The 51794-nt window shown below is 42.8% G+C and overlaps 2 protein-coding genes across 3 annotated transcripts; one reads left to right on the top strand and one right to left on the bottom strand.

Moving 5' to 3' along the window:
* Positions 1–626: 626 nt before the first annotated feature.
* On the top strand, positions 627–4428 carry Nopchap1 (NOP protein chaperone 1). The gene is made up of 4 exons (XM_048356795.1): positions 627–773; positions 2056–2142; positions 2359–2495; positions 2872–4428. The coding sequence occupies exons 1-4, from the start codon at positions 656–658 to the stop codon at positions 3088–3090; spliced, it is 561 nt and encodes a 186-aa protein (XP_048212752.1). The 5' UTR covers positions 627–655; the 3' UTR covers positions 3091–4428.
* Positions 4429–7670: 3242 nt separating this feature from the next.
* Positions 7671–51228, bottom strand: Aldh1l2 (aldehyde dehydrogenase 1 family member L2). Of its 2 annotated transcripts, XM_048356774.1 has the most exons (23): positions 51051–51228; positions 46693–46837; positions 43493–43727; positions 41441–41606; positions 38720–38821; positions 38458–38547; positions 35853–35987; positions 34526–34651; positions 33937–34028; positions 32136–32283; positions 28589–28708; positions 27700–27827; positions 26396–26546; positions 24723–24793; positions 24536–24641; positions 22762–22849; positions 21783–21876; positions 19257–19356; positions 18866–18964; positions 16323–16488; positions 13275–13380; positions 10817–11016; positions 7671–9365 (listed from the first exon to the last, which is right to left on the bottom strand). In XM_048356774.1, the coding sequence occupies exons 1-23, from the start codon at positions 51096–51098 to the stop codon at positions 9310–9312; spliced, it is 2772 nt and encodes a 923-aa protein (XP_048212731.1). In that variant the 5' UTR covers positions 51099–51228; the 3' UTR covers positions 7671–9309. The 2 variants fall into 2 exon arrangements, with proteins under 2 accessions (XP_048212731.1, XP_048212740.1); XM_048356783.1 differs by lacking the exons at positions 7671–9365; positions 10817–11016; positions 13275–13380 and having other exon boundaries at positions 16303–16444.
* Positions 51229–51794: the final 566 nt, after the last annotated feature.

The following is a 51794-nucleotide window of genomic DNA, read 5'->3' as shown; positions in this document are numbered from 1 at the left end:
TAACAGGCAGAGTTTCTAGTCTTGAACATGATTTAGTATTTTTTGTCCCAAGCATCAAACCAGGATTTCCTGCATGCTAACCTTATGCTGTACCACCCAGCAACACCCCCCCCAGCCCAGAATTCCAATTCTGCAAAGTGAAAATGGTCTAGAGACATGTTGCATACCAATGCTATTAAACAGTCAACATTATTGCAATGAGTGCCCTAGTGACTGACAGCATGTGGCCTTATTAATTCTGCAAGCTGAGGCCAGCCTGAGCTACCTGGGCAACATAATGAAACCTGAATCACCAAAGAATTGGAGGACGTTTGATTTATCACTTTTTTCTTTTAGCTAAATCAAGACTGCAAACTTTTTCCAATGAAGATCCCTAAGGAGTCTCAACCTCCCTCCAGACACCACCACTAACAGTAAATATAGGTGTTTTAGCAAAGTTTTTGTGGCCCTCTCCCGCCCCGCCCCGCCCTTTCTCCCGCCCCGCCTTCCTCCCGCCCCGCCCCGCCCTTCCTCCCGCCCGCCCCGCCCCTCTCCCGTATGCCCCGCCCCTCCCCGCCCTTTCCCCCGTTTCCCTCCAATCGCTGGCTTGTCCCCGCCCCTCTGACGGAACTTCTTGCCTAGCATCCGGGCGCTTTGCTGCACGCTGTCGGGAAGCATGGAGATCCACGGCGAGCTGGCGGCCGGCGCGAGCTGCTCGCCGCCGTCCACTCAGGGCTGCCCGAGGGTCTCAGTGTCTAAAGACCTGTTGACGGCGGGGAGAGAAGGCGGAGGAGGTGAGGGCCGGGTGGAGGTGGCAGCGGTGGCAGCGCCGCCGCCGTGGGCGCGCATGCGCGGCGGAGCAGCTCTAGGTTGGGGGCCCGGTGCCCCGCCCCCACTGTGTAAAGACCACACCGCCCGCCCCATCCACAGCCCCCGGGACTGAGCTGGGCGGCCGGGTCGCGGGCGGGAGTCGCTCAGTCGTGAATACTCACGCGGGTGGAGACCCGCAGACGGGCACTTCCCGTGCGCGAGGAGCTGGGGCGCCTGGGGACGCCATGGGGAGGCGCGCCGTGCAGGGGTGCTGGCTGCGAGGTCGGGAGCCTTTGCGGGTAGTGGGGAAGCGGACGATCACGGTGCCTGACACCCCGCCCTCCTTTCCCAGCACCTTCTTCGATGCCCCCCCCCCCCTTTTCTTGCTCAGCCCGAAGTGCTTCCAGAAATCCTCACTGGACTTTAGGCTCTGGAATAGAGGATCGAACTGCCTCGGTTCGAATCCCGGCTCCGCAGTGGGATTTTGGGAAGGTACTTACCTTCCCTAAGGGAGAATGGAGTGGGTGGATAGGCCCTATAGAATTTGTGACTAGGAGAAGGCAAAAAAACTGCTTGTGCCTGCTCTCAAGGAAAAGGTCTCCGCATCCCGAGCTGCCTTAGGCCTCATCGTAAGGATAGTCATAGCTTAGGGATCACACCTACCCCTTGGAGAGGATTTTATCTCCGTATTGTGAAAGAAGGGGAAACGGAGGCGTGGTGTATTAGACACGATGACAGCTTTCTGGAGCTCCTGTGGTTGGTTGGGAAGTGGCAAAACCTGAATTTGATTCTAAGCTTTCTGGCTTCAAAGTCTGTTCCTAATACTAATCCATTCAGTGGGTGATTCTTCAGCTGTGCTTTGATGATCAGGATTTTTGTGCTACAGAGTGATGGGATTTTCTGGGATTAGGAAACATGTGCAAAGGCTTGAGTTTTCCAAATCCTCTTTTCAGAGATCCTATGGACTGGAGAAAGGGGAGATAGATGAACCTAAACAACCAAAATGTTGGACTAGAACTTGGAGTGCCTTTTTTAAAAAAACAAACAAACAAACAAAAAACATCCTGTGCAATAGGGGCTAGTCAAGTCTTACAGGTCTTGGGAGGTTTGTTGACCCCCCCACTCCCCACCCCCTCTTGTGATACTGGGGGATAAAACCCAGGGCCCTACACATTCTAGGCAAGTACTCTACCACTGAATCACAGCCCCATCCCAGTGCCCTTATTTTCTTGTGCTGTAGTAAATGAAGTGTATGTATATTTGTAGGTATATGGGACAAGTTACTCATCAACTCCAAGCCTGATCCCAGGAAGACCTGTACTCTTCAGACAATTCGGATAGAGAGAAGTCCACGTAAGTCTTGTGCTCACTGATGCTTAGATTTGGCTCATCAAGCTGTTATTGATGGAATAGTCTCAAGATTTTCTCCTTTTACCATTTCCTTAATTCATTTGATGATGTGTCCTATAGTTCTCGTGTTGTCACTGCTCAGTTTAGAAGTGTTTTGCAGGAAAGCCTGTATTGCAGTTTACTAACATAAATGTTGATCTCCTACATTTTTCTCCATAGTATTAGATCAAGTCCAGACCTTTCTCCCACAGATGGCCCAGGCAAATGAAAAGTTACAGAAAGAAATGGCAGTTGCTCCACCAGACCGTTTCAACATTGAAAATATTGATGGGACTCTTGGAAATGTTATACAAATGGTAAATAACTGGGCTTGATTTTCATTTTTATTTCTTGAGGTTATCGTTGTGTCTTGTTAAGTCTGTTATACCTAGTGTGTTGCCTGACTCATGTTAATATTTGTTGGATTAAAGTCAATGGAAGTGTACAGGTTATAAAATTGGGCTGCAGGCGACTGTTCTTAGACTTTATCAAATGGAACTCATCCAAACCAAAGTTGATTTTGTGATGGATCCTGGTAACTTGAAGCATGAAAACGCCATTTATATTAAAAACATTTTTTCACGCTCTGTGCTTCAATATTTATCCTGAATGTTGGTTGGTCCATGTGTTGTTTTACTGCCACTTTTTAGAGAACTATTCTTAAATGGATTTCTCACCTTGTACCTTTTGCAGGATGTGGCCTTGTTTGAGATGAATCAGTCAGATTCAAAAGAAGAGGATAGTTCAGAAGAGAGTTCACAGGACACGTCTGAGGACAGTTCGGAATCCGAGGATGAGGATGACAGCGTCCCCTGTGAAGTCACTGTAGATACCATCAAGCTTCCTAATTCAGGAGGTGCAAAGGGCAAGATTGAAGTTTTGGACAGTCCAGCAGGTGAAGAAAAGAAATAAATTATTCGAAAATCAGGTGCTACATTCCTGCTTACTCTATGAAAAAGGTGGTACCTCGCTGGCACTTCGGCGTTTTATGGCCCTGCAGTCCTCTGTGTTCAAGAAAACTTGAAGCAAATTGAGATTAATAGAGGCTATTTGAGCAAAGAAAACTCATGGATCTGCCAGCACCCTTAATGGAAAGGAGTTCAGGGAGCTTGAGGGTAGCGTGCCCTTATAGCCAAAACGGAAATAGATAAAGTATTGGTAATGGCAAGGCACTTGCTTTATTTGGACATGGTTGATCACTTGTAGTCAGTTATTGCTGTAATTCAGCTGTTTGTGTTGGGCTGAAATCCATCTGTTTGTTATAAAAATCCACTCTTAATTTAGGTTTCAAGTTCCGTTTATGTACTGAGGTAGGTTGCAGGGTTTTTTAACATAGGAACCAAAAGTACCAGAGACAACTTCAGGATAATAGCCTTTTCCTTCTTTAACTTGTCATGTTGGATATGTTTTATTTCTCAGAGAAACCAAAGATAGGGTGGTGTGGGCCTCCTCTCCCCACCTCTTCCCTCCTATCCCCTTTCCTTTATTTTTACCTCTCTCTTCCTCTCCTTCTCCTCTTTTTCTTTTTTTCCCCCTCCCCCTCCAGACAGTCTCACTATTATAGCCCAGGCTGGCCTTGAATTCATGATCCTCTTGCCTCAGCCTCCAGTGTACTGGGATTACAGGAATGTACTACTGCTCTCAAAACTTTTTAAGAGAAAAACACTTTTGGTAAAGAAGAGTTGATTATTATATGTGTTATATATAAAATATATAATATATACCCTTGCAGTTTGAGCTGGAAAGATGATGCTCTGTGGTAAATTTACATTGCCATTGGCAGCAGGTGTATGCTGCATGAGCATGGACTAGATAGAAAAATGGGTTTTTCTTGATTTTTAGAGGTATTGGGGATTGAACTCAGAGCCTCACACATGGTAGGCAAGCACTCTACCATTGCTTTTAGGTTGCTTTGTAAATTTGGCTTCAAATATTTGCTGGCCTCAAACTGCTCTTCCTATCTGTGCTTTAGGCTCCTTTTCACCTCCATCCCACTCCAGGTCAAAACTTTTGACTCAGTTACTAAAAATCCTCCATCCAGTTGCCTGCTATGTGAATGAAGCCTGTCAAATGTTGAAAATAGGACTGTTGTTAATAACAGTCTGTTATTAGCCTGGTCTTCCTTCCTCAGCCTCTTGAGTGCTAGGATTCCAAGCATATATCGCCATGCCCAGTATACATCTTTATGTAAGATTTATTGTGACATTTAGAGTAGCAAACATCTGAATGTCCAACAATAAAAGATTAAAATCATGGGCTGGGGATATGGCCTAGTGGCAAGAATGCTTGCCTCGTATACATGAGGCCCTGGGTTCGATTCCCCAGCACCACATATACAGAAAATGGCCAGAAGTGGCGCTGTGGCTCAAGTGGCAGAGTGCTAGCCTTGAGCAAAAAGAAGCCAGGGACAGTGCTCACGCCCTGAGTTCAAGGCCCAGGACTGGCAAAAAAAAAAAAAAGATTAAAATCATGGAAATATGCAGAGATGTGTTTTTTGACATAGATGATCATAATATAATGTTAATGTAAAAAGTAGATAACAGGCCAGGTGCTGGTGGCTCACACCTGTAATCCTAGCTACTCTGGAGCCTGAGATATCAGGATCTCAGTTTGAAGCCAGCCCAAGCAGGAAAGGCAGACTCATCTCTATTTAACCACCAGAAAACCAGAAGTAGAGCTGTGACTCAAAAGTGGCAGAGCACTAGCCTTGAGCAAAAAAGCTCTAGGATAGCTCCCAGGCCCTGAGTTCAAGCCTCAAGAAGGCCTCTACTCACGAGGGCAAAAGAAATGGGGCATAGGAATAGAGGGAGGAAGGGTGAGCAAATGCAGTCGTTGTGTTCAGTGTACGGTATGTAAAAACTGAACTGTATAATGGGAGGGGGGAAATAGGGAAGAATGGTGGAAGGGTGACATTGATCAAGATGCATTGTGCTGATGATAACCTTGTAATTCCTTTGTATACTACTTAATAATAAAAATGAGAAAACATCCACTTGGATATAATAATCCCTCAGCCTACCTTGTCTCATGTTTTATCCAATCCTGGGGTTTGAACTCTGGGCCGGAGCCTTGTCCCTGAGCCCCTTTTGCTCAAGGCTAGCACTCTCCCACTTGAGCCACAGCACCACTTCCAACTTTACCTGTGATTAATTGGAGATGAGTCTCCAGGACTTTCCTGCCCAGGATGGCTTCAAATCACAAATCTCAGATCTCAACCTCCTGAGTAGCTAGGATTATAGATATGAGCCACCGTCACCTGGCTTTGCTTTTTTTTTTTTTTTTTTTTTTTTAACAGTGTCTTGTATATCTAGGCTGGCCTGAAAAATCAGTCTTCCTGCCTTTTGAATGTTCTAACCCCAGTTTACTTTGACAGCTTTGTTTTCTTGGAACCCTGCTACAGATGGCAGATGTGGTTCCTCACCCTGCCTCGAGCCACTGCCACAAAAGCTCTTGAAAAACAATACTGGGTGTTTTGGTTTTTTTTTTCTTCTGTCTATGAAATACTTCATGCTCACTGCCCCAAGCTCTGATTTAGACAAGGAATAGAAATTATTCAGCTTCATGGGCTGGGAATATGGCCTAGTGGCAAGAGTGTGTGACTTGTATACATGAAGCCCTGGGTTCGATTCCCCAGCACCACATATATAGAAAACTGCCAGAAGTGGAGCTGTGAAGAAGCCAGGGACAGTGCTCAGGCCCTGAGTCTAAGCCCCAGGACTGGCAAAAAAAAAAAAAAAGTGGTTACTTGGCTGACTGCAGGTGGTTTACATCTGTAACCCTAGCTACTCAGCTAGTTGACATCCCCAGATGTCATCCTTGTTGGGGGGAGTAGAGCTGACTCCATCTCGATGAGGGAAACATGGTAGCAATTGTTAAAATGAAGTTAAATATTAGGTCAACCTGACCACAAAATTCTGCTTCTGTAAATGGCTTGCTTAACTTGTTTGTTGCTTCTTCTACCCCCTGTGTTAACCCCCTACATCTGTGCTACGCTTTTACCTTTATAAACCCCAGCTCGAGTACTGTTAGAGGTCACAGTTTCAGCTCCCGAGTCTGTGCTGTGTCCCTGGCCAGTAAGTTCCCCTTTTGCTTCCGCAGTAAGTCCATCTTTTTGCTTGAGATTGTCTCTGAGTGGTGGACTCTTGGAGGGATGTGGGATCTTCTCCCTCGAACCCCGTAACAATCCTCATATCCTGAGATCTGATGACCGTGGTTCAAAAGTCAGCCTTGGCAGGCCAGTCCGTGAGACTTACCTCCAATTAAACACCAAAAGCAGCAAGTAGAGCTCTGGCTCAAATTTTGTGCCTCGAGCACAAAAACTAAGAGATAGTGCCCAGTCCCTGAGTTCAAGTCCCTGTGTGTACAAACACACACACACACATACACACAACGTGGTTACTAGGACAGCAATGCAAGCAGTTTTAGAAGTAGCTCCAGTACAAGGGATATGTATAATCAGTAATAAGATATTAGTAATAGCAGTAGTGAGACTCAAAGTCAGAGTAGGCCCTGGGGGTATAATCAAGGTGGAAGGCACAGGAGGTAGGAATGCAAGCTAGGGGATACTTTTCGACTAGAAGTCACAAATCTTCAAAAATGTATCAGAAATACAAAAGGATAAGGGTAAAGAGTCTGGCAGGAAAAGCTCTATAGCAGGTCATTTAGTTGATCAAGCAAAAAAGACCTTTAAGAAATGAGATACTTGCAAAATGGGTGTAAACCAACTGAACAACTCATGGAGGGAGAGGGAAAAGGGGAGGGAGGAATGAAGGAGGAGGTAACAAACAGTAAAAGAAATGTATCCAATGCCTAATATATGAAAGTGTAACCTCTCTGTACATCACTTTGACAAAAAATAAGAAAAAGAAAAAAAGGAAATGAAAGAGACTGAAAATGAGACAAGTATGACCAAAGGTATTCATGGAAGCAGCCAGGATCCTTTAGTCCATTTGCAGTGAAAGATTTCTTGGTGAGTAAAAGGATCTTTCCTAGTAAGGAGGAAGCTGCCTTAAGTGCATCTTCAGCTGGTGCCAGTAGCTCATACCTATAATCCTAGCTACTCTGGAGGCTGAGATCTGAAGATTATGGTTCAAAGCCAGCCTGAGCAGGAAAGACTCTTATCTCCAATAAACCACTCAAAAACTGGAAGTGGTGCTGTGGCTCAAATTGGTAGAACACTAGCCTTGAGCAAAAGAGGCTCAGGGATAGCACCCAGGCGCTGAGTTCAAGCCCCACAACTGAGAGGAAGAAAAGAAACAGTGCGTCTTTTAACAGCTCTTCTTGGGAAATATAGACTGCCATAAAACAAATAAAAGAAGGTTATTTTCAAGGCCTTGGTCATTTTATTCAAATATGCATTATCATCTTGAGCCCAATTCATATTCATTCCAACTTAGCACTCCTGATGAGAGATGAACTATAGAATAATTTCAAAAAATAAGGCAAAGTTTGTCTGTGAAATGAGGTTTGATCCATCCAGATCAAACTTTTTCTTCCTTTGAAAGGGTTTGTTTTTTGTTTTAATTTTGTTGCTGCTGCTCATTGATTCTGTGTTCCCTTCATCTAGTCTCCAAAGTAAGTACTCCTTGGGGGCTTCTTCACAGCCAAAGAACTCAGAATGCTCACTGAAATTCTGCTTCAAAGGGAGGATTGATGTCAGTTGCTCTGGGCATTTTCTGGGGGCTTCTGTGATTCTGGAAGTCCTTTTTACATATTATTGGAAACTGTGAGCACCATAGGGGGTAGGACAGTTGTAATTTCTCAAGTGCTGACTCTGCTCCTTGTTATGTGCATCACGTTCATTTTCTCATTAAATCCTGGCAATGCCCGATGAGAGAGGGGATTTTTTGTTTGTTTGTTTCCATTTTATAGATACCACGCTAGACTTTAGAGATACTAGGTAACTAACTTGGTCAACATCATATATCCAGAGAGCAGCAGAACCTATAGGTAAGAAATAGAAAGCAAGATGTGCTGTGAAGGACAAAAAGAAAAGAAAGAAAAAAAGTGGCCCCTTTCCTAGTGCCATTGCCATTTTGTATTGCTTGGCATTTGCAGTATTCTGCCATTTTAGGAACCCTGTTACAACCATGTGAAAAGCCATCTAAAACCGATCATTACAGAAACAGGTGTGAGGAATTAACACCTCTAGTTAATTAAGCCAACTCAATACATTTTAAAAAATAGTAATGGAAGAAAAGAGTTAAAATTTTAATATTTACCATGATCAAAATACAAGGTGAGGCACTTTTCATACAGTGTTACTGCACTGAAGACTGAGAAATGCATTGCTAGCCCTATTTTATGCAGTGAAGGCAGGGCTCAGAGATGTTGCATAAGTATCCCCAAATCATGACATGGATAGTGTGATACAAACCAAAATCAGTGATGAAAGGCTATTTTCTACGCTAGCTCATTATAAATTTCACTTTCAAGGCTATTTACTAGAATTTAAGTTATGTGAGTCCAAAGACCATGTCATTAAATTTTTATATACCCCTAATATAATATCATACCTGTAACCATTAGGTAGATGTTCAGAAATGGTCATGGGCTGATCCCTAATCATAATGGGTTAAAAAACAACACCAAAGGCACAAAGATCTATCCTACTCCAAAGACAAAAACCAAAATAACTACATGTACATTCTTTATCAGACATACTGTTTCTTGAAAACAAAGTTCTAGAAAATCTTTTTAATAACCATATGTATGGTTCAGAGGTTGGTTAAAACCTGTCCGCATACAGAGGTGGTAATCAATGCACCTTGTGCAGTAGCTGCAGGAAACTGACATTTCACAATGTTAGGTCACGAACATTTTAGTGTTGGTAGGGAATAAGCACCTTGATATTTTAAAAATGTGGATGATACAAAACAGTCAAAACCAACTACGGAAAATCATTTTCTGATATAAAAGGTGCTTTAGAAAATAAGTATTCTGGCACGGGAGCAAAGGCTCAGACAAGGTGTTTGGCCCTCTTTGGTGGGGTCTGGGTGTGGTTGGGTTTTTTGTTTGTTTGTTTGCTTAAGGCCAAAAAGAAATCCTTCCTTAGAACATCCAAGCTTGTTTCACATCTGGAGAGTTGAGAAGTTGTGTTGTCTGCCGAGGGTTTCTGGTGGTAGTGTTGCTCTAATACTCCAGTGTCACGGTCTTGGTTTTGAGGTATTCATTCAGAGCTTCTTCACCTGTGGCAGAAAAGAGCAGTTGATAACTGTGTTCAAAAGTAGATATGGCTGGTTGCTGATGGCTCATGCCTGTAATCCTATCTATTCAGCATCTCAGGATCACAATATGAAGCCAGTCTGGGCAGGAAAGTCCACAAGACTCTATCTTCGATAAAGTACCAAAAAAGCCAGAAGTGAAGCTGTAGATCAAGTGCTAGAGTACTAGCCTTGAGCAAGCCTCCGGAGAAGCTAGGATTACAGGCAGGAGTCACCAACACCCGGCTAAGAAGCATGTTTATTGTTGCCAATACATTGAGAAAAATCATCAGGACAGAAAAAATGTAAAATATACCCCAGATGAACCAAACCTACCACTCATAATTTCAGTAAATCATAAGCGTTTCATATGCAGAAAGAGGTAGGAGTATGGAGAATAAGATCCAAGGCCAGACTCTGTCTGCCGGGGGCCTGCCTGTGTGACTTCGGGAAGCTCCATGGACAGTGGACCTGTCCCCTGGAGTAACTGTGCCAGTGGCTTTTGCTCATACAGGTTAGGTTCTTTTAGAAAGAACAGGGCCTGACGCAAACGTAGCATTCACAGCTATTGCTTGAAAGGTGCTGCAGCTACAGCGAATCACAGTTTAGGCTTTCACAAAGTCTTGAGTCCCCAAGCTCCCAATCCCTGCCCCCTGCAAGGTTGATTCAACCTTGGAAGCAGCCAGAGTCAGGATTCAGTGTTGGACGCAATCATTGTCCTCCACCCACTTTCTTTCCTTGGTTCTTTTTTAGCTCTGCAGAATCTAAACCAAGCTGATTGTGATGGCAAATGTCTATAATCTCAGCACTGGGCAGGCAAGGGCAAAAGGATGATGAGTTCAAAGTCAACCTGGGCTATATGACACTAGCTTTAAAAACCAAAACCAAAAGCTAAACCAAGTTCATGCTGAATGTCAGATAAAAGGAATCAAACATATTCTAGTCAATACATTGCCAGTTGTTTTTTCCTCAGAATTAATCTTTTGAAAATAAGGAGACTGCACTTTTTCTGTATGTTGTGTTTCATGAAAATATTGAACAGTTTCCTTTTTTTTGTACAGGTACTGGTGTTTGAACTCAGGGCCTTGTGCTCAGCATTTTCCCTCATGGCTGGTGCTTTACCATTTGAGCCACATCTCCCAGTCTAGCATTTTGCTAGTTAACTAGCAGTCCCTTGGACTTTGCTGCCTGGGCTGGCTCTGAACATCAATCTCCTATTTCAGACTTCTGAATGTCTAGGATTCTAGGCTACCTGTACCTGGTTTGAACAGTTTGGTTTAGTTTTTTACATCCATTTCCCCTGTGAGCCTGGCTCTAACTGCCATGCAGGAAATGCCCATCCAAACAATCCCCATGTGTTCTCTGAAACCCCTCAAGTTTTCCTGTGATGGAGTTACAACAGATGCGTGTTACAGAAAAACCAAAGCCACACATACCCAAGTCTTTTCCAAAGCCAGATTGCTTCACCCCACCAAACGGGGCAGCCACGTCCGTCTTGTTGTATGTGTTAATAAAAACAGTCCCTGCTTCCAGCTTTTCACTCATGTACATGGCTTTGTTTATGTCTCTTGTGAAAACCCCCGAGGCCAGGCCATACTCTGTGCTGTTTGCTCGATGCAACACTCTCTCGATGTCCCTGCAAGATGTGTGCAGAAAAACACAGAACTTGGTGATGTGTAAAACAATATTCTCATTCTGTGCTGTCGAATGTTTCCCCTCTCTGCTAGAAGTAGGAAAACTTCCACTGCCACCTGCTTTGATGTTTATAGATGAAATATTCCAGGCTTACATGGAAAGAAAACCCTACGGAAATATTGAAACTCTAGAACACGGATTTTTTTCATATGCGTCAGGCAATGCCTTTTAAAGTAAGGGATCCTTGCAGGTTTTGTCAGTGATTATCATTCACACTTCCCACTCCTTGATTTTCAGAGTACCCCTTATGTTTGTTTGTTTTTATCTCTTCAGATTCTGTGCATGCAGTTCAAAGTTGCTTCATTTTTGGAGGAGTGGGGGAGTACTGGGGCTTGAACTCAGGGCCTGGGCACTATCTCTGAGCTTTTTTGTTCAAGGCTAGTACTTGATCACTTGAACCACAGCAGTTAACTGGAGATAAGAGCCTCATAGACTTTTCTGCCTGAGCTGGCTTTGAAAGTAAGCCTCAGATCTTAGCATTCTGCATACCTAGGATTACAGGCTTGAACCACTGCCCCTCAAGCTCCTTCTCTGCCTCCCCTGGAGCCTTTAAGGGGTCCCACAAGGCATGTCATGGAGGTGACAGTGTGATGATTTGGAGAGAGGATTCTGTAACCAGCTATGCCTTCATCTATTCTTGTGAAAAATGAAAATAAGATGAGCATGTAATGAACTAAAGTGACTTGAATACAGTAAGTACACCATAAAAAGCTGTAACCACGGTTCATAGCTTGTTTAATATGTGATGTAATCATGATTCTCTCTCCATAAACTGGAGGACAGAGGCTCCCAAAAGAAAGGATTAATGCCTCTCTTCATACTATATACTTTATACTATATACTTCATACTAAAGATAATGTTTGGTATTTGTTCATACTGTGATGTTACATCATCACATGACAGCAAATTAATTTACATGAAAGGAGAATATAGCCAGGTACTGCTGGCTCACACCTATAGTTCTAACTACTCAAGAGATTGAGATCTGAGGATCACAGTTCGAAGCCAGCCCAGGCAGAAAAGTCCCTGAGACTCATCTCAAATTAACCACCAGAAAAATGGCACTATGGCTCAAGTGGTAGAGCACTAACCTTGAGTGAAAAAGCTCAGGGGACAGGGCTGGGAATATGGCCTAGTGGCAAGAATGCTTGCTTCATATACATGAAGCCCTGGGTTTGATTCCCCAGCACCACATATATAGAAAATGGCCAGAAATGGCGCTGTGGCTCAGGTGGCAGAGTGCTAGCCTTGAGCAAAAAGAAGCCAGGGACAGTGCTCAAGCCCTGAGTCCAAGGCCCAGGACTGGCCAAAATAAATAAAATAAAATAAAATAAAATAAAAAAGCTCAGGGACAGGACTCAGACTCTGAGTTCAAGTCCCACGACCAAAAAAAAAAAAATAAGTAGAATATAATTTCTCTGCCTTTTGACTGATGTATATGGTTCTTCAGTATCTGAAGATGATTAGTTTCAGGACCCTTATAGATACCAAAATCTGTGTAGTATTTGATCTAACCTACAACATCCTTCTGTATCCTGTCAATCAAATCAAAAGTACTTGTTATTCTTGACAGCAGGTAAATGCTACATAAATGGATGTGCTATATTGTTCAGCTAAAAATGGTAAGAAAAACATCTCTACAGGTTCAGTACAGATGCAGTTGTTTTAAAAGTACTTTCAGTCTGAGGTTGGTGGATACAGAGAACCTTGGATACAGAGGGCCTGCTAGATGTACACTCCCAAGAAAGAGGAGAAATGCTCTTCTCTTGGCTGAGTCTACTTCCAATGTGCCCACCACAGTGTCTCTCCTTTTGGTGTGAGATCCTAATGCTTGCACACATGTGTACTCTACAACACGACTAGTAAATGCAAGCCAAGCACTTCACTGGGGGCTCCTGCAAAGAAACAGGACAGTCTCCCAACACTGGAGGAAAGATTTTTTTATGTGTATGCTGCATTTGTTGAGAAAACAGCACAGGTTTCAACCTTGTATCTTCCCAAAGGATTTTGAAAGGTCATCTTGATTATACACAATTTCAAAATTTCCCAGAAAAATTTCGAACCTAAGGTAGAGAGAGTTGAGACCCTCCTTAAGTTCTCACATTTCACAATGCGTTGAACACAGCAGGGACTGGGTGTTTACAGCTGGGACCAGAGACAGAAAGATGGGTTAAATAAATTGTGCCTGAAGAACATACCCATTTGGGAATTTAGAAATGACCATAATTGGCCCAAAGGATTCCTCTTTGGCAAGGTACATGTGGTCTTCCACATCTGTGAACACAGTAGGTTCCATAAAAAAGCCTTTATGGAAAAAAAGAAGAAAAGATCATCAATTGTAGGTTAAGTCACACTTTCAATTCAGAATTATCTCCGTTAATTCCATTATAATTTCCCTTACTCTGTCTTAGAAAACTAGGAAGAATTTTGTATCTTTATTTGATATTGGCATTCCTTGCTTCTTTCTCTCCCTCCCTCCCTCCCTTCCTCCCTCCCTCCCTCCCTCCCTCCCTCTCTCTCTTTTTCTTTCTTTCTCTCTCTCTTTCTTTCTCTCTCTTTCTTTCTTTCTCTCTCTCTTTCTTTCTTTCTTTCTCTCCCTTCCTTCCTTCCTTCCTTCCTTCCTTCCTTCCTTCCTTCCTTCCTTCCTTCCTTCCTTCCTTCCTTCCTTCCTTCCTTCGTTCCTTCTTGGTCATTGGGCTTGAACTCAGGGCCTGGACACTGTCTGTGAGCTTTTGTGCTCAAGGCTAATGCTTTGCCACTTGAGCCACAGTTCCACTTCTGGTTTTCTGGTGGTTAGTTGGAGACTAGAGTCTCACAGACCTTCCTTCCTCAGGTTGGCTTCAAACTGCGATCCTCAGATCTCAGCCTTCTGAGTTGCTAGGATTACAGGTGTGAGACACCAGTGACCGACTTTAGTTCTCTCACTTTAACAAAAAAAATTCAGCCATAGTAAAAGAGAAAGTAACATAGTGAATACCAAAATCAATATATCTTTCCTAAATTTGTATTTTCCCTGCTGAAATATCATCAAGCAAGATCCAGATATAATTTTCACTTGCAAATACTCACTTTTACAACTCAGGAAAAAGTAACCATATCACAGTATCAGTACAACATTGCTTATTCATAGTTTGTATTTCACTTCCTCTCATCGTTCAGAAAATACCTTTTTTACAGCTAATTTGTTTGATTTATAGTTCTATCTATTCTATTGCATTTGAGTGTTAGATTTCTAAAGTACCTTTTAATCTCGACAGTTCCTCCTGCCTTTATCTTGTATTTCCATGCATTGACTTGTTGAAAATACTGTTCATTTGTCTTCTGGAATGTCTTATGCCTTAAATTTATTGCAACCTGAGAGTAATATTTATTTGTCTATGTTTTGTATTCCTTTCCTTCATTTTGTTGTGATAAAAAGAACATGCTAGGCATTGGTGGCGCATGCCTGGAATCCTGGCTACTGAACAGGCTGAGATCTAAGGGTCGCAATTTGAAGCCCAGCCTATCCTTGACAGAAAGTCTGTGAGACTCTTATCTCAATTAATCAGCAAAAAGCTGGAGGAAGTGGTAGAGTACCAACCATGAACAAATGAGCCAAGTAAGAGCTTGAAGCCCTGAGTTCAAGCCTCAATAGTGACACACACACACACACACACACACACCCATACAAAATGAGCTCCACAGAGTAAAAGAGGTCAGGGACAGCACCCTGGCCCTGAGTTCAAACCCCACACTGACCAAAGAAAATTCTCTAGGGAACATAAAAATTTGCCATTTTAATGAGTGATTAATTGACAGGGTCTGCTTTTATAGCTCAGCCTGGCTTCAAGCTTGCTCTTTTGCCCATGCGGGCCTCAAGCCTGTGATCTACATGTCTCACCCTCCCACTGGTTCCATCTTCACTATTTTCAGTGTTGTTGTACAACCTTTACCACCATCCATCTCTAGAACTCTTTAGGCTTTTTTTTTTTTTTTTTGTCCAGTCCTGGGCCTTGAACTCAGGGCTTGAGCACTGTCCCTGGCTTCTTTTTGCTCAAGGCTAGCACTCTGCCACTTGAGCCACAGCACCACTTCTGGCCATTTTTTATATATGTGGTGCTGAGGACTCGAACCCAGGGCTTCATGTATATGAGGCAAGCACTCTTGCCACTAGGCCATATTCCCAGCCCTCTCTTTTGGCTTTTTGTTTTGTTTTGTTTTTGCCAGTCCTGGGCCTTGGATTCAGGGCCTGAGCACTGTCCCTGGCTTCTCTTTTGCTCAAGGCTAGCACTCTGCCACTTGATCCACAGCGCCACTTCTGGCTGTTTTCTATATATGTAGTGCTGGGGAATTGAACCCTGGGCTTCATGTATATGAGGCAAGCTCTCTTGCCACTAGGCCATATTCCCAGCCCCCTCTTTTGGCTTTTAAAACCAAAACTCTAATAAAATAATAATCTTCCACCCTGTTCCTTACCAATTTTAGGTTTGACCAAATGGTTTCACTCTTTTTTTTTTTTGCCAGTCCTGGAGCTTGAACTCGGGGCCTGAGTACTGTTCCTGGCTTCTTTTTGCTTAAGGCTAGCACTTTACCTCTGAGATACTTTTATCTGCTACTTAGTCACCTAGAAATCCAGTTCACAAAGGGAAATAGAGGAAAATGAAGTCATCTTTTTCTTGTCATTACCAATGTTCACAGCAAGGTGTTGGTGCCAATCTGCCAGTAACAGCAACGAATTAGTAGTTGTTTCTCTGTCTCTGCTTTTAAGAATCATGGCAGGGAACCATTCATGTATTTTAGTGACAGGTAACAGGAGGAAGCCCTTCACAGGGTCCTGGGCCAAGATGAAATCTCACAGTGCCCAGAACTAAGGTCACAGTGCCTGGTAAGACAGTTCATTATGGGGTAGTTACAGTGCCCAGAACCAAGGTCACAGTGCCTGGTAAGACAGTTCATTATGGGGCAGTTGAAGAGCGGGCCACATCCATTTTGTCATTCTCATAGTCTTGTAAAACCGACTGTGTTCACTTGCCCTCACTCTACCTAGGAAGAACAGGCAACTCTGAAGAATTGTGTTGGCCAACATGCCACAGATTATAAGTGGCTAGATGCAGACACTAATTGCTACAGATGTAACTAATTAATTTTTGTTACAGATGTCACTACGTTTTTCCACAAAGGGTGCTGAGATGGACACTGTTAGCATCTCTTCCACTGGAAGAAGGCAGGTACCCCGCCCCATAAGCCCCCTATGGAGGCGATCTTACCTGGCCTTTGAACTTGTCTTCCCCCATACACCAAGGTGGCCCCTTCCTTCACTCCGGCTTCACAGTACTGGAGGAGTTTTTCCAAGTGGGCCTTATGATTTTGGGGCCCATGATCAGTAGATCTGTCAAGTGGATCACCAATTTTCATCTTTTTAATTTCTTCCACCTGTATGTTACCCAGTCCACAAAACACAATTCACTGTTAATAAGGATGGATGCCCTTGACTGAGTTTCTGCTGTGTGGTGGGTGTTGTACTAAGCTCTTTGTAAATGTGCTGTCATTTAATCTTCACAGCAGCACTGGAGGTAGAAATGTATTATTTCTGTCTTACAGAAAAAGAACTGGAGACCCTAAGTGACTTGCCTAAGTGCACATGAGTGCTATCCTACTGTGTTTTGAAAGCCCAAGTTCTCAGCTTTCTAGCGTATACAAGCTACGCATACTACCTTGAATATATCCTGAGTGTTGGTCCATTAAATAGCAAGCTGATGTTCTGTAATTTTCACGAATATAGTACTTGTGTTAACTTTGTGACAAAGGAATTTCTACAATGACCACATTGTAATGCTTCCTCTTCTCAAATGTGGCACATTTGTGAAATCCTTGCAGTGTAGTCATGCCAAAGAAATTGCTAGGATGTTAAGAGTATTCTGATGAAAAAGTCCTTTTTTTCCCTTTGTGCTGGGACTAGGACTTGAACTCAAGGCCTCACACTCTCACTGGACAGTTTTTGCTCAAGGCTGGTACAACCACACCTCCACTTCCAGCTTTTGGCTGGTTAACTGAAGATAAGTTTCTCACCAAGTTTTCTGCTTGGGCTGGCTTGATCCTCAGATCTCAACCTCCTGTGTATACAGGATTATAGGCATGATCTACCAGTTCAAAAAGTCTTAATCAACTGTGACCATCACTGGCATGTCTGTGTATTACTTCATGTGCTCCTTGGTTGTCCTAATCTATACCTAGGCTTTCTAATACTAACTCCAACCCTAGTCAGAAGAATGAATGGGAGTTACAATGACTCCATGGGCCATGAACTTGAATATACATCCAGTGATAATAATCTCTTGCACAGGCTTCTATGCTAGATTAGAATCTCTTTGAAGGCAGTGGGCACATCTTTCCTCTTCCCTTTTATGCCTTCAGCACCTAGCACATTGTTATTTGGCCTTAAATAAGTACTCAATAAATAGTTGTTAAATGAATGCAGAGTATTGTAAACCATGTTTGTTAATGGACTGACAAGAAACCATGTTTGTTAATGGACTGAAACCATGCTTGTTAATGGACTGCAAAAGCCCACAACTATGCAATTATCTAAACTGGATTCTATAGAGACACAAACTGAATTACACTGTGATATCCAGGAGGCAATTGCCCATTATCTGCCTGTCTGACCTCCCTGTTATTCACTCTCAGGAGCAAAGGGGACCTTTGGTTATCTGGTGGGTTGGGATATAGGAAATTGCCTTGGAGGGTAGCATTAGGATTCATGATCCAACTACAGGGGCTATTTATTGTTATTTTAGTGGCAGAAATTATATTCTGTCATTTTAAACTGTAAATTGGGAGGATTGAGTGACGTATCTCTCATAGTCAATGTACTGTTTTGCAAAATTCTGGGAGTGTACCTTGCACAAGTATCAAGATGTAACATACTATAAATAAGAGTATGCTCTTAAGTGTGTACATAATATATATTATATATGTGATATATATGTTGTACATTACATATACAATATATACATATGTGATATTGCGGGGTTTTTTTTTTATTTATTTATTTATTTATTTTTTTTTTTGGCCAGTCCTGGGCCTTGGACTCAGGGCCTGAGCACTGTCCCTGGCTTCTTCCCACTCAAGGCTAGCACTCTGCCACTTGAGCCACAGCGCCGCTTCTGGCTGTTTTCTGTATATGTGGTGCTGGGGAATCGAACCTAGGGCCTCGTGTATCCGAGGCAGGCACTCTTGCCACTAGGCTATATCCCCAGCCCGATATTGCGGTTTTGAACTCAGTGCTTCATGTTTGCGAGGCAGGCACTCTACCACTTAAGCCACAGTCCTAAACCCTCAAGTATATTTTATTAAGTTTTTTTTATATAGATCTATAATTTGTTACTAAGAAAATTATAAGCACATATAAAGGAAAATTCATATAATGAAACACATGTATTCATTACCCAACATCAATAACTTTCAACTCATGGCCAATTTATTCCCCTACAATCTCTGTTTCTGGATTCTTTTGATAATAATTCTAGACCTCGTATTTTCTAGTCTGTAAACATGTCAGTCATTACATAGCCTTATTAAATATAACTTATTTTTTCTATTTCTTTTTTTTTTTCTAGGACTAGAACCCGGGTTCTTGTGCATGGTAAGCACTCACTAGACCATAAGCTACACTCCAGATAGGACTAATATTTTTTTAACATAACCATATAATGCTATCACCCTCCCCCCAATCATGAATAATCCCATAAGTACTTTTCTAGTAAAAGCCATTTGTATACAACTCAGAATAACTTTGAAAATACCTTACCACTTTTGTCACAAATTCATCATGGATGGATTCTTCCACAAACAACCTCCCAGCTGCAATGCAGTTCTCTCCTTTGTTGAAAAACACTGCGCCCATGCCCTTAGGCGGTGGAAGAGAAAGTGGAGTTAACACTGTAAGTCGCGCTTGACAAACATGGTATACACGGGAAAGGAGGTGGCGTTCAGCACTGCTGACAGCCTAGACGCTCCGTTTTGATCTAGCTGGTTTCTTTTTCTTGTCCCAATACTGGGGGCCTTGAACCCAGAGCCTTTCTCTCTATTTATAACTACTTATAACTAGACAAAGCAAGGCTCATCGGAAGACCTCCAACAAGGGAAATGAAGTGTGTTTTAGGAGTAGGAACCCATGTACTTGGCTTTGATCCCCTTACCATTCGCACAGCCTTGTCCAGTTCACAGTCATTGAATATTATAAGTGGAGATTTGCCACCAAGCTCAAGGGAAACTTTCTTCAAGTTGCTCACCGCACAGCTAGAGGAAAACAGATGGGAGTGGATACTTAGGTTCTGTGTTTGTCTTTTCCTTCCTCTCCTTTGCTTTTCTAAACTGTCAGTTACCACTTGGTATGGAAAACCTAACTGAAGCCCAAGGGGGAAGAAAGGAAAGGAAAGGGAAGGGAACAGGGGGAAATGAGAGGAAATGGAAGAGGAGGGGAAGAAGAGAGGAGAGGAAGGGAGGGGAAAGGAGAGGAAGGGAAAGGAGGGGAGGGGAAGGGAAGGGGGAAGAAGGAGGAGGGAAGAGTGAGAGGGGAAGGAGGGAAGGAGTAAGGGGAAAGCAGGGAGGGAGAGGGGAGAGAATAGGGAGAAGGGAAAAGGAGAGGAAAGGAAGGAAACATTCTGATAAAGCAGGAATGGCATTGTGGTGGTCCTTGTTGAAGGTGGGTGATGAGCACATGGAGTTCACTATAACTTTCTGAGTACTTTCTTATAGATTAGACATTTTCTGTAATTAGAAGGTTTAAAAAATTCTGTGGTCAAATGACTAGAGATTCTCATAGTCAAATCACATTCTTTGGGAATTTGTGTTCCATGTGGGACTGAAAAGAAAATTCAACTTCTAACTAAACTACTAACAAACACAGTGTGTTCCTGTGTGTGTGTTCAGGGGGAAGGGGTGTTGAGGATGCTGGGGATGGAACCCAGGGCCTGCAGGCCCGGGAGGCAAGCATGCTACCACTACACTGTATCCCTAACCCTCAGAACTATACTTAAGCCACGTGGACACGGTGGGAGGAGGGGGAAAGATGACGAGGCAGGAGGAGTGAGTATTATAGAAATACAAATCAGTCAATCAGCCAGTGGATAAATAAAAATAAAATGCTTTTTAGAAATAAAACCATGAGCCAGGTATTGATGGCTCATGCCTATAATCCTAGCTACTCAGGAGGCTGAGATCTGAAGATTGTGGTTCAAAGCCAGCCTGGGCAGAAAAGTCTCTGAGACTCTTGTCTCCAATTAACCACCTAAAGGGGCTGGGAATATGGCGTAGTGGCAAGAGTGCTTGCCTCGTATACATGAAGCCCTGGGTTCGATTCCTCAGCACCACATATATAGAAAACAGCCAGAAGTGGTGCTGTGGCTCAAGTGGCAGAGTGCTAGCCTTGAGCAAAAAGAAGCCAGGGACAGTGCTCAGGCCCTGAGCCCACGCCCCAGGACTGGCAACAAAAAACAAAACAAATAAACCAATTAACTACCTAAAAACCAGAAGTGGGGCTGTGGCTCAAAGCGCATTATAGAGACATGTTCTAAATATTACAACAAAACCCCTTTGTCTAAGTAATGCCTATACAAAATTTATAAAGTAAATAAAACATGCAGACAGGATTTTAAAAGAACACAAAATTCCATTCCACGGCTTGATCACTGTTACTCTTTTTTGTTGTTGTTGGTTGTGGGGCTTGAACTCAGGGCCTAGGCACTGTCCCTGAGCCTCTTTGTGCTCAAGGCTAGCACTCTACCACTTGAGCCACAGAACCACTTATGGTTTTTTGAGTGGTTAATTGGAGATAAGAGCCTCACAGGGACTTTTCTGCCCAGACTGGCTTTGAACTGCGATCCTCAGATCTCAGCCTCCTGAGTCACAAGGATTACAGGCATGAGCCACCGGCATCTGGCTTATTATTTTTTTATTATCATTTTGATAATCTATTATTAATCTGTCCAATCACCAACTTTCACTGTGTGTGTGTGTGTGTGTGTGTGTGTGTGTGTGTGTATCTGTCTGTCTGTGTGTGTTTTTGACACAAGGTCCCACTATGTAGCTCAGGCCTCCTGAGTGCTAGGATCACAGGTATGTGTCTCCAGGCCCTGCTGCTTTCATCTGGTTCAGAGTTTGGATCACCCAACAGATACAAGTTTTGCCTTATTTTCCTTTCCAATTATCATTTTAATAGTTCTCAATGCTATTAAAATAATGCCATGAACATGACTACACTGTTCTGTTATTCTGACATACTTTACTGACTCACTTTGAACATTTAATGATTGGCAATTAAAAAGTTAATTATTACTGTGTTTTGAGAATCTGTTTTATACATTGTCCAGATTTATCATATCAAATGTGTAGACTTGTCTCACATAGATTTTCAATGTCTTCCTTAGGCTCAAGAAAAACAGGTTGGGCCACAGTCTTACAACAGAAAATTTCTTGTTGTGGAGAGTGACAGTTGCCTCTGAGGGAGAGAGGAAGTTAATGCAGCTCTGCTTTTTATTAACTGCAAGCCTTAAAGCTCCACGACTTTTTATTCTGTTGCCTCAGTATCCTGCAGTGATGGAGTAGACTTCTACATTTCATATGGGTCCCCCACCCCGCCCCTCACTCTAACAGCATTCTGTTTACATTCAAACAGAAAGCTGGTTTAATAGGCTCATTACCACAGGAGATACCACCACCAGTACCTCTTCATGATTTGTTTGCCGATCGAGGTGGAACCGGTGAAGCCAAGTTTGCGGATATCAGGGTGCTCAGAAAGTCGCTGTCCCGCTACACCCCCTGTGGAACCAGGGGTTAACAGCTGAATTACGTTTCCGCAAATGTAAAGATGTCTCAGGTCTTACTTACATTAGGGTACCTTTGACTTCACTGAAGTAGACTAGCAAGCATTCACTTAACTCTCAGTTTTTACATTTTTGGTATGAATTGCAAATGGATAGAAATCTAAAATCACATCCTTCATGCAGCTGTCAGCCCCACCAATGCAGGGGAGTAGTATGGCTTGAATCTGAAGTGTCCCCAGAGCTCCATTATTGGGGCTTGGTTGGCAGCTTGCTGGGCTTTGGGGGAGCGGATGGGTCCTGAGAGCTTTGATTTAATCAATGGGTCAATCTCTTGATGGATTCATAATCTGAAGGCACTCTTGTGCAATGGTGAAAGGTAGGAGGTGGGGCTTGGATAAAGCCAGTCATTGGCTACATGTCTTTGGGACTGTGTATTACTCTGGCCCTTTATCAGCTTTGTTCTCTACTTCCTGTCTGCCATGTGGTTCTGCTGCCATGATACTCTGCCAAAGTTCATGGGGCCAAGTGACCACAGTTTGAACCCTTGGAGCCAAGAGCCAGAATCCATCCCTCCTTTTAAGTATTTGCTCATAGTATTGCAGAATCTAATACAATGAGTAAGCCTTGCTTGTGATTTTCCAAACAAGTATTGCTCAAAATCAAATAGACTACCTTAGGGGAATTTTACAAGATAATCCTCCTTACTCCCTGTCCCCACACTTTATTTCTACTTCAAGAGTTTCATCGCCTGGTAAATATATTTTTACTTGGTAAGCTGTATTTAGTTTTAATTCAGGCTAAGACCCAGTGGGAAAACAAGCAATCAGCCACCCCCATACCATCGGTTGGTTATAGCAGAGTGGGTCATTTGAGAGCTTACCTGAGCCAGGAATAATGTTGATTACCCCCTTTGGAAAGCCAGCTTTCACAGACAGTTCTGCAAACTTCAAAGCAGTCAAGGGCGTGACCTGAAAGAGACAGACAGCAATTACCATCTTAGACACTGGCCTGTGCTATCCACCAGTACTCAGCTGCCCTTTATGGTTATCCAAGAGCTCATTTAATCTTGATTTTGCAGTGTTTGGGTTTCATTTTAATACAATTTCAGACTTACAGCCAAGCTACCAAAATAGTATAAAGAATGCCTTAACGTGTTTGTCACCCTGACCTCTCAAGTGTTAATCTTTTTTTTTTTTTTTTTGCCAGTCCTAGGCCGTGAACTCAGGGCCTGAGCACTGTCCCTGGCTTCTTTTTTGCTCAAGGCTAGTACTCTGCCACTTGAGCCACAGTGCCACTTCTGGCCATTTTCTGTATATGTGGTGCTGAGGAATCGAACCCAGGGCCTCATGTATACAAGGCAAGCACTCTTGCCACTAGGCCATATTCCCAGCCCTCAAGTGTTAATCTTTTGCATATTTGCTTTACTTTCTTCCTATATGTAAATACATACAGCAGACTGATGACCTATAGGTCATGATCGGGGGTGAGGAGGGCACTGTTTAAGACATGTAGGATATCTTGTTTGTCTCTTTCCTATTTTCTTTTTTTTGGCCAGTCCTGGGTCTTGACTCAGGACCGGAGCACTGTCCCTGGCTTCTTTTTGCTCAAGGCTAGCACTCTGCCACTCGAGCCACAGCGCCACTTCTGGCCATTTTCTGTTATATGTGGTGCTGGGGAATCGAACCCAGGGCCTCATGAATACCAGACAAGCTCTCTTGCCACTAGGCCATATCCCCAGCCCCGTCTTTCCTATTTTCTTAACACCAAAGAAGTCTTCTACATAACCGCAGGCGACTTTTCAAAATTAAGAAAGGAATAATTGCTAGAATACTTAACTTACATACCTTATTTACATTTCCCTAGTTGTTCTAGTGATGCCTTTTATTACAAAAGAAAATCCAAGATCATTCATTGCATTCAGTTTTTTCTTCTTCTGTCATACCTTCATCTGGGAGAGTTTGAATTTTCTGTTTCATCACAACAACAGTTTTGAGGGGTACAGGCCAGTTATTTCACTCAGTGTTCCTTACCCTGAGTTTGCCTAATGTTTCTTCATGATTAGGTTCAGGTCATGTGCTTAGGCAATAATCCCATCCACACCCAGAGGATGCTGGGTGTTCTGGGCATCACTCTGGGGTCAGGTGCTGTAGAAGAGGACCGGGCCTGGACTTGTTAACTTTGATCACATTGTAAAGATTTGATCCTCTGCCAGTTCTCATTTCTGAGTCATTGTTTTATCCTTTGTAACCAACCTGCTTGCCAACTGATTGTACTTTTGTGCTGTCATGGAGTCTGGGAGGACTATAGCTTTGCATGATACATGGACAGTATCAGGCACTATTTTGGACAGGAGTAGGTCATTGCTAAATATTAGGATAATAACGTCATCAGAATCTGTTAGATCTGGACCAGACCAACAAAGGCCACGGGGATCTTGCCTTCTGCTTGTGAAGCCAGGAGGGACCCTTTCCTATGTGTAACAAAGTAGACATGAGTCAAGGGCTCCCATTGGGCCCTACACTGTAAGCGATTTCATACCATCCTTGCTTGGTATTTTCCAATAAAGACCCTCCGACATAAAATGGCAACTCTGTGCTTGTAATTCTCAGATTAAAAACGATCAGTTAGCTGGGTGCTGGCCTTCGACAGCTCACCTGTGCTGGCTTGAGAACTAAGGTGTTGCCCGCAGCCAGACAGGCAGCGCTCTTCCAAGCGAGCATCATCAGCGGGTAGTTCCAGGGGATGATAATGGCGCAGACACTGCAGGGGAGAAAGCCCACATCCTTACTGTCTCACACCGATACCACCACGAGCCACTGGAGGGCGCGCTCCTCGTCTTACCCAATGGGCTCCTTCTTGGTGAAGGTCAGATTGCGATTTGGACGGGCCTGGTTGATTGGGATTGTAGAACCCTGCAGGGTAGAAAAGGGCACTATTTATTTGACTAACTTAAATGAATAATAACTTTAACCTCAAAGGATCTATTTTCTGACCTCTCTTTATTTTTCCTTAGTTAATATGAAAAGGTGCTGTTCACATCCTAAGAAACATATTCCTACCCAAGTAGGGACTCCTCAAAATAATTATGAGACATAGGAAAACAAACACAATTCTAAGTCAGTCCATTTCCCAGTTTCTACACATGTGAGTTGCTTGCCCAATATCTATTCTCCTACTTTTCCTTAGTAGTGGTACCCTAGTATTGATAAATAGAGACAGCACCATGCCCAGATAAGATGCTGTTTCCCAGTCTCCATAGCAGATAGAGGTGGCCAATGGAAAATAAAAACACAAAGCACTGGAAATCTCTTTAAGGGCAGCTCCCATTGTCTCTTTCTTCCTGTTCAGAATGTTGTTGCAATGGCTGGCACTGTAGTGGTTATCCTGACACCATGAGACAACTGGAAGAAAGTCATATGGTAGTACTGATGGCCTGAAAAAGAGAGAGAGGAGGAGCCTACATCTCGTGTACTAGCTCTAACTTTCTGCCTTTAGACTTCTTGAAAAGGAGAAAGATAATCTTCTGGCTTGCGTTTTCTGTTATACACAGTCAAACTTAATCCCAAGTAATTCACAATAGTAGTCTTTAAATAAAACTGTTTGCCTGGCCTGCCAAGAGAGATGTCATTGCTGTTACTGATACACATGTACAGTCTTCTACCCGAAACCATGCAGCCGGGTTCCATTAAGGGATGCAGATTTTTTTTTTTTTTGCCAGTCCTGGGGCTCGAACTCAGGACCTGAGCACTGTCCCTGGCTTCATTTTGCTCAAGGTTGGCATTCTACCACTTGAACTGTGGTTCTGGCTTTTTCTATGTATGTGGTGCTAAGGAATCAAACCCAGGGCTTCATGCATACGAGGCAAGCACTCTACCACTAGGCCATATTCCTAACCCAAGGATGCAGATTTTTTTGATATTATAAACATAATATAGTGCATACCTCCTTCATCCTCTCCTTTCCACAGCAGGGTCTGAGAAGCCCTCTATCATTGAATGCATTAATATTTAATCAGTAAAACATAGGACTGCTCACTCTAACTGACATCCATAAAGATTAAAAATAGATTCACGTTCATTCAAATCAGGGTTTGGTAGCAAGCGAGTTTGAACCAATCAAATCAATTTTTGAGTATTTGTTCTTGTTTTATTATTACTTTTTATATTATCTTTTAGGAGTTGTACAAAGGGTCACCAATTTAATAAATCCATTGATAAGTACAATGCATCTTGACCAATGTCACCCCTTCCATCATTCAATCAAATCAAGGTGACACAGAGGCCAAACCAGCAGGAACCTTGATCTCAGAATTGCTAGCCCCTTGAGTCATGGAAGAATACATTTCTGTTCTTTATAAATTATCTAGTCTCAGGTACCGTAGCACAAAACATACTAAGACAGCCATGTTACTGGGTAAGAAAAGCTATGTAAAAGTTGCATCCGACACAGTATCTGCTGTTGAGCAATGAATGTTAGTCTGTTTTCCTTTCTGAACAAAGAACATTTGTGCTCACCTGAATTTTGTCACACCAGCCAGCAAAATATCTGAAGGTTTGCACGGACATTCCGATGTGAGTCTTGAGAGCCAAGGTATAGACAGCCCCTGAGTCCAGGGCTTCAATGGTGGCCAGCTCTTCCTGGTTTTCTTCTAGAAGGTCTGCAAGTCTGGATGGTGAGGAAAGAAGTTCATTGACTGCCCAAGTCCCTATCACACTCGAGGCACCATCTGAGGACTGAAAATGCACAGCTGGACACAGACGGACTGATCTCTGCTCTCGTGGCCCAGTGGGGAAGACAGAGTTATCAAGCAATGGAATAAATTATTCATTTCAGGAGTTGAAAAGGCTGCGCAGGGGTGGCTCACGCCTGTAATCCTACTTATTCAGAAGGCTGAGGTCATGATTTGAAGCTAGCCTGGATAAAAAAAAAAAAGTCCAAGAGACTCCATCTCCAAAAATAGCCAGCAAAAAACTGAGGATAGAGGCATGGCTTAAATGGTAGAGCACCAATGGGCCAAGCAAACAAAGCAAGTGCAAGCTCAACCACTACCCACCCCCACCCCATATCAGAAGGAAAAAAAAAAGAGTTGCAAAGAAGAAGCAGAGATTTCAGGCATGCATAAGAAGTAGCAGAACTGGGCACTGGTGGCTCATGATTGGAATCCTGGCTACTAAAGAGGCTGAGATCTGAGGATCTCAGTTTGAAGCCAGCCTGGGCAGAAAAGTCCATGACACTCTTATCTCCAATAAATTACTCAGAAAATTCTAGAACTGGCACTGTGGCTCAAGTGGTAAAGAGCTAGCCTTGAGCAAAATAAGTTTAGGGATAGCACCCAGGCCCTGAGTTCAAACCTCAGGACTGTCAAAAACAAAAAGCAGAGTCATGCAAGGAAGGAAACATCAGGACTGTGGGTAGCTTGTGATGACACAGAGAAGACAGTTGGAGACAGCTGTACGCTAAGAACCCATGTACTTGTGCCATGGAACTGGAAGGACAAGATGAAAACATGTCACAGTCGAGTTCTGTTTGGTGTTCAGTGACCCATCATGAAAAAGTCAGAATCTGCCCTTGTTTTCCTTCCATGCTTAAGTGTCTAAGCTGTTCCCTTTAGGCCATTCTAGAATCAGATGTGGAATTCCCCCCTTCCCAATGTTTCCTCTATATGAGATTTCACATAATTCAGTTCATAGGAGACAGTATGTAACAGGTAACTAGAACATTTTGCAGTTATTGTTACAATTCTGGCAGTGTTACCTGAAGACCACAGACTGGCTTTTCTAAGAAAACAAACAAAAACAAACAAACAAAAAACCCACACCTGTACATCAGTCTTCCTCTTTCTCGGGCATTCATTCTTCCCCACTCTCCACTTTCAAAGGCATCCTTGGCTGCTGCTACTGCTTTGTCAACATCCACCCGAGATGCATACGATACTTTGCAGATGGTCTAATTGAGGTAAATAAAAATAGGTCACATATGGTTCTTGGACCCAGTGTTTTATTAGTAGGAAAACCAACCATCACTTACAAAATCTGGAAGATTTTTGTGACTAGCAATGAATACATCTGATAATAGGGTAAACAAAAAGAAACCATTTGGGGCTGGGGATACGGCCTAGTGGCAAGAGTGCTTGCCTCGTATACATGAGGCCCTGGGTTCAATTCCCCAGCACCACATATACAGAAAACGGCCAGAAGTGGCGCTGTGGCTCAAGTGGCAGAGTGCTAGCCTTGAGCAAAAAGAAGCCAGGGATAGTGCTCAGGCCCTGAGTCCAAGCCCCAGGACTGACCAAAAAAAAAAAAAAAAAAAGAAACCATTTGAACATGGACATCACACAGCTGAAATCTAGTATTTCTTATGCCACACCTGGGGAACGGCACATGTAGGAAGATGATACATTTCTCCTAGCGTCTTTCGGAAGCTGAATTTTTTTTTTTTGCTATGATTTTTCAAAGTCCAGAGAAAGTTTTCTGCACATTGCACTATGAAGAGAGGGAGTCTCTGATATCCACAACCATGGCTGTCTGCCAAGTTCCTCATAAAATATCTATCCTATCAACAATCTTCAACTTTAACCACTACTAGGATGAAATGGTTGAAAGCAATGCATGAAGTGTGGCCAGAGAGAGTCCTTGGAGTCCTTGTGACAAAGTGACTTGCTAAGACCACCTGCGTTCTCACCATGGACGAAGCCATTCATTACTCACAGATCCATCTGTTGGGTTGACAGTGTCGTAAGTCTTTCCGTCATCTGCATCCATGAACTGCCCATTTATGAAACACTGGTATGGCATTTTAACTGTCATTTCATTGACCTCCTTTGAAACCTGGGGTTATAGGAACAGATTCGATGATGACGATGTGTAGTCACTTGATACCAAATAGCAATAAAGAAGCTTATTCTCTAATGCAGAAAGAGAAGTTCCGTGAATAGCATTCTAATTTACACTGTCCAGAAGGGACAAGGGCAAGGAGAAGATTTGGGCCTTTGGGTGCTTCATGGCCACTGAGGCAGGGAGCTAGTTAGTGCCTGTGACCACAGAAGCCTCTAGGTTGGGCTGGGCTCTCCTTGATCATAAAGGCCTCCTGGTGGTGCAGACACTGCCATCTAGTGGTGGCTTTGATGAAGCACAGCCACTGCTTTTCTTTGGAAATGCTGTTACTAGGTTTCATCTTAGGTTGGTCCATTTGAAGTTTTCTAAATTCTTCTCAGTTTTCATTCTCTCTTTGTTACATGCGTGTTACTTAAACTGTTATCTTCATCGCTGGATAACAGTGGTCAAAATGAAAAGGACACTGGACAGGTACTTGAATCCACAAAAGCACATTGGCCAAGGTTAAATACAGAAGTTGGCATACAAATATTCTTGCTTTATATGAAAGTAATAGCATAAATTAGGGGCATGGGACGGATTGCTATGCCAGCAGTTTTTCTATACTACTGGTGTTAAATTGGTATTGGTTGATTGGTTAATCTGAACTAGATTGTTTTAAACAAAAATATTCGTTGTAATTATCAGGACAACCAATAAGAAAACAAGTAGAAGAAATAATGAGAGGGCTGGGAATGTGGCTTAGTGGTAGAGTGCTTGCCTCACATGCGTGGAGCCCTGCATTTGATTCTTCAGTACCATATAAACAGAAAAAGCCAGAAGTGGCACTGTGGCTCAAGTGGTAGAGTGCTAGCCTTGAGCAAAAGAAGCTCAGGGAAGTGTCCAGGCCCTGATTTCAAGCCCCAGGACTGGCAAAGGAAGGAAGGAAGGGAGGGAGGAAGGAAGGAAGGAAGGAAAAAAGGAAGGAAAGGCGGGAGGGAGGGAAGGAGGGAGGAAAGAGAAAAGTAATTAAATAATGACAGACTAAAATGACAATATTTCACATGTAAGGCCATAAAAGAAGGACGGAGGAGTTGGGGGGAAGGCATCAGATATAAGTAGCAAAAGAACAGATACATTAGACTTCATCAAAATGAAACCCCATTACATTATTAAGAAAGTGGGGCCATTGTTCTCTAATGACAGCCAACTCTTTGCCTTGCTAAACTCAAGCCAAAGGAGAGGTGGGGTAGGTGAGAAGATCTCCACACTAGAACTCATACAAAGCTGACTGATTGCTAACAAACTGACAGGTCGTCAAGAACTAGGAAACAAGTGGCTCTGAAAGCTATTGGTGAGCATGCGCCCTCTCCTGGAGGAATGAAGGAACCTCACAACTTCAGCCATGGCGTTGTCAGAACTCTTGAATTTAATCAGACATCCTTGGAAGCCCACTAACCTTCTGATTCACAACTCTAGGTTTCATTTTTATTCCTGTGTGAATATATATATATATATGGATATATATAGAGAGATTGATATAAAAAGGTTATAAATATAAAGCAGATGGATACAGGCTTGGCATTCTCTCATATATATGTAAATATACGTATATATACACACATAGATATATATATACATACATATATATGGCAATATATGGTACAAGTACAAATAGTACAAGTCAAAAATATTTCAGTGTATGAGTTTCAGCAGTTTAACTTTACAACAACTAATTATAAGTAAACCTGCTAAAATTTTCCAGACAATACCAGCATCTGGATTAAAAAAAATAAGGTTCTGGGCTGGGGATATGGCCTAGTGGCAAGAGAGCTTGCCTCGTATACATGAGGCCCTGGGTTCAATTCCTCAGCACCACATATACAGAAAACGGCCAGAAGTGGCGCTGTGGCTCAAGTGGCAGAGTGCTAGCCTTGAGCAAAAGGAAGCCAGGGACAGTGCTCAGGCCCCGAGTTCAAGGCCCAGGACTGGCCAAAAAAAATAATAATAATAAGGTTCTTATCAACAGCAACTATACAGTGGTGCATTTTTATCATAGGGTAGGTTTCATCCTACTCTGTAATTGTCCAAGTTGTCCTACATGCAAAATATGCATGTACATGGTTGAAATGTTGTCCATCTTCTCTCCTGTTACTACCAAATGCATTTTAATATCTGCTATTAAAGTATGTTAAACTATACAAAGGTATTGCGTGAAAATATCTACAGAATCAGAGAAAGTCTTTGGAAACCTAAGTCTGATGGGAATCTAATATCCAACATATCTACAAAGGGCTCTCTCTTAGCACTCAACAATAAAAGATAATCCAATTTTTAAAGAGTGGCTAAGGATTGGGGTTTTGTCGCTGTTGTTCATTGGTTTGTATTTTGAGACAGAGTCTCACTATGTAGCTTAGGCTGGCCCCCCAAGTGCTATGATTACAGGTATGTACTCCATGCCCAGCCCAGACAAAAGATCTGAAGAAATATTTCTATAAAGAAAATAGACAAATGTCCAATATGCACATGGAAAGATGCTCATTAATCATTAATAATTAATGAGTGTAAATAAAAAATCTCCTTCACTTCACTCTTGGGTGTCTACCCAAGAGAGCTGAAAGTGTGCGAATTGTTATAACAGTGTAATTGCTAACAGGCCGAAGGGGAAATGGCCCAAATGTACGTCAACCAACGAAAGCGCACCAACACTCTTGCAAGTCTCATGCCATGGAGGATTTGGCCAGTAGGGGGCGTAAAGTGCTGACATGTTCTACAGTGTAGACTAACCTTAAACACATTCTGCTAAAGGGAAGGAGCAGATAAAAAAGACACATGCCACAGGAAATCTACTTATATGCGATGTCTAGACATGGTGAGTCCATTAAGACAGAAAGGAGATCAGTTGTTTTCTGGAACTGGGAAGGTGAGATGAGGAGTGTAGAATGACGTGTGTGCAGAATGGATAACAGTGGGTATAGTCTTTCTTTGAGGAGTGATGAAAACCTTTCAAAATTAGATAGAGGTTGTGGTAGCTGTGACCATTCCTCTAAACCAGTGAGATATATATATTTTAAGAGGTGTTTTTTTTTTTAAAGAGTTTACTTAACAAAGAGGAGACCATGCAGAAGAATGAGCGGTAGGCCTAGAAACCATAAAGCAGTTGTCTTTAAGGGGTGATTTTTCTAGTATCTGAATTATATCTCAATAAGGCTTATTGTAAAAGCTTGTAAATAGCCATGCATGGTGGCGTGCCCCTGTAATGCCAGCATTTCAGAGGCTGAAGTAAGAAGATCATGAGTTGGAGGCCTACGCTATATAGTGAGTTTTAGGCCTGCCTAGCCTATATAAAGACTATCTAAACAACAAAAAAAGTTATCAATGTAAAGCCAGTGGATGCAAGGCCCAGCATTGTTTTACACTGTTTGAACAAGGCGACACTTACATAATCCACCACCAGCTCTGCCTCCTGATCTTCTCCTCTCAGTTTCCTCACAACTTTCTGAATGAAGTCTCCAAACATAGTGGCCATATACACATCTTCATTCTGTAACTGAAGTCCACCACACTTTTGTCTGATCTCTTCAACCAGCCTGAAAGTAAGAACCAGTTTATGTTACTTATATTTTTGAAAGGATGTCTGGGACCCTTTATCAACATTTGCTGGTAGTGGTAGTCTCATTTGTCAAGTGAGACTTTGGTCACGTGCCTTGGTAAGTTCTGTAAGATTGTCTGTGCTAAATAAGCACAGAACTTGCTAAGATTGGGTCAAGATAATTAAAAATCTGCCTTGAAAGAGAGTGACTTTCTTTTTGTTTCATCTTTACCCATGACTATAAAAGAAATCATGGTAACTTAAGCCAGATGGCAAGGAGCAAATCAAGACAATTCCTTTCCTTTCAAATGAGCTCAAGGAATAAAAAATAAATAAACAGAGAATTTCCTAATGGTCAAAATTATGAGAAATGAATGTCATATGGTCATCCTTCCCTTCTCTTCTTCCCTCCTCTTCCTTTCTAGACGCACTGGGATTTGAACTCAGATGTTGTGTTTGCCAGGCAGACTGTCTATCACTTGATCCATGCCTTACATTTTTGGTCTGAGCTGCCCTTGAAATGTGATCATCATGATTTTTGCCTCCCAAGCAGCTGGGATTACAGGTATAAAGTACCGTGCCAAGCCTCTGACAACTCTTGAGCAGCAAAAGTATACTCTGTACCGTGTAGAGAGCCCACCACTGTTACTGTTCTCTAGTCATTTATCCTCTAAAACAAATGAGGTGCCTTGGTTACCGTGGTTGGTTATCAGATGATTATGGTAAGCCAGAAGCTTAAACAGGAAATGAGTAATTCCTGTAGGCACCTTACTAGCAAAAAACTTATATCAACAATATAGTATTGAAGTCTTTTTTAAGCTAACGAGAAGTTTCTGGGAACTCATGAATCATTGCTGAGAAATCTGTAATTTAAGGAACAAGACTCTTGACTTCTGGGTGCTCTTGGAAATATTATTTTTGGTTACTGGGACAAAAGCTCAATGAATCAAAGAACTTTGTCTTGTTCATCATGTATTCCTCCTTCCAAAATGGTCTTGATATGTAATGTGTTCAATACTTTTGTTAAATAAGTGTGTGAATAACAAATAGAATATTCAGGAACATTTCTGCGTTGACAGGAAGGATTGTGTCCAGAGAAGAAACATAGTATGGCAGGGAATTGAATTTTCCTCAGATTCTTTTCTCTGCACATATCATCAAAGGACTGCACCGCCTCTGGTTGTGCATGACCGTCTCATATCCCAGTTACTCAAAGCACCTTACTGGTCTTGTTCTTTAAGTAGCTTTTTAACTCTCATTCTAGATCTATGGGGAATGAGGGAGGAAAAAAGAATTGAGGGAAGAGGTATAATCACCACCAGGTTTCCTTCTAGATCTGGCTGGAAAAAATCTTTTTACTATTCTCTCCCAGAGCCTCTCAATTCCAATGTCATATCGAAGGAAAACCCAGCCAAGAAATGTAAAGACAAAATTCAAAAGTATCAATTACAAGGACTAAAGAAGATACAGAAACAACTTGGTTAGCAATGAGTAAAAACAAGTATATGTGTCTAACATAGAAATGGATTTTTAAAAAAAGGTTTAAGTTTATAGAGTGAGGACCTCTAAAAGGAGAAATTCAAATCTGATTTTCAAAGCCATGGTCAAAGGTCAAAAAAGATCATCCTTGTTAGCAGGTTGAGGTTTTTACCTCACAACATCCATTGAGCTTGCTCCAGATTTAAAGAAGTCTGTGGAATCTTCAATAATAGGGACGTTGCTTAGAATCCCAGCCCAGATTACCTACAAACAAAAAGGGACACTTTAGGAGGAATTCCACATAGAACTGCATGGCAGAAGCTGGCTAGCTCATCAAGGAACTTACCTCCTTTTCATCTTGTTCACACAGCCCCACAGTAGCCAATGAATGGGAGTGGGCGTGGCCTGCACCACCCCAGGGTGGTCCATGGGAAATTGCCCCCACCACATACTCAAAATGCTGTGTGCTCCTTTGACCTTGAAGCTAGCAGGGCTTGAGCACTGACTTACCACACTGCTAACCCATCCCCAGCTTCATGCCTCCCGGCCAAGCCAACCCTAGAACTACCTTGGATTCCTTAGAGAAATAAATTTGTTCATACTATGTTTGAGCATATATGTTTTAGAGTTTGTTTGCTATTGCAATTTAGACAAAAATAGGAAATATATGTTCCAGCCCCATTACTTTGAGGACATTGATATCAGTTATGAAGATGGTTCCATTTTCCAAGGTCAGTTACAGTAAGCCCATTATGTTTTACCTTGATGGTCTCTGCCACCTTCATTTCTTCAGCCGTAAGTTCTACGGCGGACATTTCTCCTGCCGAAAAGTACTGAGAGGCTGGGATCATTTTTCCATCTTCAAACTGTAGATTTCTCACCATAAGCTATAAAACAGCAACAAAACAGGCACAAAAATTGAGGACTAGGGCCCTCTACAGTAAGAATAGTAGGAGACAGAGTCTATTATGTGGGAATAAAAAATCAACTTATATAGGGGCCTCACTTGGTGGCACATGCCTGAAAGCCTAGCTACTCTGGAGTTGAAAACAGAAATATGAGGATTGCAGTCAGGCTGGCCTGGGGAAAAGTGGTAGAATGAAAAAAAAATCTGAAAAAGAAACTAAAAGCAATAAATAAATAAAGAAGGACTCAGTGGCAGAATGCTTGTCTAGGAAGAATAAGGCAAATCCAAGGTTGTATGATAAACAAACAAATAATAGCTTATTTGGAAAATAAAAGTATGGGTTGAAAGTATGATATGAAAAAGAACTGAAATGGCCTCTTGTTTTTAGATAGCGGCACCAGAAAGGAGGAAGTCAAGTCTAGGAGCAGACACATCTAAATAATAAGCCCAGGAAAATAGGAACTGAACCCTATTATAGCAAACACCCAGCTCCACCTACTCCAACTCAGCTGTTACTATCATCCGGGCACTTGGCTTGTATCCTGTGCTATGTGCATCACGTGTGCTAAGACGTCTTACTTAATCTCAAGAAATCCTTCTGGAGGCAGTTGCCCATTTTACTGATGCAGAAACAGAGGCCCGGTGAGGTTGAGTACTTTATCCAGTTTCTACCAGGCAGGAAGCAACAGAGCTGGGATTAAGATTTCCAAGTAGCTGAATGAGAAATCTCAGCCGGTGGGAACATATGCAAACTACAGCATTCTTCCGTAGGAAGAGCATTATCCATGAGCATTATTGAGGCCCTGAGCGGGTCTCCTGAGCACAGGCAGCATGGGTGGGCGGCGCATGCCCAGCAGGAGCCCAGGTGCACATCACCACCACATCTTCCCAAGGTCTGGCTGTGGGAGGAGACCTGGCTCCCCTCTGCTTTGTAGATGGGGTGGCTGAGATGCAGGGGAGAACCATCCTGCTCAAGGCCGTGATGGAACACCTTACATCTCCACAGCCTTGTCACTAAGCTGACTGTCAGCCTGCGGGACTCGCCCCATGGAGCCTCGTCTCCATCAGCACGCACGGAGCCTCCCACATCCCACATGACCTTGGGAGAGCTATTCCCTCGGGAGCTGGGGTTATAGGAGACCAGAACAGTTATTTCATGGACAAATACATGGAACACTCACTGCTTTCCCATCGTTACCAAAAAGAACAAGTCCAGCTTTGGTAACAAGACCGGGCTTCTTGGCACCTTGAATTTCCAGTGGTTCCCCAGGGGGGACAGAACTCTTCAGCAATGATGATCCATACAGCGTAACTCTCTGAAAAAGAGATCAGACTCAGACAGGAAAGTAAAAACGCCCACAGGGGAGGGTGCAGTCACTCCTTGCCAATATGCAGCTCAAATGATCATTCATAGTTAAATGAGATATAGTGTTATATGTATACACATAACACACATATAGATGTACATTATGTATATTATTGTAGACATATATATAAAACATATAGAGGCTGTACAAGCATCCAGAGAAATATCACTAAACAAGATTATAGATTGCAAATGTGTGATCCAAGAATTTAAAAAAAATACTGTTTAAGTGACATGATTTTACATTTATCATGAATTCAAACAGATACAAAGCAAGTTCATTCTTTGTAGCCAGAATGCAGGCTTGTGAGTGTGGGGGGAGGACCCGGGGGGGGAGATGGATGAGGGTTATGTAGACTCCTACAATGCAGTGTGAGAATAGATGAGAATGCAGAATGCTTAGCTAGGGGTCAAGAGCTTGCTTAGCATGATAATTAGGCTGACAATTAGCACCACAATCAGTATCAATGTCAATCAATCAGTAAAACCAAAGAATTGCAGGGTATTTTGTGAGTCAAGAAACAGGCCCAGATTCAGATCATACACAAATGTAATTGACACTAATCTATTACTATCATTCTAGGACTACTGTCATTTACAAGTACAGTAGTTAACATTTATTGAATGTTCACTGAATTAAATGCAAGAATTACGAATTTACACAAATGCACATTTATCACTTACTCATGAGGTCTTCATAATAACCCATAACCTACATTCAACAGAGAGGGAATGTGTCCAAGATAAGACAGCCACAGTGGTAGAGCCACAGGCTTCATGGAGACATCCTGACTCCAGGTCCCACAGGCTTTACCATGACCTTGAACTTCCTTCCTTGGTTAGCCACTAATTGCACATATTTCTGTTGGCACGCGATGCAAGCCTAACACCACAGAGGTGTACATGAAAAGCCTTGATTCCAAGGAACACATGGTCTAGTGTTGAAACTATGTTGGAGAGGTGCAGAGCCTGGTCAGCACAGAGAACATCAGATCCTGCCTGGCAGGGCATGTGAGGTCAAGAAATTTCCAAGAATTGAATGGGGAGAACCAAACTTGAAGATCTTCCCTACCCCTTCCCCGCCCATTTCTCCAGTCTATCTCTCCTTACAACCAAGGGGCTGGCACTGTTGAACTGTCCATTAAAGTCCTTTCACAAGGATGTGTCAGACTCCTGGTCCAAGGCTTCACCTCTTTGTCTTGTCCTTTCCTTGGCTCATCTTCTCAAAGTGGCCTTCCCTCAGGAGCCTCCCCCCTTACCTCAGCCAGAGCCTCACTAACGGCCTTCGCCTCGCTCTACTGTCAATGTTCGTCCATTTCTCCATGCTATCAATAAAACTTCAGGCTCCCAAGGAGCAGGGTTGGTGCCCACCATCTACACTATGATAAATGCTCAATACATACTGAACCAAGAGGGCAAGCCATGTGTGATGGCACATGCTTATAATCCCAGCTACTCAGGAGGTATGGAGACCCACCTAGGCAAAGAGCATGAGCAAAGAACTAAAAAGGGGTGTGAGATGTGGTTTAGATGGCAGAGGACTTGCCTGGCAAGCACAAAGGTGTCGGGAGTGGAGCCAGCAGTTAATTTTATTTTGATCTCTGGCTGTGTTGCTATCACAAGGATTTGCTAAGTGCAAGGACATTTGTTTACTAGTATCTCTGCCCCTACCTGGAATTGCTTTAACATGTCCGCTGGAGTACATTCCTATGTTAATCAACCTCATCCTGTGTTTGCTGCCATCAAATGTTGCGAACTTCAGTGCCTGTTTGTGTGCTTGGATTTTAGCAACCCTATGCTATTCCCTGGTTCCCAAACTGCATATAAGCTGGAAGTTAAGAATAAACCTGGCTGCAGTCTTGAGTTACAATCTCGAGATGCAGACCTCCTGAACCCCATCTTTTGTCTCTTGTCTTCTTTTTTCTCTTATCTATCTTTCTTTTTCTTTAATCCTCACCCCCTCAATCAGAATTTCCTCTTCGCTGCCGGCTGGCTCCGGCACAAAGGCCTGAGTTCAAAACCCATCTCACCACACACACACACACACACACACACACACACACACACACACACAGAAGAGGAGGGAGACCACAGATTCTACTTATACCCAAGGGTAATAATCAGGGTAAACCTAGACTTCTTTCTAATACCTCTCAGAGAGTACAGAGTCAGTCATGATAGCATACACCTATAATCCCAGCTACTTAAGTGCCTGAGGCAGAAAGATCCTGAGTTTAAAGCCAACCTGGGCAACTCAGCACGACCCCATCTCAAAATAAAAGTGAAAAAGTGCTGTGGGTGTTTGTCCAGTGGTAAAGCATTTGCCCATCATGTATAAGGCCCTGGTTTAATTGATTCTTCATACTACAAAGTAAATAAGCAAATAAATAAATCCAATCAATCAGTTGATCAATCAATACCTGCCCATTTATCTCTGTCCAGGCTCCAGGTACTTTATCATGACCCCGAATCCAGTTATGTAAAACTTCAGCAGACTGATCCCAAGAAATCTAGGCAAGCACAAACAAGATATAAACACTCTCAGAGCACAAAGTAGCAGAAAGGGATGGATGGACAGGCTGATTTGGAGGTTCCATCATTTGATTATGAAATAGTACATTAGAAACTCTCAAAGGCAAAGGGTTGTGAACTTGAGATGCGTTATTGAGTTGATAGAAATACCTCAGCATTTTCCTTTTTCTGGATACCTTCATATGTTGCCCCCTCCTCTGGTTGGGGTATCCGAGGAGCTTTTCCATCAGCTATGAGTTGGACAGCTTCTACCTAAAGCAGAAAACATGACCTTGGTGACAGTCCAGAGACCCAGTGGTCTAACAGAATTACTACAGTTAAATCCATTGTGATAGTATTTCTTCAGTTCCATTGAGATGTCAAGTACAAAGGATGGTATGCAAAATATCCCTTGCAAACATCACAGGAATCCTGTAAAGTGGACCTCTTCACTCCTGTTTTACAGATGGAGAAGCTGTAGTTCAGGGACAAGCTGAACAATGAGTTCAAGGCCAGCGGTACCTAATGGGTGGTTTGCAATCCACCCTTCTGCTGAGCACTGGTGGCTCATGTCTATAATCCTCGCTACTTGAAAGGCTGTGACTGGGAGGATTATGGTTTGAGGCCAGAAAAGTTCATGAGACCCCTTCTCAATGGACAGCTGGATATGGTGGCACATGCCTATAATTCTAGCCAAGGCAAGAAGAGTAACATAGGTTATATCATGACCCAGGCTCATGCTTTGGCAAGAGGGAAAACCCTGCCTCAAAATAACCAACAAAACCATAGCTGGAAGTATGGCTCTGCAGTAAAAGAACCTAACAACATGAGGCCCTAAATTCAAACCCCGGTACCACACATGAAAAAACTCCCCTATTGGAGCTGGGGAGTGGTAGCACAGTGGTAGAGTGTATGCTTAGCATATGCAAAGCCCTAAATTCAATCCCTAGCAACACACACACACACACACACACACACACACACAGTGTAGCCTCAGTTTCTCCTTGGTGATTCAATGGAAATTTCCAGAAAATAATTACTTAAAAAAAAAAAAAACATCGTACTTGTCTAAGCATCAGTAGCTTATACCTGTGATTTCAGCTACTCCAGAAGCTGAGATCTCCAGAAGCTGATATCTGAGAATCATGGTTTGAAGACATCTTGGGTAGGGAAATTTGTGAGACTCTTAACTCCAACTGACCACCAAAAAGGTGGAAGTGGAGGTGGGGTTCACGTGGGAGAATGGTAGCCTTGAGCAAAAAAGCTAAGGAACAGCTTAGCATTGAGGAACAGTACTCAGGCCCTGGATTCAAGCCTTAGTACTAGCACACATACACAATAAAATCATTGAACTCATAATGGTGATGATAGAAACGATACATTGTTGTATTTATTTCAACTTGCTTTCTAGTTTAGAACTTCTGGAATACTAATTTAAAAAACATTAAAATCCATTCACAGTTGTGATTGCCTTTGGGAGGTGTTCCTGCGTTCTCTTCTCTGCCATGTTTGGTTGCCTAGAGTTGCATTCTGGGAGGCCTAGAGGAGAACACACTTACACATCTCTCTCTCTCTAAGGACTTGCAGCTTCTCTTCCTAAGAAGAGAGCCAAGTATATAGCTCATTCCACTCAGATCTATCTTTAAGGCCATCAGATATAGGATGTAGGCCTGAGAGAATGCCACTTGAACACACATAAGACTATTTTGGCCATAACTGTGATTTTCAAGCATCTTCTGTGTGCCAGATACTTTACTCAAGTAATAAATAACACCACTTTTTGTAACTGTCCTACAGGTCACTCAGTACTGTTGGTGTTTTATAAATAAGGGAACCAGAGCTAAGGAGACTAAGTGACTTGCGGATTGTCTTATAACAAAGGGTCTTTGTCCAAGTAGAAGAATGTGAACTCAAAGATAGGTCAAAGCCCTCTCTGAATCCTTCCATAAAACTTCGCTCTCCTCCCTCCCACACCAATGGCAACTAAGTTGTATAATCTTGCTACTTCTATCTCCTAACTCTGGGGAAAAAAATTAAATGACATAGGAGTTATTGCTGAACCTTTCAATAGGCTTTCAGGCTAGTATTTCTACTTCATAGTATACATACTTTGGGATTTTTTTTTTTGCTCAGGGCACATATGAATTAATAAAACAACAACACAATCTCACCCTGTTGCAAAGACAAACTGAAATTACCTTTAAAGGAAGTCCAAACTATGTGGAAAGTTTTCCTAAGGTTCTGTATAATTACCAGTCATCATAAACAGGGCTGGAGGGGCTGGGAATATGGCCTAGTGGTAAGAGTGCTTGCCTCACATACATGAAGCCCTGGGTTCAATTCCCCAGCACCACATTAAAAAAAGAGCCAGAAGTGGTGCTGTGGCCCAAGTGCTATGCTAGCCTTGAGCAAAAAGAAGGCAGGGACAGTGCTCAGGCCCTGAGTCCCAAGCCCCAGGACTGGGGGGATGGGGAGGACAATAGGGCTGGAGATTTGGGCCAGGGAAACAGAGCAGTCTAATTTCTTTCTTAATTACAGTCCTCAGGGGGAATGAGTCAGCATCACAGACTAAATGTTCAAGTTCAGATTTCTACACAAAGTATACCATCCTATTGCGAATTATAAAATCTAATTGTATTTTTAAGCTTTATAATTTTAGTGACAATTAACATGCTCAATTCCATTTTTTTTTTTTTTTGTTTTAACCAGATCTGGCTATGTATCCTATGTTGACCTCAAACTTTCAGTCCTCCTGCCTTACCCTTCTGAGTGCTGGGAATATATAGGTATGCATTACTATGGGGCTGGCTTGGTCTGTTTGGAATAAAAGAGAAACATTTTGCAAATTTTAAGTATTTACTAACTTTTTCTTGAGGGCATAAATATACTGACCATGGCCTTGATTCCTTCAGGAAAGAGGAATCGATTATAAAGTGCATCCACCGTATCATTGGGTTCGATGTCACATGATCTCTGAAGGAGGATGGGTCCTGTATCTAAACCATCATCAGCCCAGAAAACAGAAAACCCGGCTTTCTTATCTCCCATAATTAGAGTCCTGTGGAAAGAGGATGTTCAATTTTAAACATTGTTTATATAATCAAGTGAAGAATTAGTGAGGTTAAGGAAGTTTCAAAAAGTACTTAAAATGGAAAAGCAGATAGTGAATGAAATGACCTTGAGAAATAAATAGTAGAGCTGGGAGTTGTCAGTTTATAGAAAGCAATACCTAATAGCACCACTACTTAATGTATCTTCCTATCTTTGATCTTTCTTAGTACCATATACAAGTTGAGTTTAAAAAGGCATTAGAGCCCATCAATTAGTGCTACTCTGACTCACAGGTGTCAGTTTCTCCTTCACCATCAACCTTCCTACTTGAGTCCAGTTGCTAAGTTCTACTTGATCTTGGACTATTTGGAATAAGAATGGGAGTTAAGAACAGGATACTCAGTGCACTATTGAGAATATTGTTAGTTTAAGTTGCACAAGTGAAGTATAAACCTCACTTAGGATTCGAATCTAAATCAGCTAATTACTTACTTATATGTTGTGTTCTATACAGCTTAGCCTAAGAGAAAACTTAATTGGCCTCACAGGAGCTAATCATACAAGAAGAAGTTGACTATTCTGACCATATCCCCATAAACACACATCAGAGGTCAGACTAATACAGAGAGTTTGAAGTGGTAAATCAGTAATGTCCATGATTGAAGCCATTGATACTTTTCTGAACTACTGACCAAGCAAGACCTAAATCAATCACTCAATAAATCACTCCATTCAGAAATATTGAGGAATTAGCCAGGCACTGATGGCTGACTCCTCAGTTTGAAGCCAACCTGGGCAGGAGAGTCCCTGAGACTCTTATCCCAACTGACTATGATAAAGGTGAAAGTAGAGCTGTGGCTCAAGTGGTAGAGTGCAATCCTTGAGTGAAAAACCCAAGGGATAGTGCATAGGCCCTAAATTTAAGTCCCAGGACACACACACACACACAATTCATAAAAATGTTAGAAAAAAATCTCACTAAAGAAGCTTAAAGTCCAATAAAACATGGACAGTGGAAGCAATTCAGTATTTTCAATTGCACTTGAGATGCTCTGTGCAAAAAAAAAAAAAAATTCTCTGGTCAAGTATGTTTGGGAATGTGATGCACTCAGATTCCTTGGCGGTCAGGATGCTCAGATGAAGGCATATCTTAAAAGCTCAGGGAGGACTGGGAGTATGGCCTAGTGGTAGAGTGCTTGCCTGGTATACATGAAGCCAATTCCTCAGCACCACATGTATAGAAAAGCCGGAAGTGGTACTGTGGCTCAAGTGGTAGAGTGCTAGCCTTGAGCAAAAAGAAGCCAGGGGGCTGGGGATATAGCCTAGTGGCAAGAGTGCCTGCCTCGGATACACGAGGCCCTAGGTTCGATTCCCCAGCACCACATATACAGAAAACGGCCAGAAGCGGCGCTGTGGCTCAAGTGGCAGAGTGCTAGCCTTGAGCGGGAAGAAGCCAGGGACAGTGCTCAGGCCCTGAGTCCAAGGCCCAGGACTGGCCAAAAAAAAAAAAAAAGAAGAAGCCAGGGACAGTGCTCAGTCCCTGAGTCCACGCCCCAGGACTGGCAAAACAAACAAACAAACAAACAAATAAAAGCTCAGGGAAGTCCTGCAATAAAGAAACCTAGCACAAACCAAACAAGTGACCACAGGACCTTTGTTTGAGAAATACCTGGTTTTAATCACTGGAACTAATACTCTATAGACTATCATTGGGAAAGGCTGTCTTGGTTCATAAGTATCTCTAGGTTTCAGAGGAGTTTATGCAATTGAAGCAATCAGGACCTCACAATTGTTCAAGCATATCTAGTTTCTTGATCAGTTAAAAAAAAAAAAGGTAAGACTACATAGGTAGTAGAAATGTGCCCATAGTCTCTCTTATGAAAGCAATCTCACCAGTTGATGGCAGAAGCCCCTCTATGCTTGGGCAGGATGGAGGGGTGATAAATGATGGAGCCATGTCTTGGGCTGTCAATGACATCCATGGGGATGAATTGTGTGCAGAAGGGAAGTACATTTAGCTCGGCACCCACAGATCTGTAGGCCTCCACCACTTCTTTGATAGGCTTGCCCTTGACTCTCCATCTAGGGAACTTGAATACAGGGGTTCCATCTTTCTCTGCAGCCAAAGCTAAACAGGAAAAAGAAGAAGATGATTTTCAGTTTTCAAAAGCCAGCCTTTGCCAAGAACTAGAGGCTCATGCCTATAGCTACACAGGAGGCTGAGGTCTGAGGACAAATCTGAAAGACTTATCTCTAAGTAACGAATAAAAAAACCTGAAAGTGGATCTGTGGCTAAAGTGGCAGAGTGCCAATCTTGAGCAAAAAGTTGAGTAGGAGTTATCCATCATTTAATATTGCTATAATTTTATAGCTTCACAAAACATGATGAACAATTTAGATTGTGACTAGAACTGGACATAATTGTGTCATACTAGATCCATTTTTCTAATTTGACATTTATGTATCAAAGGTTTAAACTCAAAAGCTTGTGGCTAGACAATGTTTTCAATTTTCTTTTTTTTAGATAGGTGTTACTTTCATTACTGATACAAATCTTTCAGAGAACGTAGCTTTAGATCTGGAGTCAACTATCAATACCTCACCCTCAAATAAACAGACTCTGGTGGAAAACCTTGAGTCTTTCCCTTCCTCTTCCAGGGCAAACTGTAGGCCACAACATCTTCTCCCTACTAAGCAGGCAGGTCTTATAGATGAAGGGAGGCTGAGCTCAGCTTTGCAATCATAGAGTTTACTCTGTCACTCACTAAATAGAAGTTACATTAGAGAGCTGAAATGTGGAATATGCCTGAGGCTAAAGAATGGAGAATACATTCAGCACTCATAAAGAACACCAAGTTTTCCATCCTGAAGAAAGCATTACCCCTTCCAGTTAAAGGACCTGATCCTAACCCCAGGTAACAATGGAATGGCCCTTCAAAGAACATAGCACAAGACCAACTCATTTTTCCCTCCACAATTAAATGTTACTTTTACTATGAATCATACATTGTATGTTTTATGTATTTATTTATGAATATTATAAATGAATGTATGATTCATTAACACGAACTATTACATATTTTATATAGTATATTATGTTTATTATATTCAATTTTTTTTTGTCAGTCATGGGGCTAAATCCCAGGTCTTGGGTTCTTTCTTTGAGCTCTTTCACTCAAGGCTATAGTGCTCTACAGTTTTGAGTCACAGCACCACTTCCAGTTTTTGAGTGGTTAATTGGAGATAAGAGTCTCACAGGGACTTTCTATCTGGGCTAGCTTCAAACCATGATCCTCAGATCTCATCCTCCTGAATAGCTAGGATTACAGGTGTGAGCCACCAGTGCCCGGCATAGTTAATTTTTTTGTTTGTATTTTGAGAGGGTTTTGCTATAGAGTTCAGGCAGCCTTTGAACTTTCGATCCTCCTGCTACATCCTTCTGAGTAGAAGTGGGATTACAGGCATTATTACGAATTATGCTATAGTAATACTTAGTAATATACATATTTTACATGTAAATATATCTAAATATATGTTTAAACAGTGGAAAAATATGTTTTACATATAGTCTCATATGGACTGTAATGTAGAATACATAATATTAGTTCTAAGCCAGTTCCAAAAACCCTAGCCCCAACTTTTTGCCTAAAGTTTGGGGCTTCTTTTCTATCAACTCATCAAAATTCAATGACTAGGATGAGATAATGCCTTTATTACAAAACCTCAATTCTAAAGAATTCTTCAGTAAGCCCTGAAGAACTCCAAGGCCCTGACCAATAAATTTGTAAGAATTTGAGAGACCAGTGAAAAAATGTTCATGCAATGTGTGAATGCTCATAAAATGTCCAAGAAGCATAAGGCACACTTCAGATAAAAGTGGGTAAACAATGGATCACAACATGATAATGGGAGATGATTGTGAGAAAGTACTTGGGAAAGAACACTGGGGTCAAGGAGAGAAATGTGTTTTCGTCAGTGAGAGGCTTGAGGTGGGTAGATGTTGATCTTCTATTTTGGTTTGGGGCTACCTGGAGCTATTATCGTGATATGAATAGCTAGCTTCTGTAGATGTTGATTAGTGATTGTGAGTCTGGTAGGCAGCTAGGCACTTCATGTTCAGTGGAGCTCATGGCAGCACATGAGTCAGGTACTAGTAAATTAAAGGTTGATGGCATTAAGCAACATGACCGAGGTCACCCAGCTAGTGAGTGGCAGAGCCCACACTGGTCCCCAACTTCAGAACACATGCTTCCAGCTACTTCTGGTACCATCTCCAAGGCCCCCTCAATAAGTTAGGTTTGTGTTTTTTTTCGTTTTATGAGTTACATCACAAATCCAAGTTGCCATGACCAGTGAGAGGGTGGCAGGTCCTGACCTGGGTCCAGGCACCAAGGAAGACCTCATTTCCCAGGATTCATTCTGAAATGAGGTCTGAAACTTGTCAGGCACCAGTGGCTCGTGCCTGTAATCCTAGCTACTCAGAAGGCTGAGATCCAGAAGAGAATAGCTTAAAGCCATCTAGGGCAGTAAAATCCTTGGGATTTCATTTCCAAACAACAAGCTGAAAAGCAAAGCTAGAGAGTAGTAGAGGGTAGAGTACCAGTGAGACAAGCAAGCTAAACGAGCATGAAACCCTGGGTTCACACCTCAGTCAGTGTCACTGAAAGAAAAAATGTCACATGCCAAAATCCATATCCACAGCATAAAATGCTAGCTGTCCCTTTCATTTGGGGAATGGCTCTCCTTGGTTTAGCTGAACATATAGCCACTCCTAACAAAAATCTGTGTTTCTCAGCCTCTCTTGCAAATAGATATAGCCCATTATCACATTCTGTCTAATGGGCTATCAATGGAAGCAATATGGACAATTTCTAGAATATTCTCTTTATGAAGGACTCATCCTTTACTTTTTTGCTTTCCTTTTTTGCTTGTTGGCTTGAAGACTTTGTTGGGGCTGGGGCAGATACCTTGGTCCATGAGATGGAATCCCCATCTTGATAGAGAGCACATGTGTTGTGGAATGTAGAACTGCCGCCTCAGCTGCCAACTTAGACCCGAGAACTCTTGATTCAGTCACCCCAAGATGCACTTACCCAATGGATCGGCTTTTCCATCTTGGTCTGGAACTGTGAACACCCCAACTACTCGGTGGCCCTCCTTCCGGAGGTGGCTATAGACTTCCTGTCCAAAGAGGCTCTGGCCAATAAGGGCCAACTTCAGCTTGTTTTTGAAACAAACCTGTAAAACAGTCCAGTGATCACAGAAAGGCACATGGATAGATGACAATGGATAGTAAGTCATATGAAATGACAAAGTCTATGGGAAGTCAAAGATCTACAAAATAATTATATTTATTAGGCTGATGTGGTGGTACATACCAGTAGGCAAGAGGATTGTAGATTTGAGGCTATCCTGGGATATATGGCTAGACCCTATCTCAAAGAAATTTCCTTAAATACAAATGTTCTATTTCCACTCTGACTGGGTTCCAAGATTAAAAAACACCTAGTCCTCCACAGAAAGTCCTTTTGTAAAAGCTCCTGTTAACTTTAAGTGGGCCATTTGAGCAAGGTATAAAATAAGGCTAAAGCTATTCCAATTAGGAGAATTGCTAAGTTTGCATAAATGACCCTTACACAAAAGAACAAAACAATCCATTTTGCTGAGTCAATGAGATATGTAATGGAGCATTTTACACACACTGCTACAGGTATGTTTTGAGCAATTGTCATGTTACAAGTGTGGCAGTGGAAGGGAAGTAGTACTCTCCACTAGTTTTTTTTTTTTTTTTTTTTTTTTTTTTTGCCAGTCCTGGGCCTTGAATTCAGGGCCTGAGCACTGTCCCTGGCTTCCTTTTTTGCTCAAGGCTAGCACTCTGCCACTTGAGCCACAGCGCCACTTCTGGCCAATTTCTATATATGTGGTACTGAGGAATCAAACTTAGGGCTTCATGTATACGAGGCAAGCACTCTTGCCACTAGGCCATATTCCCAGCCCTAGAGATTTTTTTTAAAAAAGATAAAACCTCTGTAAAGATTTAAGGAGGTTTCACATCCTCCTGAAAAGTTAGGAGGTTCACCAACCTTGGTCTGCCATTCCCATAAGAGCTGCAGGGGATGGAGCCGAGCAGGATGATTTCCTGATTCTGGACTTCCATTCACTCCATCCAGCCTCCATGTTGTATTTGTCTTACCCGTTGGGCCTCTGTGAACATTTCTTTTTAGGATATTTACTATGAAGGTGCAAATCAAAAGTGGTCCTCATCTTCAGAAATTCACCAGTTAGTAAGGGGGATACCCAAGTAAATATATTTTAGTAACTCAGTATTAGGGCAAGTGAGAAGAGTATTTCAGAAAGGGGACAGTGTCTCCTGAATGGAATTCCTTGGTTGAATCTCTTTCTTGGGAGATGGCCAAGAAAGAGGATTATGGGAGACCCTGGGGAAGTGCTGGGCAAAAGGAGCTGCCTATACAAGGAAATGAATGAGTGGGTATCATGTATCTAGCACTTGGAGTTATGGTGACAAATGACATTTTGGAAAGAAGCATTTCAGAGGGCCTTGCCTATGCAAATATTTTGGACCCAAGCCAGCTTGAACAGGCATACCTCTTGCATTGGAGAATCGAGTAGAGTAAAAATCAAAACTGACTTAATAACTGACCTTGAGTAAGTTCAGGAGATGTACTTGGGGTAGTGGAACAGCCCATACTTCTTTGGATAACAAACTCTCATAGTAGCAGGAGCAGCACATTACAGGTTATATAAATCTGTGTCAGATCCAGCCAAGGTTAAGGATTTCCCCATAAATGACAACCTTGCTCAACTTGATTCTCTTATTGCATCATTATAGAAAGGTATCAATGATGGCTTTGTGGGATACCTGAATAACTTTTTTCTTCCGGTGCTAGGGATCAGACCCAGGGACTTACAGTTGCTAGGCAAGCACTATACTGAACTACATCCCCAGCCCCAAGCTTTTTGTTAATGATAAAAAGAATAAAGGATTTCAGCAAGAGGGATGTCCACATAGGGGCAGATGAGCAGGCAAGGCCAGACGGAGGATGCCTAGCACAGAGGATGAGTGAGAACTCCTGGAGGTAACCAGGGAACATTTTGAAGAAGTTGAGGAAGGTGAAAAACATTGCCATAATTTTCAAATGTGCTCCACTGTGCGATTCCATTTCTATGAGGCCCTCACTGGAGCTGAGCATATGCTGGCACCATGCTCTTAAACCTCTGAAAGTGTGAGCTAAAGAAACCTCCTTTCTTTATGATGCACCTAACCTCAGGCATTTTATTATTAACGACAGTAACAAAGAGGAAGGTATAATTTAGGCAAGCATTCTGCTACTGAGCCACATCTCTAGCTCTTAAAAGTACAATTTCGATATAGTAACTTTTCTAGAGTACAGTTCTGTGAGCTTTGCGAAAAATATAATCAAGTAATCGCTACCATAGAAGTTAGCATCTTCAAAAATTCCTTTGTGTCTATTCTTAGTATCGAGTTCTACTGATCTTTTTTTTTCTGTCCCTATAGCTTTACACTCTTCAAAATGTCAGAAAAGTGAAATACTAAAATATTGATACGTTTGAGTTTGTTTTCTTACATTTAAAATGTATTCGTAGTTCAGTCTCCCTACATCCCCCTCCTCATACCTACCCCGGGGAATTCCATTACATACACGATATGCCACAATCCTATCACCAGCTGAGGACAAGGAGGGCCTTCCCAATTTTTGATGATTATCAATAGAGCCCCCATAAACATTTGTAAATAGTTTGTGTGTGTGTGCATCTGTGTGTATGTGTGTAAGCCTAAGATTTTCTTTCTCTTAGGAAAATACCTAGGAATGTGGAACTGAGCATACAGCATTTGCAAGGCCTTGTGTTCTATCCTCAACACCACAAAAAGAAACGAACAAACAAAAACCCAAAAACGCATCTGCTGGGTAGATACTTTTCAGTACAGAAAATGCTGCCAACCAGTTTTCCAAAGCGAGTATACCTTCTTGTATCCTCACCAGCGCTGCATGTATTTGATTCTAAACAGTCTTTATAGGAAACAAACTAAAGAATGCATCTCCACTTTCTTCACAGCAGAACACCTTTTCTTTTTTATTCCTTTATCACTCAGTGTTTTCTTGAGTAATGTCTTATCTTTGAGAAACTTGCTTTCTTCCCAGCCATTCTGCCTTTGTTTCTCTACATGTTAGGACAGTGGTGGGGACAGTCAGACTCTAGAGAAGCCAGATGTTTTCCTGCAATATGTCAGTTGTCTTGGTTCACCTTTTACCACTGTGAAAAGAGCATTCTTCAAGACTCCCTTCTGCGCTCCAAAACAGACAAGTTAGAGATGTGTCCAGGCAACATGCAGACTCAAGACCCTTGCTCTGTGTGCCCTCCTACTGATTCCTAGGGGCTTCTGGTGGTGGGAGAAGGTAAGGAGAGCCTCCCAAGTGCTGTTTAAAACAGACTACAGGTCTAGCAGAAAGGTCTCTCCCTTCTTTATAAAATGCGAATATTCCTAAAAGTAGACCTAACTGTAAGGAGTACACTGAATCCCTATTAATTAGGGTATCTGGAGAAGCAAAGTTTTATAACGCATGCAAGTTTGGGACAATCTGGTGCTACTGAAGGTTCTGTCTCTATTTTACATGTGTATGTATACATATGTACATATATGGCATTGGCAGAGAAATCAAGGAAATGGCAAAGTCTTTTATAAAATAGCAAATGTACTTCTTACAAAAAAAGATCTTGCACGTGATACATTTTTTATTTTATTCCCTCAAGAGCTTGGAGTAGACTCAGAAAGACTTCTCTTAGAGGCCCTCAGAGGGGCCGAAGGCAGAGCTGCATGCAACGTGTCGGCTCTTATTCCATTTCTGGAGGAGCTGATGCAATTGCCAGCTGCGGGGCTGGGCGAGGGCCCTATTCTTACTGTACAGTTTAGTAAGGTTCCAGCGTGGCTGCCTCTGCAGCGCTTGGCAATCACAGCAATCCAGCCCACTTCCTAGTGCTCGCCTTGCAAACACCAGGCTTGGAGTTAAGCACCCTTTTCTGCAAGGGCACTGAATGCCTGTCCAGAGTGCACATGCCACCTCTCAGGCCACCCAGGCGGACTTGATTCTACTGTCTCGTTCCCACACAGCTCCATCTCTGGATTTGGGAATTTCACTATTGAAACGACAAAGGAAAGGAACCAGTCCCTGTCTGTCTCCCTGACCTGTGACGGCTCCCACCTTGTCATCCTAACCAGCCAAACTCCCTCCGCAGTCCCTTCCCCGTAGAAGACAAAGGCTTGACAGTTTCCATCCAGGACTCTTCTGGACATTTTTCTTGGAAAAAAGGCTGTCCTGCCTTTTAGCAAGGTCCTAAGCATCGTTGACTGCCGTCTGCTCTGAAAGCAGGTCCGGGCGTGAGCTAGAAGGCTCCCCAGAGCTGGACTCACCCGGCCGGTGGAGAAGCGTCGGAGCGCCTGGCTTCCCCGCAGCAGCATGCCGGAAACAGTCGCCTCACCGTGCAGGAGACCAGAGACAGGCTCAGGTGCGGGATGCAAGGGACGGGCTCAGCTTGGTTTTGGCCTGCAGTCTGCAGCCTCTGTGCGGTGCCCGTGCGCTGGCTGCTCGGGCCCCGGCTGGCCCCACCCACCAGTCCAGCTCCGGGGCGCGACTCAGGCCCCGCCCCTCAGCAGACGAGGCCCCGCCCCCTAGGCTCCCTCCTCCAATCCTGTGTCTCCTGGGCCCCCCTGGGCTGGCTGGCCCCACCCACCAGCCCAGCTCGGCACTCGGCTCAGGCCCCGCCCCTCAACCGACAAGGCCACGCCCCCTCGGTCGGCCCCTCTCCCTCTCCAATACTGTGCCTCCCGGCCCCCGGGCTGGCCTGGGCACTGAGCTGGTGCCAGCCCCACAGGCCTTGCCAGGCAGTTGCCTGGACGCTCTCTGGATTCCGGCCCCGGCCCGAGCACTTAGCGGGACTTCACACACTCTAAGGCACGTAGAGATCTTGTCTTACTAATGGGCCACATCCAAAACCCAAGTACAGTAGGTATGAGGCACCGCGTGTGGATGTGGATAGAGCTAGGAGCGCATGGGACATCTTCGCTTCACAAGGATCCTGGTGCCCGTCTCCTAGGACGATGCTAGGATGAGTGAGATAATGTCCACTGGGCCTGGGCACAGAGCTCCATTATGGA

The sequence above is a fragment of the Perognathus longimembris genome, chromosome 1, assembly GCF_023159225.1.
Source record: "Perognathus longimembris pacificus isolate PPM17 chromosome 1, ASM2315922v1, whole genome shotgun sequence".
Classification (NCBI taxonomy): domain Eukaryota; kingdom Metazoa; phylum Chordata; class Mammalia; order Rodentia; family Heteromyidae; genus Perognathus; species Perognathus longimembris.
Note: the sequence above shows the minus strand (reverse complement) of the source record. Positions and strands in the feature narration are given on the sequence as shown.

Coding starts and splice junctions, on each gene's coding strand:
- Nopchap1 (XM_048356795.1), top strand. CDS start 656: ATGGAGATCCACGGCGAGCTGGCGGCCGGCGCGAGCTGCTCGCCGCCG. Junction 774..2,055: donor GGGGAGAGAAGGCGGAGGAG/GTGAGGGCCGGG, acceptor GTATATTTGTAG/GTATATGGGACAAGTTACTC. Junction 2,143..2,358: donor TCGGATAGAGAGAAGTCCAC/GTAAGTCTTGTG, acceptor TTTTCTCCATAG/TATTAGATCAAGTCCAGACC.
- Aldh1l2 (XM_048356774.1), bottom strand. CDS start 51,098: ATGCTGCTGCGGGGAAGCCAGGCGCTCCGACGCTTCTCCACCGGCCGG. Junction 38,548..38,719: donor AGAAAAAGGAAAATGCTGAG/GTATTTCTATCA, acceptor GTGCTTGCCTAG/ATTTCTTGGGATCAGTCTGC. Junction 16,489..18,865: donor ATGAATTTGTGACAAAAGTG/GTAAGGTATTTT, acceptor GGTAACATACAG/GTGGAAGAAATTAAAAAGAT.